Source organism: Acomys minous (assembly GCF_964271855.1).
Source record: "Acomys minous genome assembly, chromosome: 3".
In the NCBI taxonomy this organism is placed as follows: domain Eukaryota; kingdom Metazoa; phylum Chordata; class Mammalia; order Rodentia; family Muridae; genus Acomys; species Acomys minous.
Window position 1 is genome coordinate 133,115,274 of NC_140485.1, and position 65,998 is coordinate 133,181,271.

At 42.8% G+C, this 65,998-nt stretch overlaps 2 protein-coding genes across 3 annotated transcripts; both read right to left on the minus strand.

The window, feature by feature from the left end:
• Window positions 1-36,038: 36,038 nt before the first annotated feature.
• FBXO5 (F-box protein 5) lies at window positions 36,039-43,544 on the minus strand. The gene is made up of 5 exons (XM_084775161.1): window positions 43,413-43,544; window positions 39,661-40,327; window positions 38,834-38,924; window positions 37,449-37,628; window positions 36,039-36,857 (listed from the first exon to the last, which is right to left on the minus strand). The coding sequence occupies exons 1-5, from the start codon at window positions 43,489-43,491 to the stop codon at window positions 36,606-36,608; spliced, it is 1,269 nt and encodes a 422-aa protein (XP_084631287.1). The 5' UTR covers window positions 43,492-43,544; the 3' UTR covers window positions 36,039-36,605.
• A 5,508-nt stretch (window positions 43,545-49,052) lies between these two features.
• Window positions 49,053-59,563, minus strand: MTRF1L (mitochondrial translation release factor 1 like). 2 transcript variants are annotated; one of them, XM_084775162.1, is made up of 7 exons: window positions 59,197-59,563; window positions 55,829-55,908; window positions 54,394-54,577; window positions 53,060-53,223; window positions 51,572-51,689; window positions 50,333-50,469; window positions 49,053-49,694 (listed from the first exon to the last, which is right to left on the minus strand). In XM_084775162.1, exons 1-7 carry the CDS (start codon window positions 59,417-59,419, stop codon window positions 49,494-49,496), a joined length of 1,107 nt encoding a protein of 368 aa, XP_084631288.1. In that variant the 5' UTR covers window positions 59,420-59,563; the 3' UTR covers window positions 49,053-49,493. The 2 variants fall into 2 exon arrangements, with proteins under 2 accessions (XP_084631288.1, XP_084631289.1); XM_084775163.1 differs by lacking the exon at window positions 59,197-59,563 and adding an exon at window positions 58,722-58,853.
• Window positions 59,564-65,998: the final 6,435 nt, after the last annotated feature.

The window sequence follows — 65,998 nt, forward strand, 5'->3', positions numbered from 1 at the left end:
AGAACATTCTTCTAGGAAATTGTGATATAATTCAAGTTTGGGAAAGAAGGAAAACTAGAAACTCTGAGCTGCCAGCTAAAGAGTCTTCCATTTGAAAGGAAAGAGCAAGCTGAATAAAAACCCAGTAAATTTATGCTAATTGTGTCCAGTTCTGTGAGTTCCATCCCATTGAGTTTTTGCCAGGCCACCTGATTTCTTCTTCTTTCGGTAAAGAACATCTCAGATGAACCAGCTGTCATGGACACAGTTCAGAAAACTGACCCTGAAAAGAACCCCAGGCCATCTGTGCTTGGCGTTCTATTCATGGGATGCTCTCCAAATCATATACGTCTTTCAGGAACCTCACAGCAAGGCCTTCTCACATTGGATCTCTGGAAAACACTGCTCGCTAGCATCTCTTGCAGTCCCTGGGGGTGGCAGTGCAGTGGTTTCTAGCATAGAGAGCTCAAGGGTGAGGTGGACAACAAACAAGCCTGGGAACTTCCAGAGTCCAGAAGCATCCTTCTCCCATTGCTTTTACGTTGACAGGCTCCTGATTGACAAGTCATTAGGTGAGGATTGTGTTGGAGCATCTTGTGAGCAGTGAGCGCTCCAGGAACATTTGCACAGTTGCCTTTGTGATGAAGAATGCCATTTATATGATGAAATGAACACAAGGGAGTACTTAGTCTGATCCTTTAAGTAACTTGACCACATAGACACAAATGGTGAGCCCTTGATCTGAAGTTTAGTCACAGGCCTTTGCTTGCATGGCTGGTGAGGTATGGGTTGGTTTATACCTTCTCATACTTTAGGAAAAAGAGGTTTTATTTATCTTTTAGTTTTTCACTTATGTGTATAGATGCCATGTTGGGGAGGTGTCTGTGAAGGCCAGAAGAAGGCACTAGGTCACCTGAAAGTGGAGTTACAGGCAGCTGTGGCACACTTGACATGGGTACCAGGAATTGAGCTCGGGTCCTCTGCAAGAACAGGAAGCAGTCTTAAGTACTGAGCAGCTCTCCAGCACCATTTCTAGCATCTTTGTTGTTGTTGTTGCTCTATACTTTTGTTCGTGGGAGGCTGAGCTTAGACTGTGATTTATTTTTCTCTAGTTAATCTTTGACAAAAAATTTTTGTGTGGCTCCAGAGAAAGGTAAAATGATGAATTCAGTGAGGCTGAAATAGCAATGCGGTTTCTCAAAATTTACTTGTGGCAGATGGTTTTAGCTTAAGGCTCATAGAAATTATACCAGCGGATATAAAATACAACAGAGCACCAAGCCAGGCCCAAAACTACATGCTTGAAAAATGGGAGAAAATGTTAAATACACAAAGAGAAACAATGGAAAGACTAATTGGCAATTTTTAACATATATATTTGTTTTATCACGCATGAATAAAACAAACTACATACTGCAGGGAGAACCCTGAGATAATCATGAGTTATATAAATGTCGCATTCATAATGATTTGGCTGTTTGTATTTGTCAAACTTAAGGTAAACACTTTTCCTGTCTTGTTGGGTCTAAATTTCTGAATGAAATTCAAAATCTATCATATCTCATATCTATTAACTTAAATCCTTTATATTGATCTAAAAAGATCTTATGCCCTAACCAACTAAACTTGATTGTAAAACTAAACTAAATTATCTTGTCTTCAACCCCCCCCCTCCCCTCAGAGACTTAGAAGGAATAAAACTTAAATGCCTGAGTGAACCATTTGTGCAGATTAGCAGCTTCCAAAATGAAAAAAAAAAAATGACAGAAACAGTTTACTGCCTGACTAGTCACCCAACACTCTATAACGTTGGAGCCTCACCTTTGGCCTTGTAGTCCAATATCTCTGCCAGACTTATTTGCAAGGCAGGTCTTGCTTACCCTGTCTTGGCAGAGTTCAGCCTTCAACTCTGCCTGCATCTAAGCCTGCCCGTTTATAGGCAGACTTCTGTCTGTGGCCAAAACGAGGACATTTTGCCCAGTGGCTTGTTTGCCACATTTGAACCCAACTCCATAATGAGGTTCTTTGATGCTCATCATCTTCTTTGAGGTTGGCTGTGTCTTGCCAGTAGTTAACTTGTTGTCAAAGAATTTTTAGAATAATAAAAACATCTTTAAATGCCGTATTCTGTGGGTCTCTGAGCCTTTTGAAGACCTTATTTAACTACTTTACCTTATATATCTGTAGAATTATATCTATCTACTAGACTTAGGATATATATTCTTGTGCTAAAATCAGATTAACATTTTGTTAAGATACTTTCTTTCTTTGGGGCCTTGTAAATCCATGTAAGTGAATTCCAGAAGCATTGCAAATACATCTAAATACATTGATGTGAAATTATAGGCATAGCATCTGTGTATAAATGTACTTCTATTATGCATATTACCCATAGATTAGGGGTCTTGGGTTTTAGCAATTGTGAAAACTATAGAAGGTTATAATTAAGAAGCAGGGATCCGGACAAGGAAAAGAGATAAATAATAAGAGGAGAGTATAAGAGATGAGGATGAATCGTGGCTGGAGAGATAATTCAGAGAACCCAGGTTCAGTTGGCAGCACCCACATGGCACCTCACAACTACCTATAACTCCTTTCCTAGGGGATCCAAGGCCCTCTTCTGCCCTTCATGGACACTGTCATTACACATGGTACAATAGATACACATAGGCAAAACACTCATATACTGCTGGGGACGGGCTATATAGCCAATGTTCAGCCACCTTGTCAGAACCTAGGTCCCTATTTCTCCAGAAGTCTGCCATTTACCAGACACCAGCTGACCCTGTTGTGGTTCGGCAGTTAGACTAAAGAGAGGATTTAGACGGAGCCGCCCTGTTGTAGTTTAACAGTTAGATTAGATAAAGATAGCAAAATATTCGGTGTGGCAGGATGTTGTGACCTGCTTGGAATTCCTCACATCTTAGCCTGCGAGATAGCCTGCAGCTGGGTTGCCATAGAAATATGCTTCCCTGCCCTCTGCCTTATAAAAACTCTATGAAATTTCTCAATAAACGGGGTTTGATCAGAATCCAGACTTGCCCCCTTCTTCGTGTCTTGTGTTCTGTCCCTATACAGGAAAATTTTCCTCCCGAGCGTTAGTCAAACCCCGGCAGGCCAGGGCAATATACATAAAATAAATCTATTTTTAATTAAAATATAAATAAATCTTTTTAAAATGTGAAGTGAGTGTTTTAATAAATGATGGCTTATAACAGACTAGAGGAAGAGCGATCGATAGCTCAGTACTCTTTGCCATAATCATTAAATATCACCTTTAATTATCAGTATTGTATTCGATCTTACTTTTCCAACCACTGTGGTCATTTTGCTCCTTGAAGGAATCCTTCAAGGAAATGTATAACTTCATGTGTGAAGGGTTGGGTCCCTTTGGCAATGCATCATGATGACAGGACCTTGCCTCCAGTGATGTGAGCTGCGGCCTACCCACATTTGCACAAATACAACCTTTAGCGACCTTTGGAATTTGAAGACCATGAATCACCACTGTAGGAAAATTGAACTGAGGCAGCGAGGCAGTTGTTTTCCAGAGGATTAACTACACCCTGCCTCAAGAGTGATCGGCAAAGGCGTGTGTAGAACGGCATCTTTTGTCAGCCCAAGAAAATGTTCTTTGATTCATTTTATCTATGGTAAGCATTACTGTTATTATAAGCTCTACATATCAAAAAAAAAAAAAATCAAGAGCATGACTGATCTTATGTTGCCAGCATTTAAAAATAAACTTCATTAACCTATTGCGCCTTTGTAACTCTGAGTGAAGGTTCTTGTGATACACAAAGCTCACATCTGGAAGAACACTTCAAGATTAGCTTTCCAAAATTACTATAACTATTTGTATATGTCTTTTCTAAATATGCCAATGTATTTACAGGGATGACAGGGATTGTTTAAGCTTGTGTGAGAAATAGCCCTTAATTTGAATTATGCAAGAGTTTGTTGAAGTTTGGCTTTAGGGGAATGACTTATCTTTCTAAAGAAAATAACTGTATTACTGGGATACATTTTTACCTTTACATCAGGATAATATTTATTTATCGGTAACAAAATATTAATAAAAATTTCTCAAAAGATTGATAAAGCTACCAGTATAAGATACAGTGTCTAACAGCCAGCTCAGAAATTTTATATATTTCCCCCTGCATGTGAAGTAGATCCTTCCAAGTCCGTCTCCAATGTGTGCTGGTTTGAATGAGAAGGGACTCCATAAACTCATGTGTTTCCATGCTCGGTCTCCAGTGACTGGAACTGTTTGAATAGGAGTAGGAGTAGGTGTGGCTCTGCTGGAGGAAATGTGTCCCTGGGAATGGACTTTGAGGTTTCAAAAGCCCACACCAGGCCCAGTGCCTCTCTGCCTTCCTGGCATAGATCAGGATCTCAGCTCCATGTCTGCCTGCTGCCATACTCCCCACACCGATGCTAATGGATGGATCCTCTGAAGGTCTAAGCAGATATCCAAGTAAAGAAGTTCTTCTATAAGCTGCTTTGGCCAAGGCACCTCTTCAGAGCGACAGAGCAGCAGCCAGGATATTTGGTGAAGGCTTAGCTGATGTCACAGGATCTTCGTTGCTCTCACTGGGTCTCACTCCTGAGCCTCAGGTATGTGCCTGAATAGGTCTCTACTGTATTAAGCTAATAGGGTTGTGAAGTTAGGATGTATATTTTCAGTGTTTCCAAAAACACTGAAGACAGGCGGTCCTAAATCCTTATGAGTGATGAATTGTTTTCCGTCAGTTCACAGGTACATCACGGGACTCAGACACAGCGCATGCTTACTGTTTTAAAATAACTCAAAATATCTCATGACTAATTTTTAAGTGATTTCTATTACTAATGAAGTTAACATTGAAAAAACATTAGATTTAGAAAAGTTATTATACTGAATCATTTATCAAATACAATATGGAGACTTTTATAACAGTATGTTGTTTTGTTTTCAACATCTCGTTTGTTCATTTGGGGTGTGTGTGTGTGTGTGTGTGTGTGTGTGTGTGTGTGTGTGTGTGTGTGTGAACTTGTGTCCTGTGTGTCAACTTGTTCATGAGAAGTCAGAAGAAAGTTTTCAGGAGTTGGTTCTGTCCTCCTAGCACATGGGTTTGAAGTATTAAATTCAGTTCACCATACTCGGCAGCACATGCCTTTACCCAGAGAGGGCTCTTACTGTCCCTGTGCCTTTGTCTTTTAAGTCAGGGTCTTGTGCAGCCCAGGTTCCTGCTGGCCTCAAATTCACTATATAGCAATGATGGTCTTAAATTTCTAATATTTGTGTCTCCATATTCCTACTTGTAGAACTACAAGTATGGGCCACTACCCTTTGTTTATGAGGTGTTTAGGATCAAATACGGGCCTTTGTGCATATACAGAGCTATGTAACCAGCCCAACAGAGCATTTTTCAATCACTCCATTTTTTTTTTTTTGCAGCTTAGTGAACATCATATGTTCAAAGGAAAAGCCACGAAGTTGCTTCTCATAAGCTTTGTGTTCCAGGGCCCTGCCTTCCAGCACACTGCCCAGAATCCATAGAAAGGTAGCAGATACACTACCCTGTCATCAGAGCTCAGAATTTGTATTGCTGGGGCTGGAGAGATAGCTCAGTGGTTAAGAGCACTACCTGCTCTTCCAGAGGTCCTGAGTTCAATTCCCAGCAACCACATGATGGCTCACAAATATCTACAATGAGATCTGCTGCCCTCTTCTGTAAAGCACTCATATGCAATAAATAAAATAAATAAATCTTAAAAAGAATTTGTATTGCCAGTGATCAGACACAGGCATTCCAAATTGCCCTATTTTGGTTACACACAAAAAACAAACAAACAGAAATGATTCCATAGATCAATGTGTGTTGTGGAACAAAAGTCAATGAAATGTAAAATATGGTATTGTTCCTGAGTTTACTGTTCCTCAGCTGACCTTTGCATGAGACACATTTTATAGTCACGATGTTGGTGCGCATAAGACTGTCACCTGGTAACTCTCCTATGAGCCACTTGCCTAAGTACCAGCCAAAGCATCTCTCTAGCCTTTTGTTTAAAAGATGATGTCCAAGGCAAGCCAAGAAAAACATTGTGTTCCTGGTACTCTATGTTGCCCATAGGTGCATGAAATAAATTATATTATTAGCCCAAACATTTTTTAAATAAAAGTTTCATCTTGGATACTAAACAAAATTCAATATTTTCAACTTATTCTTTCATTTGGACCAGGCATAGGAAAGCAAGAAAAGCAATTTTCCTTCCTTACTTCAGATACTCCCACAAGACCCATTTCTGCCCCTAAATTTCCTAAATCACTCCCTTAAGCTTGTCACTAACAGTAATAAAGACAACATTAGTGAGCAAATAACTGCCAGAACTATGGTGTGACAAAATGTTGTCTGTTCTCACATATTTCTTTATTAAATGTGGTGTCCTGTTCGTGGAAGAACAGTAGGGGCATCTCTTTCTTATACCTCTCACTTTTATAGTACCTACAGCCCAGTTAATAACATCCCTTGAGGTCACTGCAGACTTTGTATTTAATCTTCTATCCTACTTGGTGCTTCATCTGACTAAATTTAATCTGCCCTTATGAAAAGAATGCGGGCAACCTTACTACGCCTTGGATTTCCCATGTACTCATCTTTTACGGCCTAAGTTAAATGTATAGATTTAATTTTAAGTATGTATTCTTCCATGTCCCTGACTCAAACTTAAAATAAAGTGTCAGTGAGTGTGTGTATGTGTGTGTGTGTGTGTGTGTGTGTGTGTGTGTGTGTGTTAGTAATCAATTGTAAAAACAGGCAACTGATTGCAAAAAACCTTAAACAACATGCAGAAACAGGTCAATAACATCTGTGTGCAGCTTGGATGTACTCTTCTGGGTTAATTAGGGACAGACGACAACACACACACACACACACACACACACACACACACACACACACACAACAGCAGATAGGCCAGCCAGTGACCACAAACTACAGACAGATGGAAGACATGGATAGAAGTGTAGAATTTAAATTTGGGTTTGCCCACCAACCAAAAGAATTCATAGGGTGGGCCTAGACTCCCTGCACATACGTAGCAGATGCACACAGCTTGATCTTTATGTGGATCCCCAGCAACTGGAGGGGGGCGTAGGGGAGGGGGGAAAGGGTAGGGCAGACTGCTGCCTCTGACACTGATGCCTGCCTTTAGATCCTGTTCCCCTAACTCCTCCTCTGACCTCAGTGTGAAAGGATATGCCTAGTCCTGCAGCGACTTAATGTACCAGGGAGGGTTGGTACCTGTGGGGCACTTCCCCCTTCTCTGAGAAGGAGAAGGGAGAATAGTGGGTTTAGGGAGGGATGGGGAGGAGAGGAGGCTGAAATCAGGGTGTAAAGTGAATGAATAAGTAAAGTTTTAAAAGTTTACAACTTTCTATTCTTGGTTCACTCTTGACGAAATGACTCCAAGAGGAAGTGTCTTTTGCATTCCTTAATGTGATATAGATACATTAATCTATGCAGAAAGAGGTTGAGGCAGGACTTCAGCGAGTGCACTAATTATGTATGAGGAGCATAGTATAAGTTACAATCAGGAACTCGGAAGCAATCAAAAATCATTTGTAGGTATTTCCAAGTTAGTAGTAAAAGCAAGAATAGCAGAAATAGGAAGTGAAAAGGTATATACCTCACTCTATTCCCCTTCTACCAAAACTATATGCTTACCTATATATTCATAATATATGTCTATAAAGTAATATTGGTAAACAAAAATGAAAGAAGAGCTAAAACCAGGAGGAACACCATTATCTTATTAGATTGTACTGTCATTGTGTTGGGTTAAAACTGTTAAATGTAGCTGGGCATGGTGGCACACACCTGTCATCCCAGCACTCAGGGAGGCAGAGGCAGGCAGATCTCTCTGAGTTCGAGGCCAGTCTGGTCTACAAAGCAAGTCCAGGACAGCCAAGGCTACACAGAGAAACCCTGTCTTGAGAAACAAGCAAGCAAGCAAGCAAGCAAACAAACAAACAAACAAAAAACTGTTAAATATATTACTTGTTAGGAAACTAGTACCTAGAATGGATGTACTACTTAATGTTTGAGTGTTCAACATATTATTTAACATATCTCAGGAAAGAAGATTATGAACTATAACTCAATTGCGTAGACAAAATCATATTCACAACTTACGCTGTGGAAGCCACAAGTGTCTACACCTCCATTAAAACTATCTTTGTTTCTTCGGCTGCCAAGTAGAAGACAAGACATGCCAACACACTTAGCCCCAGGAGGATCTCTCTCAAAGACATAGTGCTGGCGGAGTGGAGTCAGCCAAAGGGCACCTGCTAAGACGCAAGAAGGTCACGCAGGCAGGAGCAGAGGATGCTACAATGGCTATTTTGGTCTAGTGAGTGTTGACCGAGGAAGAAGAGGATTTACATCGCTGTAATTACACCTGTCTGACAAAGGCTAAAGATTTCTAGGTCACCACGTACTGAGCTTTCTCAAAGTGACTTTCAAATGTCACATAGCTATATAATGTATCTTTTGGTCGAAGTTAATTGAATAAAGTAGGAGGTCTTTGAGGACCACGCTGACCCTGACCTGCTCTATTCATTCCCCGTGGCTTCTTCAACGAGGAAACGATTTCAGTCTTCAGCAGTCTTAAAAATAACAGAAGGAACACTTCGACAGAACCTATACATTAGTTCGGGGAGAAATAGCCATTCTCAGATGCCTTTTCTTTGCTCCAATTGGTTACACTCATTATCTTCTGACGTTATAATTTCAAGGTGGCCAACGCTATAGAGACGTGAAAAGAAGGACTACACTGACTGCTTGTAAACACCACAGTCTGGGGGCGAGGGGGCGGGGCGGCACGGGGGAAGGGGCGGGCCGGGGGCGGGGCGGGCCAGGGGGGGGTAAGGGCTGGTGAAACCAACACAGTTAGAATCTGGCAGTAGGGATAGCCAACTCCAACCTGAGGGATCATAGGAAAGAGAGTCACTGGTGACAACATGGAGAGAGGATAGTCCCACCTGACTGCAGAAGATCACGGTTCCTCAAAAGCTATCCCTGTGTGATGTGAGAGGGATGACTACAAAAGCAAGTTTCCTTTTTTTGGGGGGGGGGGTTGTTTGTTTGTTTGTTTGTTTTACTACCATTTATGCATGATTTCTAACCCATTCTCAGCGTGCCGAGGGTAAGATAAGTTTCATTTAGAGGGTTAGGGGATAGCTCAGTTTGTTAAGTGCTTCTATACAAGCATGAGGGCCTGAGTCCAATACCCTAAAAAATGTCAAAGACGGCGGCACTTGCTCATAATCTTAGTCCAGCCTAGTTCTAATTGGTGAGTTCCAGGCCAGCAAAAGACTTCTCTCAAAAAACAAAACAAAATAAAAACAGTGGATGCAGTCTGAGAAATGATGACATCTGACCTACACACACACACACACACACACACACACACACACACACACACACACGCATACAAAAAGATGAGTTATATTTTTATTAAATTATGTGAACTATAAAATTCTCACTGTAAAATATGTTCATTCATTTATTTTATGGTTATTTTCTCAAAATGCCACTCAGGCATAATAAAAAAAAGAAGAGTCAGGAAGGCCATTGTCCCAGCATTTGGTGCTAGCCTGAGTTATTCTACATGTCAGGTTCAAGGAAACCAAGACTAAGACAGGGGAAGGAGGAAGAGCAGAGCAAGGAGAAGTCGGATTTTCTCGGGAACTGGAGATAAGAATACAGCACCCATTAAAGGTGGGAAGAACATTTTATTAGGGAAAATATTTTTTTATTAACATCTCAGCATTTAATGTTCTTTTTTTGTTTGTTTTGTGTTTTTTGTTTTTTCAAGACAGGGTTTCTCTGTGTAGCTCTGGATGCCCTAAAACTTGCTATGTAGATCAGGCTGGCCTCGAACTCACAGAGATCTGCCTGCTTCTGCCTCCTTCTTAGGGGCTGGGAGTAAAGGCATGAGCCACCACCACCTGGCTGTGCCTTTAGTTTTAACTGCATACACATTTGAAGATGGAAATGTAAATGTTTGCAAGTTATCCAATCACATGATGAGAACTTGTGACTGTGCTTCTCTCCCCCCCCCCCTGCTTGAGCCCTGTCGATTCATGAGGGAAGATTGTCAGGAAGCACATAGGACCTTTAGGACCTTTTTAATGGTGTCTATGCACATGAAGCTTGTAAATGGCATCTTGTAACTCATTCTTTTCTTTTGTCACTTGGTCCAGAGATGCCAGGAGATTCAGTCATTTATCACTGTATCTGTAAGTTTTACAGTAATGATCAAAAGCATCAAGGGTAAAGTTACTACATCTATTGCCTCTCCCAGGGGGTGGAACAGGGATCTCAGTTGCATTCATCTTGTACGTTTTTAAACAGTTCATACTATGGATTATCAGCACTCTATACTACAGGGTGCCTTGAACAACTTCAGGTGTCATCTAATTAGAGAGCCAGCTCCAGGAGGCACCAAGCACATTAAGGAAATTCATCCTTACATTTTGTTTTGTTTTGTTGAGACAGGGTTTCTCTGTGTAGCCTTGGCTGTCCTGGTCTCACTTTGTAGACCAGGCTGGCCTCGAACTTACAGCAATCCGCCTGCCTCTGCCTCCCAAGTGCTGGGATTAAAGGTGTGCGCCACCAACACCCGGCTACAATTCTTTCTGTAGCATCACTTCCAGTGCCAATACCTGCATTGGCTAGGGTTCCTTAAAGAGACAGATCAAGTATGTGTATCGAATATATTCACATATTATAAAAGAGGATTTATTGGATGGCTTCCATGATTAGGTTGGTAAAATCAAAAATTCATCATCTGTGTGCTGGAAAAAAAGAGTGCCCGGTAGCTGCTCAGGCCAAGAAATGATGCCTGAGCAACTGTAATCACACAGGTATGTAACGTGTAAACAAATCTAGAAATCCTCTGAATGTTTTCTGGTCTTGTGTCTACATTAAAGGTTAAAGAAGCTGGAGTCTGAAGTCACAGATGGTAGCAGCCCTGGCACATACATTCAGAAAGAAAGAGTCATAACTGGTTTTCTCCTTCAACCATTACAATCCCACATGGTCAATCCTATCTGACAATCCCCCAACAGACACACTCAGAGGTATCCTAGATATATGTAAGCTTGGTGGTGCACTCCTTTAATCCCAGCACTCAGGAGGCAGAGGCAGGTGGATCTCTGTGAGTGAAAAACCAGCTTGGTCTACAAAGTGCGATCCAGGGCAGCCAGGATTACACAGAAAAACACTGTCTTGAAAAACCAAAAGGTTAAAAGAAAGAAAAGAAAAGCCAACACCAATGAACAATTTCAATCTGTGATGGTGTTTCCAGGTTTGATTTGATGTAAGGGCTACGACCTCGGCAATAGGTTAAATCCCTTGATGGATTCATAATATGGTGACATCACCAGAAGGTGGCAGTAAGGAGCAGATAGAACCAAGATTGAAGAGGAAGGTAACCAGGCGCGGGTGCGTGCCTCTGAGGCTGAATCTTACTCTAGCCCCATTCTGCACACCCCCTCCCTCTTCTTCCTATTCCTGAAATGAAGAGCCACTCTACCACGTGATCCTCCTAGCATGATGTTCTGCCTGGACATATGTGACCAAGCAATCATGGGCTGAGCCCTCTGAAAGCGGTGAGCCCAAATAGCTGTTTCCTTTTCCTTAAAGTTGTTTCAGTCAAGAAGTACAGCAATGAGAAATCTAGCTAACACACATCATAAGGCACACTTTCTGGTTCCTGGGGTTATTTAAGTATGTTGCTATTTGAAGGTCTCATGTGCATTTGGTAATCATGGGAGGCTTGATGGCCAGGAAAAGTGAAGGGTGAGTAGCTTGAACAATCCTTTCCCACTGTCACTCATTGCTGCCTTTATCATACATTATAGATTCAGGTAAATCATATAGATCTATTCTGAAATTCCACCGATGTTTGAAATCCAATTGTATTGCATCTCTCTCTTCTTTTTGACAAGTTTACACTTTATGATGTGCCTTCTTTGCCATTTAAAGCTTCTGGAATGACACTCAGAACAATGGAACTTATCTCCAAGTAATATTATTTAATAACATTTGAGAAGGCTGTTTCATTCTAAAAGTTATATACAGAGAATTAGTACAGCATCATTCAATCTAATTACATATTATTAAATTTTATATGTCTATTAGAGTTGTTGCATTGCTTAAAATACTGTTTAAAACATGAAATTGTATTTTCTGTATATAAATTCCTTTTGGGGGGGTTTGTTTTGTTTTTTGGTTTTTTGGTTTTTTGGTTTTTTGAGACAGGGTTTCTCTGTGTAGTTAAGCTTGGCTGTCCTGGACTCATTTTGTACACCAGGCTGGCCTCGAACTCACAGAGATCCCCCTGCCTCTGCCTCCCAAGTGCTGTGATTAAAGGCGTGTACCATCATTCCCACTTATAAATTCTATTTTTATACTACGATCTCCTCAATTTTTAAATTACATTTTCTTTTATTTATTTATTTAATCACTTTATAGCCTGATACCAGACCCCTCCCGCCTCTCCTTCCAGTCCTACCCTCACACTCCCTTCTCCCCAGGCCCCCTCTCCCTCTCAGAGAGAAGGGTACCCAGGGGTACCAACGCCCCCTGGCAGCTCAAGTCACATTAATTAGACTTTCATCTTAGGCCAACAACTATTATTTTCTGGATTGCACTGCACAGTGTCTTCTGAATTCTGAAGCTCCTACTAATGTTTCATAGGAGACTCGTCACTCGGGCATCTTGCTCAAAGGACAGCTGCTGAAGCTGTAGCCACACTAGACTTGACTCAGGTTTACCAGAAAATGTCCTTCCATATTCCAGTCTTTGACTGCGTTGTCTTGCTAACAGGTGAGTGAAGTATGCAACATTTCCCCCACAATCCCCTACATATCAAATGAGTTATTTTCCCTGAAGAACATGAGAAAACACAGCTAGTATTTCAAGGGCTATGCGCTGCAAATCCTGTGATAGATTGCTGCTTCAGCCCAAAGCGGCGGCACAACCCTCTGAACCCTACATTCGGGGGTGGTGCCTGGTTTACAAAGGGAGTCCGCCACAGTCAAGGCTACACAGAGAAACCCTGTCTTGAAAATCCAAAAACATAACAAAAAACAAACACACACACACACACAAACCCTGCTTTAAAAAAAAAAGTTTAAGGGATGAAAATGTTGAGTCTCTGAAAACTGTTAATTAACAAGAAAATCTTCATGGGCTGAGGACACGCCTCAGTGGATAAAAGGCTTGTCCTTCGCGTTCCAGGCCTCTTAACCAAGACAAAAGGGCAGGCAGGTATGTCAGCTGCCTGGAATCCCAGCTCCCAGCACTCAGGAACAGAAGTAGAACATCCTTGGCAAGCTCGACTAGCTCGAATCTGCAAACTCTGTGTTAACTACTGACTTTACCTTAACTAATAAAGTGGTGAGTGGGCCTGGTGTGGTGGAGTTTACCTTTAATCCCAGCACTCAAAGGCAGAGGGAGGTGGATCTCTGTGAGTTCCAGGCCAGCCTGGTCTACAAAGCTAGTCCAGAACAGCCAAGGCTACACAGGGCAACTCTATCTTTAAAAAAAAAAAAAAAGTGGAGAGTGAGCCAGGAAGAAACCCAGTATCAATCTCAAGGGTTCAGGGGTGCAGGCTCGTGCAAACACACACACACACACACACACACACACACACACACACACACACACACACACACACATGAAACACATGAAAGAGAAAACTTACATATCTACTTACTGTGACTGTGCTCTGTATAAATGCATACCATAAAGCCTAAAGAATATAATGAATCTAAATAGTAGTGACCAATGAATATAAAATAACTAAAGATACAATAGTCTCCACCACCTTCCAGTTTAGAATACGTTTCTAGTTTTGTAGCAGCTGAAGTGTTGTGCATATAATAAATTGTAAGTTTTAAGAAAGGAATTTGAAAAATAAGTTTTACTGAGAAAGCAGTGCTGTGCCCATGTAGTATGGAAATAGCCAGTGTGTTTGAGCCAACAGTAGTTAAAGCCATTCAAATGCAATTAGTATTCAGACTTTCAGAATAAGAGATTTCCAACTCCATTACACTAACTCAGGAGTTAATTACTAGCTTAAAAGTAGTGCCAGGCACTTGCATTATGTTCAGGGGACAGCTGCAGGCCAGAGTGAAAAAAAAAAGTGAGAGAGCATCCATATACTTTCTCAAAGACCTACAAAGCTATAGGGGAAAGGCCGTGTGAAGCCTTGAGAGCCTATGTCTCAGCCACAGCATATTACTGTCAATACTTACAGCTGAGAGAGCCCGCCTAGAGTCTCAAGTGAGAAGGTTGACCTGGAGTTGTCAACATTTTTGGAACAGTTAAGATGAGACTCTTAAGCCAAGTGATGGTGATGCACACCTTTAATCCCTGTACTTGGGAGGCAGAGGCAGTCAGATCTCTGAATTCTAGGTCAGCCTGGTCTACAGAACAAGTTCCAGGATACGCAGGGCTACACAAAGAAACCCTGTCTTGAATCCTTTCCCCCAATAATACCGGATTCTTGATTATGTAAGATGGACATGTACCTTGGAAACCAGAGGCGGAGAGCTGAGGTTAGGGTGTCTTTGAAAGTCTCCAAAATGTTCATTTTTATCAGAGGCTTGGTCCCCAGACTGGACCCAATGGAGATAGTCGAGATTCCTAAGACAGCAGCCCTAGTGAGAGTTTCCTAGGTGGTTAGGGTGGGCCTTAGAAGGGATCATGAGACAGCATTCCCTGTTCTGAACCCTCCAGGCCATCTGTCAGATAAGAACTGCTGAGGCATCCAGGCTTGTGGGCTGTGTCCCTCCAAAGGGAAGACAGCCACTGTTGGAGTATCCAGCACAGTTAACGCAAGCCAATGTAATAAAGCCCGTTTGTAATGCGTATTCATCCTATGGGTGCCCAGTCAGAAGGAGCAGCTCAGTTCTGGAACATCCTACTGGCAGTTCTGCTGGCCCAAGAGATGATCTTCCCACCACAGATGCTCCACCTTCTGCCTTTCGACATGAGATCCTCTTCATGCTCTTGAACCTTTAAAGCTGAGTTTGGTAAGTTCTTGGTCTTTCTCGTAGCTGGTGGCAGGCATTTCATCATAGCCACGAGAAGTTGATTAACACTATATAGATGTGAGACTCCCAGATGCATACCAGCAAACTGGATTTAACAATACATTAAAAGGTCGCATATTGTAACCAACTTAGATGTAATGATTTGGCAAATGAAAATCAATTGAGGTGACATACTGCATTAATAAAACTAAAGATTTTTGTAAACCTCTATGATTATCTCAAAAGAAGCAAAGAAAGAAAGAAAGAAAGATAGATAGATAGATAGATAGATAGAAGGAAAGAAAAGAAAAAGAAAAAGAAAATTAAGCATTCAGAAAAATTCAATGGCCTTTTCATGAAGTGTTATTACAGGACCCTAGGCAGATATAAATGGGGGGAGGCAGCTGCTATACCAAGCCACCCACTTTGTAATAAGATACATCTTCACCCAGTGAGAGGGAGGTAATTCCCTTTGGTCCTTCTCTCTTTGTCATAAGTTTCAATTAAATTAGGATCAATTTGTAGACATTAGTCCTCTGACAGCTGAGGCACACAAATCAAGCCACTAATATTTGCCCTCCTGGAGCTACAGGTAGTATGCCAGACTTAAAAAAAAAAAAAAAGGATTCGGGCTCACTTTTTTATGGCTAAAGTTTTATCTGTTCCTCAAGTATCACAAGAGTATCACTGTACAAGAATAAGATCTCTGATATTAAAGAGATTGGAGAAGATGAAAGAATTTTCTGAGAATGGCTGATCATAGGTCCTCTGTTTCTTTCTCTTGTGAAATTTTTTTTCATCAAACACTGAAGAATTACAGGAATGAGATGCAGAAGACAGTTAGTCTTCTTACAAAGAGGATTTTTAAAAAAAAATGTTCTGGTAGACCAAAAATGAAAACCACTATAAGATCTTAATGTCTGGATATTATTTAATACATTTTGCTGATATTATCCCTTGATATTTTTTTCTCATTTTGTTCACAATGAAGGTTGAGGTGTACACAGGTGCTAAGTATGTTTAGGTAAAAAGAAAGAACTAAACTCAAACTCCATCTGCCCCCAAATGGTTCATTTTTCCATACCACCAACAATGCTGTTGACCTCACCCTATGTCTGTATGATACACAAAACATTTGCGTGGTTTATGGGCCCTCATATACGTTGGCTTTATTCTGATCAACTTAGCTTTCCATCAGACTCCTACAACACCTTGGATTGAAAATGCATCCTCTGAAAAGGCTCCTGTGTTGACAGAGTGGTCCGCAGGTGGTAACCCCTGTGCATGAACCCTTTGGCTAGCACAGACTGAGAAGTGGGGCCTGGTTAGAGAAAATGGGGTCTCTGCATTGGCTCCTACCTGTGTGTCTTTCTGTTTCCTATGCAACAGAAGCAAGTGAGCACTTCAGTAATGGCCACAGGCCAGGAGCACATAGGGACTGAGCCAAAAAAACCCTTTCCTCCACAGCTGCAGTGCACAGACAGCACCTCCTTACTGTGCCACACCCAAGACCTGTCACTTCCTCTCCCTCCCCTGCTGCCACTCCTACCCTCATCGTCTCTTAGAGATCCCTCCCTGTCCTTCTTCATCATTGTTTCCATTCCTCACCATCCAGACCACATTACTTCTCTTCCTGTGGTGTCCAGAGTGTCCATCCTCTTATCTATTCTCCTCTGTTCAGTCCTGCTTGGTTCACCCCCAAAATGAGCTTTTCCCTGTCTCAGACTCTCGGACTTACAAAAATCTCTCATGCCCAGCATCACTATATAAAGTTCATAGCCTATGACCATATAGTGGGGGAAGAAGTCCCCCTGAGTCATAGACCTAGGGGAGGAGAATAGGGTGAAAGCGGGATGGAGGAAGGAATGGGAGGATACAAGTGATGGGATAACAATTGAGTTGTAATCTGAACAAATTAATTAAATTTAAAAATGTTTTAAAAACAAAAACAAAAATAGAAATAAAGTTAGTCCTACATAAATGTAGCTGCTGATTAGTTGGTCACAGGTAAAATGATGAGATGAAGGGATAAATAATTATGTTGGAAGAAAAGAAAGTATCATTGTGCTCCAGGATATAGCAAAATATAAAAGTCCAACTTAACGTTTTAGAGAAGCTTAAAACTTCTGAAAATGCAAGTATATACATTCAGTTACTCATTAGAATATTCAATGATAGATGCAAATCATCTCTGAAATGTAAAGGAGTTTCTATGAAGAAACATGGGTGCTGTGGCAAGGGGGTCACATCTGAAGACCTAGGTCTATGTGATCCAGCTGGAAAGCAGACATGCCACACACCTTAAATCCCTCTGGCTGGAATACGGACACACCCTTAGTACACACCTTTACTCCTAAAGAATGAAGGTAAAGTTAGTTTGTAAAAGGAAGCACCAATGTTTGAAAATATGTCTATTTATTATTTTGTATACAGTGCTCTGCCTGCATGTACACTCGCAGGCCAGAAGAGGGCATTGGATTACCATATTATAGTTGGCTGTGAGCCACCATGTGGTTACTCAGGACCTCTGGAAGAGCAGCCAGTGCTCTTAACCTCTGAGCCATCTCTCTAGTCCCTGAAAGTGATGTCTAATAGAGGGGCAGACAAAATGACAAGTCAAAGAAAGATTTCACAGAATGAGTCAGAGCTAGGAGATGCCTAACTCACCAGAGGAGGCAGGAAGAAGACTTTAGGAGAGCAGCACAGATGGAGAGAAGGACGAGACAGTTTTATTAGGACAGTTGTATAGAGACAGGTTGCAGAGAGAGAACAAACTACACACAAATGAAGACAGAATGAGCCAGAGAACGAGAAGGAGCCAGAAGATTAGAGCAGATTGACAGGTAGTATAAGGCCAAGTAGAGCAATTCACTCAGAAGCTGAGAGAAATCTGTTTGAATCAGTCAGCTTGGAGAGGAGTTTCTGAGCCAGACAGCTGAGTTGAACAACCCAGCCAGAGTTCTGAAAGAGCTAGAAAGGGTGATCTTACTCAGCAGTAAGTCTCAGAGGATGTCACCAGTTCTCACCAGCAGGAACCAATTCCTCCACTCTATTGTGTGCAGTGCCTCGAACATACTGGTTATGCAACATGTGTGTTTGCTGATTGAATCAATTGACTAGCTTTATAAGACTTAAGTTGAAGGTGTCGATACTGAATCATGGCTGGCTTTATTTAAGTTTAATTTAACTTTCCATGTTAAGATGCATTTGCTTAGCATTTTAAAACCTTAGCAACTGTGAAATTACAGAACAAACAGTTTCACATTCTCAACCAAATAATTTAGGTGTGCAAATATATATATATATATATATATATATATATATATATATATATATATATATATATATATTCATTTCTGGGAGAGGTTGGGTACAAGAGAAGCATGTGGGGGGGGGAGTGTGTTTATAGACATAGGTTGTGGTGGCTAGAGGTTGAAGTCAAAGTTGAAGTCTTTCTCTGTCACTCTCATCTTAGCTTTGGAAACAGACTCATTGAGCCTAGCCTGGCTGGCCAGAATGATCCTGGGATCCACCTGTCTGATCCACACCAACACGCAACTGTTACATTACATAGGTGCTAGCAGTCTGAACATAGGTCTTCATGATTACAGAGCAAGGACTTTACTCGCTGAGCTGTTTCCAGCCCAGGGCTTAAATTTTTTTTTTGCTTAAGTATATGAAATTAAGAAAAAAGAATTGAAGCAAAAAACAGGTTAAGTTCTCCTGGGACCAGGGAGATGCCATCTTTGGTAAGGTATGTGCCATGTAAGTATAAGAAAAAGGGTTTTAAAGCTGTAGCATTCACCTAGATCCCAGGTGAACATAGTACCCTGCCTGTAGTCCCGAGCAGAGGCAGAGGCACAGACAAGGGAGCCTCAGAGGAAGCCAGATAATTAAACTAGCCAAATTGGTGAACTCTGGAGTCAAAAAGAAAAAAAGAGCCCCAACATATAAGGTGGAGAAAAATTGAGAAAACCCCCCAGTGTTAATATGGTGTTCCCACACAGAGGTACACATGTGTACACACACAATATATACACATGCACTGAAAGATTATCAGGCAGCCTGTATTAATAGTTTGGATTCATAATGCTATTACTCCAGACAGACCTGCTGGCCTATAAGCGTAGAAGGCAGATCCCAAATTAAAAGATGCTTGTGAGGAGGGGGAAAAAAGGCCAAACATCAAATAAATGATGCCAGTTAGGCCTGAGGACAGGTGCTAGTTTCTGACAGGTCATGGTTTGCCCTGCAGTCATTGGCAAAGCCAACACTCATCCCCTGTGGTATTGAAGTGGTACACAGCAAAGTGACAGAGAGCAAAAAAAATACTGTTAGTGTGGGGGTGGAGGTGGGGAGCAGCTGCGTCGGGTTCAGGTTTTTTTAGGTTTTATTTTTAAGATTTATTTATTTATTATTATGGATACAATGCTCTGTCTGCATGTACAGCTGCAGGCCAGAAGAGGGCATCAGATCACATTATAGATGGGAATTGAACTCAGGACCTCTGGAAGAGCAGCCGGTATAGTGCTCTTAACCGCTAAGCCATCTCTCCAGCCCCCCACCCCCACCCTGGGTTTAAGTTTGAACCATTGAAGCACAAATAAAAAAAAGGCACACAAGACTCACGGCAATGAAGCCAGAACAAGGGGAACTGGGATGGGAGCTGCTGACGAGGAGGCTCTTATGTCCTCTGGGCTCATGCCCAGGACAGGTGGGATCAGTGTCCCTGAAGGAAGGTCAATGAAGACAGAGAGATGGAGGATATGTGGTCCCAGTGGCTATGGATTTGGGAACTGAAAAGAAAAATAGGCCATTGCAAAGCACAAAGTTGACATAGCCTAGTACAAATGTCTTAAATGTATGCAAATCTTAGCTGAGCCTGAAACCTCAGCTGTTTAGTAAAGAGAGTCAGTTTTCTACTGCCCCACAAAACGCTGCAGATTGTCAGGTAGCATAGCTGATGTTCCGTACCCACTGACCTACAGTTACCACTGCCTGCCCATAGCGCTTGCCAACCAGGGCCTGGGTGTGTGTGTGTGTGTGTGTGTGTGTGTGTGTGTGTGTGTGTGTATAAATGGACTCACACAGAATATTATTAAGGCCAACAAGGAAAACTGCAGCAATGTCAATGATCCAATCTGCTTGTGCCTGGGTGTGGTGAAGAAAAAGGTTTCTATAAAATTGATTATACTTTATTATTTCTGCTTCATTCCATTCTGGACTCTGTGAGGGGGAAAGTGCCTGCATCTGCCATCTTCAAGGATGAATCCCCCATGCTTAACAAAGTTCAGCACCACATGTATAATAATCTCTTGAATGAATGAATGAATGAATGAATGAATGATCAACACTGCTGCCACTGATGCTGCCATCTCCCTTCAGAGCTCTCTGAACTCAGAAGGTGCGTGCCTCGAGAGGTTAGCCTGCATCCAGCCAATAACTGTCCTCACCGCACCTCTCCGGTGCTCTCAAATGCCTTTAAATAAAAGACTGCTCTTACCTCCTGAGCTTTAAAAACTACTTTAAACATTCTAAAAAATCTTTGGAGCTGGAGAGATGGATCAGCAGTTGAGAGCACTGGCTGCTCTTCCAGAGGATCAGGGTTCAGTTCTCAGCACCCACACAGGCTCACAACCAACTGTAACTCCAGCTCCAGAGGGTGCAGCTCCATCGGTGAGCACTGCACACACATGGTGCCCATAAAGCAAGAAAAACAACCATAAAATAAAACAACGGAAACACATAAGATGGGTGTGGCCATGCACGCCTTTAATCCCAGCACTTGGGAGGCAGAGGCAGGTGGATCACTGTGAGTTTGGGACCAGCCTAGTCTACAAAGTGAGTCCAGGACAGCCAAGGCTACACAGAGACACCCTGTCTCAAAAACAAAAAACAAAACAAAACAAACAACATATAGCATGTTCTACTAACTAAAGATGCTTTGAAAATGAATCAACCTTCAAAGTTCAGAAAGAGAGAAAAATAATATTTTGACAAATTATTAACTTTGGATAACATTTGGTCAGTCTAAGGCTCTTGCAAGCTTTCTGGTTTTATTATTTTATTAATTGTACAGACATTATGCACACACTAAGATACCAGAATGATTTAATTAATGTATGTTGGTATCATATTATAAACAAGGAAAACATCCAACTATGAAGACAGAATTTTTAAGAAATGTTTCTCCCGGCTGAAGTGTTCAGTTACAATCAAATTATTCAAAGTTATATTGTCTTACAATAAGTACAAAGATCTTAGTAAAGCCTGTCATGTTCATTCTGCCTGAATAAGCCTGTCACTTTGGATAATATGATCACTATTTCAACATCATCAGTCATTTCTTGTTAGTGGAGATTTACTTTATAAAAGATCCCAAGTCAATGATGTTACACAACAGAAGACCTTGTTCTAAATACATCCCAAGTGGATTTAAAGAATAATCATAAAGACTTCAGATAAACCTGGAACAAAATCAAAACTGCAGGGAATGATGACAAATACAAATTACTTCCCCTAACTGGACATATACTTCTGTGAAAACGCAGAAAATCCCCATCCTGAGAGCCAATTGCGTGCTGTTAAGTCACATTTAAAGTATCGTTTCATCTCTGATATATTCATCTCCTATAGTCCTGTTTAAAATGCTATCATCTGCAAGATTCTGAGAGTACATTAAAGAATGTGATATTTGTCATAACAGTTCTGCCCACGTGCTCTCTGTGATGAAAGGTAGATTATTCTAAATATAACGGCCATTTGGAAATAGATGCATTTTTCATCGTCTTCCTGTGACTCACTTCCACGTCATAGCATGCTTAGTGCTCTTCATTTTTTTTCCCTCTCATTTGAGAAGGTTGTCAATAGCTCCAGGGCTGAGAACAAAGGAGCCAATATTCTCTATAAAGGTCAGTCTTAGTCATAGATTAAGGAGATGGACACTGGGGTTTTAGAGATCTAATTTAAGATGTATCGAGATAAGCTTCAGTTCCCCCCAAATATCTTCTCGTCAATACAAAATTTCTCCCACAAGCCATATTATATTATTTCACTTAGTAATAGGGCCAGCAGGTAAATGTTTAGAAGACAAGATACTTGGGTTTACAGCCATACTTCAGATCATGGGATGGCAGGTAGAACATGCCTTGCAAAGCCAGAGATGAGCGTGAGCTAAGTGTGTAGGCGGAGCTCTTGGGAAGCTTTTACACACTCAAGCCTCCTGCAAGTCAGATAGATTTGACTAAGTAACTTAGTCTCTGTGGATCCTCAGATAAGCATTTATAAAAATAAGAGAACGTAACATAAAGTGGTTTGAACACTTGGTTAGGTGGAGGGGGTACAGAGACAAAGGGATTAAGTGGGTTCAGTGAGTCTGCCCCCTAGAAACTGCTTAACTAAGAGCTGGAAATGTAGAGGCCACTCCGCTATTAGTTGTCCAAAAATATCTCCACTTCTGGGAGTAAAGCATAAAATTCTCATGACGGAGACTTCATGTGCACACAGCCGTGTGTCTGTCAAATGGATAAAGGGGAGTTAATGAGGCTAAAGTACATTTAAGATTGCATCCTGCCTGAAGACTGCCTGGTCCTATGGAATTCAGCCACCTAATAATACTTGCTCTTCACAGCGCCATCCTGCAGCTATTCCTGGCAGGAAGGGTGTATCACTTTGCTTCTCTGGGTAAAGATATGAACATTTTACTTAACTCTCAGGGGTAATTCAATTCAATTAAGGTTACATGGCTGACACCCAGAATGGCAGCTTATCCGGCAAAGCATTTGGGCCTTGGATTCAGAAATGCGTTCATTAGCGAATGCATAGAAACCAATCTTTTAATTAAGTAAATAGTAAGATATGATTGAGATATGGAAGGATCAACTGCAAACAGTGTGTATATCGAGAGAAGGCAAACAATCTATTCTCACAGTGTCTGTGCATGTGTAATTGATGTGACAGAGAGCCTGTCACGAGGGGACTAGGGAGATAATAGCACGAGTCAAACCATGATGTACCGAGGGTCCAGTAGGTAAAGACAGAGGCTAAAGGAATTATGGGAAATGTCCAAGGAGTGAGAAATGGAAAGCCAGCCATTTCTGGGAAATGCACCCTCTTTCCCACAGGTGGGAAATGTAAAGAATGTGCTAGAAAACATGCTTAAAGTAATTACGCAAGCTCTTTACTATCCCGGCTTCTCTGCAAACCCTTCTTCCCTGGGAATAATGTGCCGAGTCAGGAAAAGAAATAGTTCAGTAGAAAGATCATTTAAATAAAATGAAAATATTAACACACAACTCAACAAAGTAGACGTAGAGGGAGGAGCTAATCGAAACAGTTGATGGCTGCATCCTCTAACTCAGTACATGCTTCTGTTAGTGCACAGAAATTACCTCGCTACTGGGCTCATAAGGCTTAAGTAGCTTACAGGCAAAGTACGAGAGTTTTTCCCTATGTTCTTCAGCTCAAATCCCAGACCCAAGGATTCCTCATCGCTGCTTGACAGAATCACCAGCCGAAAGATATCGAATGTGGAGAATTACAGTTGATGTAGAATCTTTTAGTTAACTTTAAGAGAAATTATGATGTCTATTTGATACACAACAGTTTGTGATCTCCCCGTCAGCTACAAATAAATTTGTGCCAAGCGGCGGTGTCACACGCCTTTAATCCCAACACTTGGAAGGCAGAGGCAGGTCGGATCTCTGTGAGTTCAAGGCCAGCCTGGTCTACAAAGTGAGTCCAGGACAGCCAAGGCTACACAGAGAAACCTTGTCTCGAAAAAACAAAGCAAAACCAAAACAAAACACAACAACAACAACAACAAACCAAATGAATTTGCTTACATTGCCCAGGAAGTTATGGTGAACCCTGAAATACTGGATTTCCCTGGCTGTGGGTTTACTGAGCATCCAATTCCAGATTCCCCCATTTCAGATTCTCCCTTTTCCTTACCAAAAATACTCCAAGTAATAGAGAACTTTGAATTCTATTTCAGCTTCCTTTATCCCAGTGACAACTTTACCCAAAATAATGGGGCAACATCCTTAAAAACAGGAAAATTGCTGTACAGTTCTTTTCTCCAAATTGAAACACTCCCTTCTGAAGTGAAGACAGGGGCTTCTTAGGACTGAAAGTAAACTTGGAAGGCTCAGGAAGTCAACAAAACTCACAAGTCTCAGGAAACTGCTAAGCAAGATTCCTAAGCCTCCTTCCAAGGCAACATAAGGAGTAACAGTTGCTAGGAAGAGACTTTCCAACCAGCCAAGCTGCCTGCCAGCCATGCAGGGAGCTCTAAGAATGTAGCTTTCGCAAGGCGTTGCCAAGGCTTACAGCTGTCTTGAGTCACCCACATTTCCATAATTTACTTGGTTCAAGCTAGAGCCATCTGAGAAGAGGGGATCTCAGTGGCGGGGTTGCCTCCATCCGCTTGGCCTGTATGGCATTTTCTTGATTAGTGACTGATGTGGAAAGGCCCAGCCCATTCCACACAGTGCCATACCTGAGCATGATGTCATGAGTTATACAATAAATGTTGCAAGCCAGGGGAAGCAAGCCTGTAAGCAGCACTCCTCCATGGTTTCTGCTACAGACCCTGCCTCCAAATCCCTCCCTGACTTCCTGACCTGGCTTCCCCTGAGGATAGAATGTTATCTGTAAGATGAAACAAACCCTTTCTTCCCCAAGTTGCTTTTGGTCATAGTGTTTATCATGGGAAAAAAAAAAAAAGAAAGACAAACTAGTACAACCCCCAGTAAAGTTACTAGTTCAGTGAACTCACTTAATAAATCTCAATACAAATTAATAAATATGTTCAAAGCAAATAAGAATTTAGAACATTTAAGTGATATATTTGAGTAGCATGGAAACAAGTTTACATCTAATAAGTAAGTAACAATGTCTATACTGAAACAAATATGAATCATTTATAAAAATCGAGCATATACTAACCTCCAAAGCAAATCTTAGAAGAGTAAATATATATTATCTTCTTGCATTTTATAGTATAAGATAGTTAAAAATCAAGAGTAAATAAGATGGATGTGAAATTCTATTCATTTAGGAATTTTAAGTATTTGTTTGAAGCTGGGCGTGTTAGTGCATGCCTGCATTCCCAGCACTCGGAGGCAGAGGTAGGTGGATCTCTGTGAGTTTGAGGGCAGCCCAGTACACATACAAAGCCTGGGTCAACTCCCAATACTGCAAAAATAACAAACAAGCATAGTTACAAAGATCTGTATGCATTCACAGATACACACACACACACAGAGTCACTCACATACTCCCACATACGTGCATATATACACACACTTATACACAAACACACTCATGCACACTCACATAGACATTCACTTGTATACATATACACTAGAAGGTTATATGTGAACACTACAAACTTTTGAAAAGACATAATAAAACACAAATATTATTTAAAACTACTATGTACACTTGAGTTGCATTAAAATGCCATTAAATGATGCCTGTATAGTATGTATTTAATAATGGATATTTGTGTAAAATTATGACACACACACACACACACACACACACACACACACACACACAACACAGTAGGCAGTAAAGCTTTCTCTGTGTATCTCCATGGAACTGAACCATATGTGCAAACATCACTTCAAGTTTCTTTGACTTTTCACAGGTGGAGGAGTTTTATAACCCAAGTCAAGCCATCCATCCTGCAGAACGACAGCTCCACGGATTCCTGCCTGGCTACTCGCCTCCAGCTTGGATTTAAGAAACACATCTTGATGATTCACGCACAGAGCGGAAGGTAGCCTTGACAGATGCCTATAAATAAAGTGAAGTCAGCCCTCTCTCACAGGCAAGCCACACAAAAACCCTCCCTGCAAAACTGTAAAAGCTTGGGCTACATTGGCGCAAGCAGAGGTCCCTAACAAGAAGAAATACATACATTTGCAGTTTTTGCTTTCTAATACAACCACGCAGAATGCAATTCTCCACTGCAGCCCCCTTTTTGAAATGTTACATTGTCCAGGATAAGTTTTCTCCCAATGCAGTGCTTTCTGAAACATGCTAAGATGGTCATTTCTTAGTTAAGGGGCATCCGCCCTTGTACAGCTATGTTATGCAGTTTGACTGTAATTACAAAGTGGGGCTGCTCACGCCTTCATCAAGTCACCCAGGGATACTGTTAAAATGTCCCTTTCCCATTCTTTAGGTCTGGAATGAGACTGAATTCCTAGCAAGTTCCCAGAGGCGACTGATCTTCCTGGCCAACAGACAAGACACTGTGTACCAAAGCACAGGAATTGTTTAGCCACAGTTACCAGTTTCCGTTCCCTAACTCAGGCATTCAACAAGGACAAATGGAAGATGGGCTGTGAGCCAGCTATTCTGTTCTCCCCAAATGTTAATTTTAAGTTTTTTCTCCCCTCCTCCTCCTCCTCTTCTTTCTCCTTCATGAGATGTCTCTCAAGATAGCCAAAGCTAGCTTTAAGTTTACTGTGTATCCCAGGCTGACCTCAAACTTGTAGCCTTGACTGCCTCAGTTTCATGGGTGCTGAAATTACATATATATCCACCTTTCAAGCAGTTTTAAAATGTGTTTATGTGTTTATTTTTCCTTATATTTCACTGATGCCATTTGGTTATGGAAGATAGTTGAGAAATGCTTTTATGAAAGTCTGTTAGGAATATTCATTAGACTTGAGTGTTCTAGTGCCTGAAGTTAATTTTTCCCCCTGTTCCATCTAGGCACTGGTAGACATAACCTCAACAAGTTATTACTGCAAGGAGTGCCTCACCTCCTTCTTCCTAAACTCAGGCAGGTGGCCAGCTATAAAAGTCAATTAGGTGCTCATTTTCATTAACTTCTGAATCTGTCTTCAGGGTAGCAAAGCCCCATGGGAAAAAATATGATGGGGTTTAAGTTTAAACAGATTTGGGCTAAGGTACAACAGACTCTACTTATCCTTGTGACCTGGGAGAGTGGTACCAACTTCCTGTGTTCTTACGTCAATATGCAGATATGTGTGCTAGGTTTCCATCACTATGAAAAACACCCAAGACAACACGTTTAAAAGAAGACGTGCTTATCTTGGTTGCCTGCTGCAGAGGTTTCATTCTATGGTCACTCAACCATGTTGCTTTGGGCACAGGAGAGAGTGTGCAGAGCAACTGCCTCCTCAGGCAGCTCAGAATCAAAAGGGAAGTCCCAATATCCCTTTTAAAGACATAATCCCAAGGACCTAACTTTCTCGCACCAAGCCCTTCCCACTAAACACCCCACCTTCTCCTGATGGTTTTACGGGTGGAGACAAAGCTCAGCTGTGTGACTATGGGAGGCATTGAGACCAAAACTGTAGCAAGGAGTTATTAATCTTCTGCTTATTGAGCAGTTATTTATTGAGAGCCTACAACCTGTTGGGCATTGTTCTAGCACTTGAGAGAAATCAATGAACAAAGGAAATAGAGTTTATCTTCTTCAGTGGGAGGCAAAGTGGATGGAAATTATACATAGAAGTAGAGCCTCACACACACACACAACTGAGCCCCCAAAACAGGTAGCTTTGTTTAGTACCTTTTCACTCTGCTGTTTTCCAGATAGGCCCGACGTAATACGAAACTCTTATTTCCATAAACGCCACAAGGATTCTCTCTTGCATAGCGCATACAACACGCCAAACTTGACTTCAAGAGCTCCACACATGTCTACACTTACTTAATCCTCGCAGCTGACCCCAAAGGCAGGCTGCTGCTTTCCTTTTTTTTTTTTTTTTTTTAATTCGAATGAAAACACTGTTGCTCAAAGAAAAAACAAAGAGATCCAAAGTCATTAAAAGGTGGCTTGCAGAGCTCTGCCTCAGAGCTTAGCTTTGGGCACCTCGACAGCGGTCCCTCAACCATTTGAAAGAAGCCCAAAAAAATTTCACCAGAAAAACTGAAGAGCGTCACAGCTGGGTGTTATTAGGTGGGCTGGTTCTGCCCTCTGGTGGAAAGTCGGAGAGGGGCAGGACATGAAAGAGGCCGATAGGTACAAGAAGAAAGGAAAACCACAGGTTGACCCACATCCTCAGCTCTTCCGAAGTTTAAATACTTAAGGACAGGAAACTGTAAAGAAAACACTTAAGAATATAAAGTCCGTTTCCAAGTACCTCACACCACACAGATCCCTCACGTTGTAGCTGCAGAGGCAAAGTCCCCAGAGTGTCAAAGGGAAAGGAAACAGGGTAATATGTTAAGTAAGAAATAGCAAAGGCTAACATTTCACTAGAAATAATTCTAGTGAAACAGCATTGTTGGTATTGAAAGGACATTATGAATCTACAGCACATTGTGTCTTAGGAATGGATCCTCAAAAAGAAATGTGCTGCTTTCGTCATTATCCCGCTGATGAGTTCCTGGGATGGTGTCCCTACGGGCCTTACTGGCATTTTCTGCATTCCTGTCAGCTCCCCAGTAAGAATCTCACACCTACAGGCGCCAAATATAAGATGGCTGCTGCAAACTGACAATAGCACAGGATTTGCATGAAGCCCCCTACATGGATACATTTTATTTTTGCTCCAATAGCTGAAGAAGTGGGTGTTCTAGAAGAAGAAGAAGAAGAAGAAGAAGAAGAAGAAGAAGAAGAAGAAGAAGAAGAAGAAGAAGAAGAAGAAGAAGAAGAAGAAGAGGAAGGTGTTCTTCCCTCTATTCCTCAATCACGGAGATGTCAAACACCCTCATTTCTCGTGGGCCAGTGGGCTCTCAGAAAGACTGTTTCTATTCCTTGGAGTGCTGATAAAACCATCACCTTCCACTACTCTCTTAGCCTAAACAGTTCCTCATCTCTTCCCAACTGGATCTTTCCGGAATGTAAAGCTGGCATAGCTATTGCTCCTGCATCTGTGTGCTGAGTGTCTGTGGCTTTATGTAACTGTTGGTTTATCTGGGGAAGGAAGGCATGCTCCCCTCCATCCTGGGTGTAGAACCCAAGATGCAGTAGCCTGGTCCCATAGTGCTCTCCTCTTGTGTCCTCCTACAACCGCCTCCACCGCCTTAAAGCACTTCCAACCCACCCTCTAGCACAAGTCCATCATCGACACAACTGAAACACTTGTGCTTAGACATTGCTAGCCAGCGAGGGCGTCCCCCTAAGCCATCTGTTGTTATCTGTAAGGAGGTTTTGTAGCTGAGTCCTCTGATGGAACTCGGACATAGTCTACGCATTTGACATTAGCCAGCAACTCACACTGTATACAGAAGGAACTCAATAGATGTTCTAACTATGGACAAATGAACATCTTTAAATGTCTAAGTTAACACTTTGAAGGTATTTAAAGTAGCTCCATACTGTAGCAAATTTCTTATCTGGCAGTAACTCTATTTTCTCTTGTTGTCCTACTACAAACAGCTTTTCATTTTTCAGTAGCACAGTAATACAGACTCTAGAAAATGTAATACAAGATTATTTTGGCTAAAAAGAAATCATAATAAGCTGGTATTATGTTTGCATTTAGTTACTTATTCACAACTGCTTTAGTGTTTCTCCTGTATTTTCTAGTTTAATCATTGTAGTATTAATATCAGGTAGGCACTATTGCTCTTTATGATATGGAAACAGAAGCTTATTCACAGTTTAAAAAATATTGTACAAAGTTAAACAATGACAGGGCAAGAAGTTGAAGCCACAAATAGCTGATGATGAGGTATCAGGTGTCACCGCTGTGTCACAGGAGCTTTGGGAAAATAAAAGCTCACTGTAGGGCTGGAGAGATGGCTTAGAGTGCCCGCTGCTCTTACATAGGATCAGAGTTCAGATCCAGCACCCATGTCATGTGGCTCAGAACTGCCTGTAACCCCAGGTCCAGGGGATCTTACACCCTCTCTGGTCACCACAGGCATCCCTTTTCCACATCCACATGCATGTACACATACATGTACACATATAAATAAAGATGAAATGTGTCTGTGCATGTAACATCTGACTACATTTCTTCTGTTATGGATAAAGTTACCTTTTACATAGTAGCAACTCAGAATCACATCAACAAAACAGTGACTGTTTAGCCTCAGTGTTGACAAGATCTTTTGAGGTCAGGCATGGTAGCCCAATCATTTAATCCCACCACTAGGCAGGCAGAGGCAGGCAGATCACTGTGAGTTCAAGGCCACCCTAGATTACAAAGTGAGTCCAGGACAACCAGGGCTACACAGGGAAAAACTCTGTCTCAAAAAAAAAATCTTTTTAGATACTTTTGTTCATTTCTCTAGTAAACGTACTCTCATCGACATATCTATTGAATAAAATTATTTCTTTTAATAATAAAACAAAAAACTTGAGCTCTGAGCGGAGTGTTAGTGTTCTGTATCTTGACACATCACTTATGGTGCCAGAAAAGACTTATCTGGAGCTCAGGTGAATTTCATAGTGTTTTAATTACCTAGTAAATATAATACATGATTGTTTCTATAAACAGTCAAGATGAAAATTCTCCATTTGATTTTGTTTTCCATTGTACAAAGTCTCCAAAATCTGTTGTTGTTCATCGGACATTCATAATGCATCTCACTCTGGACTTGGATGGGCTGTGTTTCAAACATCCTCTAGCTACATACTTTGCCATACGTGGTTAGCACAACTTTGCAAAGAAACAGTGCTTTCAAATATTGAACAGAAGTCAAGACTTAGCCTTCACGTCTGAGACCAGAAATTAAACTGTTCAAAATATAATTATCCTAATGGAACGATATATATGTACTTGATTTTCTAATCTGGCAACATGAATAGAAAAGCAATAATATTCTTCCATCTTTTTACATTAACTGCACAGGAGTGAACGGACACGCAAAAGGACAATGTTGAAATGGCGCCATCTCGTGGTGAGGTGCTCAAACTGTTGAAGACAGAATTTGAAGAAAAGGGCCCGTGCCATACAGTCAGGGCAGGCAGGACTCTAAGCTGCTTCAGCAGAGAAATGATCGGTCTATGTATAGAGAGAGTTTAGAGCAGGCCCTCAATATATGTGAAAAGACAAGACAAGCTTCCTAAGCCGAGACCTGGAAATACTAATCTCCTGCTACCCAAGTAGCACTCCCAGCAGGGGCATCGGTACGTGGTAAACTGGTGAAGATAGCGTTTGAGTCTATGAAGTCGGCAGCACTAAGCCTGAGAGTGCCCCGAAAGAGCAAAGCATATGGGCTTACTGGGGTTTTTAGCAGGAACACTAACCTATCATTTCCAACATCCGAGATCAGAGTTAACACGGGGCTGCCACATCTGAACTGTCTTCGTGACGAGAAAGGCCTCAGTGAAGCTGCACCTGCATTGAAAGGCTATCCCAGCTACCCAAAATACTCACTCATTCACCTCACAGGCTGGCAGGGTGACGCGGCCCAGGCAGTGGAGAACACAGGCTGCTCTCTGGCTTGATCAGAGGGGCCATGGAAATTCGTTGCAGCCAAGCTGAACTCCCAAGCCGGACTTCGCTTGGCCAAGGCCAGCCAGCCTTTTCCTGAGTAACATGTGCTCTTACTCCAACACGCACCGATTATGGCAGCTTGTAATCTAGATTCTGTGTAGGTTCAATCCAGACAGCAGGGCCATCTGAGTGTTACAAGAAGTTTCTGCAAGCTTTAAGCTAGCACAGGCAAATATATACACAGTGTGTACCTAGTCGCTGCAACCAGGAAAGTGATGTCATCTAAAAGTTATCTGTCTCCCTAGCACATCAAAGTGAGTTGAGATCAAGCTACCGGCAAGAATCTAGCTAGACTAACTGATAAAACAAGAAGAACAAAAGGGACAGTTCTGACCCCTCCATGGTCGTCAATTCAGTAAGTATTGTTCTTGAAAAGTCATTGGAGAACAAATAAACTCACTCAAAGAGAAATGAATAAAAATGGAAAACCCAAAGAGCCTTGTGTCTATCTAAAAACACACACATAAACACTTCCCCATGATGGGGCTGGAGAGATGGCTCATCCGTTAAGAGCACTGTTTGCTCTCCTAGAGGTCTTGAGTTCAATTCCTGGCAACCACATGATGGTTCATGACCATATACACTGCCGTGCTCAACCTGGAAAACAAGGCTGTTGAGACATCAGTACTTGGCATATTGATATGGTCCCTGAGATGCCAATCAAAACTAATGTGCACCGATTATAAGATTTGTGTAGAAATACATTAGGTGACATAACTTGGAAAATGTCCAAGAAATATTAAACAGCCGCCATTGTTATGTTATAAAACTCAAGGGTGGTTATGATGGAGTCCGAGAGGCATTTCAGTCGATAAAGACAACATGTCAACAAACGGTGCTGGGACAAGTGGGTACCTGTTTCAATACACTCCACCCACTATTGTAAGAACTGCAAGCTAATCATAGATTCTAAATATAACATTATAAAGAGCACAACTGGCCCGGCAAGGCTCATGACCTGAGTTCAATCCCTTGGACCCACAAGCTACAAGGAGAGAACCAATATCCACAGGCTGTCTTTTGACCTGCATATGTATGCCCTAACGCGTGCTTCCACCCACCCGGGTAGATCGGTGTGATCACTTCTGACCTGCATATGTATGCCCGAATGTGTGCTTCCACCCACCCAGGTAGATGGGTGTGATCATTTCTTAAATGTAAAACTCCTAAAAGTGAGTGTAGAAGAAGATTGTGTGTGTAAACCGGATACATTTCTTAGCTACAGCATGAAAGACAGCATGATCTAGGCAAGGCAAAGCATTTGGAACGGTAAAACAAATTAAAATGTTTCCTCTAAGCTCCTGGCGCACTGAAAGACAGGACACAGGTGAATGATTACACCTATCAAGAGTTTATACCCTTGAACGTCAGTACGAAAGCAATACTGACACAGACAAATCACTGAAGTTCACATTTCACCAAGGAAATGTATGAAGCCAAGATGCTCAGCACCCATCGCCAGGACATAAATGAAGGCTATAGGAAGATACTGCCACCACCTGGCCAGTGCCCTGGCCAACACATATTGTAAAAGTGGTGACAAGAATTCAGACTAAATGAAACTCTCATAAATTTTTAAGAAAAGGTGCCAGTCTGGGAAATACCTTGGCATGTTCTTTAAAAAATTGCTTTCCAATCTGTGATTAAAAACACCACAACCAGGCCAGGTGTGGTGGCACATGCTTTTAATTCTAGCACTGGGGGTGGAGGCAGGAGATCTCTATGAGTTTGAGGCCGGCCTGATCTACAAAGAGAGTTCCAGGACAGCCAGGGCTACTGCATAGAGAAACCCTGTCTCGGAAACAAAAACAAAAACAAACAAAACCACAAAATCACCACAACCAGAAGCAGTTTAGGGAGGAGAAGGTTTGTTTCACTTTACAGTTGCAGTGCACCACGAACGGAAGTCAGGGCGGGAGTTCAAGGCAGGAGCTGGCCGCAGGAACTGAAGCCGAGACCATGGAGGAAGAGGTCCTAGTGTGCTCTGTGGCTTGCTCAGCGTGCTTTTTCATACCCCCCAGGGCCATGAGGACAGGAGTGGCACCAAGGACGATGGGCTGCCCCTTCCCACAGCAACCCTTAATCTAGAAGATACTCCGCAGGTTTGTCTACTGATCAACCTTGTGGAAGCATTTCCTCAAGATTTCCCTCTTCCCAGGTGATCTCAACTTGTGTCAAGTTTAAAAAAAGAAAGAAAGAAAGAAAGAAAAAAGAGGGCTGGAGAGTTGGCTCAGAGGTTAAGAGCACTGGCTGCTCTTCCAAAGGTCCTGCGGTCAATTCCCAGCAACCACCTGGTGGCTCACAACCATGTAAAATGAGATCTGGTGCCCTCTTCTGGCCTGCAGGCATACATGCAGGCAGAATACTGTAAACATAACAAATAAATACATCTTTTAAAAGAAAGAAAACAAACAAAAACAAAACAAATTTAAAAAACCAACAACAAACCAACTGACCAGAACACCAACATACACATCCTGACATTTTCTTCAGAAACTAGATCTACTGCACTAGAACTTTCCTCCAAATGACTTAGTAAAAGTTTTGGTAACAAAGGGAGACAGGATCCCAAGGAAAGAAGAGTATTAGAAACCAATACAGGTGACAGGACGGCTAAGCTTACGGAAAAGGCATTTAAGGAGATTGGGAGGCCTACATACTGTGCAGGCTCTGTAGCCCTGGCTGTGCGTGTGTGTCCAGGGTGAAGAGGGACGCTGTCACCATCCCAGATTACAGCCACTTGGTTTCTCTTGAGGGTAGTACTGGAGAGTAACCCCTAAGAAGGCTGCTGTCGCGCACCCACCTCCCCTGTCCACTAGACAACGACATCTCCATCCCAATACATAAGGCAATCCAGAGACGCAATAGGAGACAGCCCGGCAGCATGGCCCCTTTGAAAGGTTAGGAAAAGCTATCGAAAAGGTTGAAATACAGAACCAAGAATTTCAGCTGGGTTTTAAAACTGATCAGGAAACTTAAAAGGGGATCAAAATAAAATGAGTGAAACAAAGAAGGCAAATCAAGACTTGTGTGAGAAAAAAAAAATCTGATATAAGAAACAAACAGCAAAAAACTATTCAGAACTCTAGAAGGAAAGCTCAACAAAGCAGATAAAAACGAGAGGATCAATGGAAGGTCCCTCTGTGCTGGCTAGTTTTGTCAACTGGACACAAGGTAGAATCATCTGAGAGGAGGGCACCCCGGCAGAGAATGTGCCCTTCTAAGACTGGGCTGTAGGCAAACATGTAGGGCATTTTCTTAGTGATTGGATGGGAACAGCGCAGCCTGTTGTGGTTGATTACATGCTTGGTGGTTATGTTCTGTAAGAAAGCAGGTGAGAACCTGGCGAGGGTGGGGTGGGGGTGGGGTGAGATGCCACATGCCTTTAATTTCAGCAAAGGCAGGCAGTTCAAGGCCAGCCTGGGATACCATGTTCCAGGACAGCCAAGGGTATAGAGAAACTGTCTCAAACCAAAACCAAGGTGGGGGAATGGATCACTCCAGGATGCATTTGGAAATCAAAATTGTCAAAATACAGAAACAAAGACCCTGCTCATTCCCAATTACATTTAAGATGCCAATTGTTCAGAACACGGAAAGCTTCAAGGCGTCCGTTTCCATAGGTAGGCCCTCCCATTAATTTGTTCACCAGGAATTCCCAAAGGCAGGAAAGCACTGAGATTTCAAATCTGAAAACGAGCCAGGCATGGTAGCACACGGTGGGAGTTCAAGGACGCCCCTCCCTACAGAGCTCCAGAACAGCCAAGGCTACATGGACAAACTGTCTTGAAAAATAGACAAAAAATCCGGAAGTAACCACTGAGACCACTGTATGAAGTTATTATTTAAAACGCAAGGACATGTCTGGTGTGGTGGCGCATGCCTTTAATCCCAGCACTCGGGAGGCGGAGGCAAGCGGATCTCTGGGAGTTCTGAGGCCAGCCTGGTCTACAGAGCACAGCCAAGACTACACAGAGAAACCCTGTCTCAGAAAAAGGGAAAAAAAAGAAAAACGAAAAACTGAAGAACACGTTTCTCAGGAGCGAATGCAAGACAAAACCACTAAACCAGCACTGCAGGCTAAAAACCCTTTATGGGTAAACATGAAAATTAGAAAATAAAATCAAACAAGTGCCCACTACTGGGCAAACATGGAGAAATGGAGTTAAATGCCCCTTAGGCTCCTTAACCTGATATATCTTGCTGGTTTTGGATTTTTCGAGACAGGGTTTCTATGTGGCGTTTTGTAAACCAGACTGGCCCTGAACTCAGAAAATGCAGCCTGCCTCTGCCTCCCAAGTGCTGGGATTAAAGGTGTGCGCCACCACACCCAGCCAACCTGTTGTGTTTTGCTAGGACAGAAAACACCTTCTTTGTTGGTGGATGAATTAACACATGGGCACTTCAAGTAGCCTACAAGTTTACATGTCAGGGCATCTAAGATATGATCCACTCAATTCCCTTCACAGCTCAATGCACATGTCTCCAGGCCTAATGTGTTCATACAGATAAGCCGCACACATCACTAAATTTATTAACAATTTTATTTGTAACAAAGTTATGTGTTTTATTTTCTTTGGCACGTAAAAACAAAAATATTTACAGGTATAAAAAACATTAAAACAGACTTCAGAAATAAAGTAAATAGGACTTTACAAAGGATACTTTCAACACTGAAAAAGACTCACATTGACAATGACAAACATTTAAATCGACAGACTCAAGTTGATATGAACACAATCCAAATTTGGTAAAGCATACCTTAGATGCTAACCCTGAGAACCACATCTATTTTCAAGACTCCATAAAAATCACTCACTTTCCTTCAACAGAAAAATCCAATCAATTTTATCTTAGCACCTAACTACAAAGATATCCAGTTTCTCTTTTTTTCTTAAAATACATCAATCTTGAAATTTGCATGGACAATTTTAATTTTTTTAAAATATTAAGCTATTTTAAGAAGCTGTATGTCCTCTATTCACAAAGAGGCAAAAAGGTATCATACAGTTATCTTTACTTTCTTAGGTTAAAATCTAACTTTTTCATTTTTTTAAGTAACCCTTAGGATCTACAGTTGATATACAAAAATGTCACAATCTTTGTAAATTCTTTTTACTCTTTTTACTTCCAGGCAAAGGGCCCATTTTACAGCTAGATTTTAGGAGCTTGCCATTCAAACAGTCTCTGTTGTTATGATAATCGCACAGGCACTTTGTGCAATATTCAAATTTACAGCTTTCCCGTTTGCAGATTGCTCGCTCTAAATAGTGGTCATATTTTGCTGGGAAGTTACATCGAATACAGGCTTTGAGGCTTTCGTTATTTTTCAATGTCTTTGCCACCTAGAAGAGAAAAATCCATACACGTATTTTAGTGGAATGAATTTCTTCTCCCACACCAGGAAGGGCAGCCATGCCTCCAATATAGAGTCCTGGTTCAGAGGACCAGGAAGCCTTGCACATCTGAAAGGTTCACCTTTTCTCTAGCTGTTCTCCCGACAGTATCAACTATAAAATGTAGTGGGGAGAACATGAGACATTTCAAGGTCACTACTGAGAGTGGACAAAAGGGGCAAAGATGTAACCTCCAATAACAGCCTTAATGTTTACCATGAACCCAAATACCATGTGACTTGAGCTAGTAGCTAACACTAGATACTATGTAGTGCCAAATGTATTCTGCAGCCCAATTTCTCACTTTTGACAGTAAGTGACCCTAGGTCTACATTTACTTTTTTATTTTATGTGCACTGGTATTTTACCTGCATGTGAGGGGGTCAGACCAAAAAGTTACAGACAGATGTGCGCTGCCATGTGGGTGCTGGGATTTGAACCTGGCTCCTCTGGAACAGTAGTCAGTGCTCTTAACCGCGCTAAGCCATCTCTCCAACCCCCACTCCCCAAGTTTTTAATAATTTATACAGACAGTTTTACCTCAATGAACTCGCTGTGCCGGCTGTAGGCAGAGCCCTTCAGACCACGCTGACTGGGAGGCTTGGCTTGAGCATCTTTTTTGGGAGGCGCCCAGGTCGATGACTTCTGAACAGAAGTTAGTGCGGTTCTGGCCACAACGAATCCTCTGGTTGAAGCATGCAGTGACAGCTTACTGTTTTCCTGATGGAAAGGTTAACAGGGGACTTTGTCAGTTATTTTTTGCATTCATTACTGTGCTGTTGGTAAAAGGATCTCACAGTGATACCCAGCCCTCCATCGAGCTGCAGAAGTTTAAATATGACTGGACAGAGCTATGCACAGAAACACTCCACACAAACTCACTGCAAGTGTAAACTAGAAATTAAGCATTCTATGAGGAATCCAAGGTGCCTTTAGAGTAGCCAAGGCCAAGACCAAAGTCCTGCCCACAGAACAAAGGCCATTCTTGCCATTACCAGTAGATGGCAGCAGTCAGTTAACAAACAGGCATTTATTTTAGATTTTTGAGAGGAGGTTTCAATATATAGCTCAAATGTCTCAGGCCTTCCAGGATCACAGACACTTGCCACCCCCCTACCTTAGGGGCGTATTTTAAGGTAACCTTTGACTACATTTCCACTAAATCCTATCATACATCCATATATTGACCACTTGTCAGAAATACAATTAGCAAGTACTTGAGAAATTTAAACATTTCCTCTATGCCAGTTCTCAACCTGTGGGTCAAAACCCCTTTGGGGGAAGAGGGGCCAAATAACCCTTTCCCAGGTTTCATTAGATATCCCTCAGAGCAGATACTTACATTACAATTCATACCAGTGGCAAAATTGTTTTTTGTTCTGTGTCATGCGCCCCCACCCACTGCCAGGCAGGGTCTCAGTGTTAGCTTTGGCTGTTCTGGACTCACTTTGTAGACCAGGCTAGCCTCGACCTTATAGGGATCCGCCTGCTTCTGCCTCCCAAGGACTGGAATTAAAGGCGTGTGCCATCACACCTGGCTTGCAAAATTGGTTATCAGGTAGCAATAAAAGTATTCAAAAGGTGGCAGCATTAGGAAAGCTGAAAACCACTGCTCTACACAGTAAGTCTTCCGTTTGCTGATACTTTACCATTCTCCTTGTAACTGACAGTTAATGCATGCTACCGATTTTACAGCCCTTATTTTTAAGTCAGTCTACACTGCAGACAAAGTATAACCTGTTAAACTTGGGTTTATTAGTGAGGCCTACAGGAGGCCCACACACTGCTGGCCTCCCACACTCTTTCTTTCTCTCCAGCCCCGGGAGCCTGAAGTGAATGAATTCAGGAGATTTACAAACACTCATCTCTACTTCTCAACGAAAAAGCAGGCGCGGTATAAGAGAACACCACTCAGAAAGACTTACAAGGACTCTTTGCATGGCTTTGCTGTATAGCTGGAACGCTCCTTTATCGTTTTCTAGTATCTTCTTCCAAATTCTGCTCACTTTAGACAGACTAGAAAGCAAAGGAGACAAAAATACTCAGTCCAGCTGAGAACAGAAGCAGAGTGGGCCACATTAACCTGACTACCCCTGAACAGTTAAACAAAACAAAACAAAAAAACAAACAAAAAAGGATTTAAGAATGACAAAACCTAGTTATTATGTTTAACCAGACATTTTAAGTTGCCCCCCCACCCCAGACAAGGTTTCTCTGTGTCAGTCCTGGCTGACCTAGCCTCACTTTGTAGACCAGGTTGGCCTAGAATTCATACTTGCATCTGCCTCCTGGAGTGCTGGGGTTACAGGCATGCGCCACCATGTCCTTTTAAGTTTTTAAAAGCTCCCAGCAAGCTTCTGCTATAACCATTTCTTTCCCCTTTTGAGTATTCTACCTGGATAACCAATCTCATACCAGTAGGAGTATACACCTCCACCTTAGTTATTTGACAGATTTTGAAAAATTGTACATTAACTGAAATGGCTGGCACACCTCATAATGCTGATTACAGAAACCAGCCAATAGAAGGCACCCATTTCACTGCAGCTAGCCAGATGACTATAGAACAGATCCTTCTAGTAGGACTATGAAATTCAAAGTGACCAGAATAGATCCAAGTCTCCCAAAATTTTCTCCTATTTCAAATGCCACCAATGAAATACAAGTCTGCACTGTAAGGCCACTTTACACCTGCCTGCACAAACGGGCCCTGTTATCCAACAGGTGCAGTGTGTCACATTCTCACACTCACTTTATTAAGTCCATGTCGCTGAGCTTGGTCAAAATATTAGCCAACAAGTGTTTGAATCCCCTCCGGGAAAGCTCAGTAAGGATATCTAGGTGCTCCAGGCCCATTTTCCTGCCGATTATGTTTTGTAGTCTGAAGTTTCCGCTGGCGATAACTTCCTTCAGCATCTCTCGATCCAATTTAGGGTTTCGTTTGCCATTCTTTTTTAACGTTGAGCAAACCACTCTTTCAAAATGCAGGACGGGCAGCAGGTTTTTGTTGGGATACTGGTCTGGGCTCTGTGCTGGCAGCAGGCGCGGCTGGGCACTGTTTCTTAAATTCTCCAGGATACAGAGGTCATCCTCCTGTTCACTTTGATGCGTGAACGATGAGTAGCCGCTGTCTTCGTACAGTGTGCTGGCCTCTAGCTCCTCTATTTCACTTGGACTACTGAGTATTTTCTGCACGTGCTGATTTTCCTTGTTGTCATGGCCCACAATTGGTGACTCAGTGCAAGATAGCCTTTCATTGTCTCTAACGCAGTCCTTACAGGAGCGCTCCAAACACACCGGGCTGTAGGAACCTTGTCGCCCACTGTCCTCAGATTTAACCACTTCCAGTTCAGAAACATCAGGATTGCCATTGAAACACTTCATCTTATCAGAAGGAACAGGGCTTTCTTCTTTACAACCTACAAAAAAGAAAACAGGAAACATACTAAAAATCAGTTTTGTGTTACCATGTTTCCTTACCCCTTGCTGGGAACTGAGCACAAGGTCTTTACAGTGACTCCCATCGTCCTTACATACTCAGCACCAGAAATGGGCACCTTTCACTACTATGGTGTGTATGTCCCAATAAACAGAATATCAACCCAATACTATTAACTAAAGCCCGTAGAAGATATGGGTCTTTGGGGTTTGTCCTACCTGGTCCAGGTTGCCACACCCACCTAGCTATCATCTCCACAGCCTTCCCTGAACTAAGTCCCTTCTCCCCAACTTTATTACTCTGTGTGGCCATGCACATGTCACAATGCACAGGTGGTCAGAGGACAACAACTATGAAATGGTTACCTTCTATCTTTCTATGGGTGGCAAGCCGGGGGGCAAACATGGCTCTGTCAATTTCTCCACCCCTCACTTAGCCAGTACCTCTGAACTGAGTGAGACTCGTTGGAGACAGAGGACTTATGGGAGCAAGAACACCTTACCTAGTAAACACCACCTAGTCCAGGGACAATGCCCTCTGCCCACCTTTGCTCAAACTGCTACAAGTGTTGCTCTCATGAGCTTTTCCAGTTGGCTTGGACTACATTTCACATGCTGGCATCTTTGTTTTTCAAGCGCCCCCCCCCCACTTTTCCAGACTAAAGGATCATCTTGCTTTTGTCTTCTAAATTAGAAAGATAAAAATATGGACTCTAGATATATAATCCATCTAAGATCAAGAACTTTGCAAAGATCAAGCTAAGTACTCCTAAGCGATAATACTTTGCATTCTGTTCTTGTAATTCACCACACATAAAGGCAGATTTCCAAAATTCCATACCCCCCAATCAAACAAATGTGGGGCACATATCTACTTCTACCATTTATTCATCTGATACACACGTAATGAGGGAACTGGGTGTCTGACTGCAGTAGGAGCCCAGGCAAGCGATCCTGATTAACTAACACACAAGATATGCCTTGCTAAGTAGAATAGAAGTATTCTGTGGTTTAAGGCTCCAGCAGTTAAGAAGATACAGAGAACCATTTACTAAGTAGGGAGAAAATGACAAAAAGAACTCAAGTCTCAGTTTTCCCATCCACAAAACAGGAAAGAAAATAAAACTGTATTAAATGAATGACCTAATCAATACCATCTGTTTCTTGTATTATTCACAATAAGGTACCTTTCTTACATGGCAAATCAAAATAAATTCCACACAAGTACAAATTTCATTTAGTTATTTGGTTTTTGTTGTTGTTTTTAAAGGCAAAGTTCCTCGAACTCACAGAGATCCATCTGCTTCTGCTCTCCCTTAGTGCTGGAAGCCAACACACCCGGCTACAAGCACAAACTTAAAAAGCAAGAGTTCAGCCAGGCATGGTGGAGCAGGCCTTTAATGCCAGCACTCCGGAGGCAGAGGCAGGCGAATCCCTGCGAGTTCGAGGCCAAGCCAAGGCTACACAGAAAAACTCTATCTTGGAAAAAAAAAAAAAAAAGCAAAAATTCAAATGAAAAATCTTTACTGAACTTTCTGATCTATTCTACTTTGATTGGGGTGGGGGTGGGGGAGTCCTTAAAGCAAACCTACAGTAAAATTCAAATAGTTCAATATTTAGCACTCAATTACCACCCTCAGCCCAATCATCTGGGTGAGGGATGGTCCAATAGTTCTGAAGTGCACCAAGTCTGACCTTTCATTTAACTTATACATATAGACTTAACATTCCATAATTAAATTCGTTATTAAAGTTGGTTAAAGTCTATTTAGCATTTCCATATGTTAACAAGTTTCACTCAGTCCCCAGCCATGTGGCCAAGGTCAAACTCCATCACTTCTCTGCTTAAGGGTGACTGAAAGTAGAATTTGAGAGGAAACCCTTAAGCTCACTTTCGAAAACATTTAAACGTACTAATTAAAAAAATTTTTTTTCTTCAAAGCTCTAAACCAAGAGAGGACTCGGAGGCAGCAAGTATTTCCTGAGGAGGAAAGTTGAGCAAAAGAATCCCATCATAAAACCATTAAAATTCCGATTTTTAAGGGAGCCCTAGGATTCAGGCTGTTTTACAAACACAATCTGCTCCGCTACTAGTTTCTTCCCCTGAAGACTTAATTCCTCTGAGGAAGATGATCAGTTATATATAGAATTAATTTTTTCCTTCAGTTCCACATTTTCTAGTGTAAAACCGATGCATCTGTCTTTAACTGAGGCCAAGAAAAAGATAAAAAAAATAAAAAACAAAACAACGCTCTCATCCAAGCTTTGGAACAAGTGATCAATACAAAGGAAAAAATAAACAAATTTTTTATTCTCATCAGCTAAAGATTACAGGCACTTTTTTTTTTTGGTAGAGGAAGGCGATTTCTTTAAAGCCCTCCACTGAAAACTCCAGGCTTTAACACTGAGAAACAGCAAAAATTAAATCTTTTTTCATTGAGTTTGGTTCCGAGGGCAGGGGCGGAGGTCTCTATATTTGGCGGGAGCTGGAAAGGAGCCCCTAGGAACCTTGACGGGGTCGGTGCTGGGAAGTGCCCCGAGGGCGCGATGCACGAGAAGGGCGGGAGATAAGAGCGAGCGCAATCTCCCGCGCTCTCTAGCTGGGACACTGAGGGAGAAAAGTTTGAGAAACTGAGTTTTAATGTGAGGTAACCAAAAAGCTGTGAAAGGGGGGCGCAGGGGCTAGAGATGATGAGGCCATCTGGCGAGCCAAGAATCCCGCAGCCCTGTCACAGGCCCCGCAGGAATGGGGGGAGGGGAGGGGACATTTGGCGCCCATGCAGGAGATGGGGTGGAATCCGGCGCGCAGATGCCACCACCTGCACGTCCCCGGTGCGGGGTCCCTGGGTGAGATGTGATGGTCGGACCCCGTGCAAGCCAGATCACATCCATCCCAACCAGCCAACTCTGTCCCTGCGACCCCAGCATTTTTCCTTCCTGTCCCGTGCCCGGGAGGACGCCTGAAGCCCGGAACTCCGCGATCTGCACGCACCCTGTCTCTGAGGCTGGGGTCACAGAGTGGGGATTCCTCTCCCCCGCCCCCCGGGATGCCCGCCTCACACTCACCGTCCGCGGTGTTCCGCGCGCCAAGTCCGCAGGGGCAGGAGGATGGCCGGGGCAGACCACTGTAGGCACGCCGGCTCATGCCGGAGACCGCGGGCTCCAACTCAGGTGAGGTAGCCAGCCGGGGCGCCGAGCTGTAGCTCTTAAAAGGCGCCAGCTGGTACTTTTAAAATCTTTGAATTTGGTGCCCAAATCAGAACAGACCAATGGGGCGCGGCGTCCGCACGAGCGCGCCAATAGGCAGGCGGCGTGGGACGCCCTTGCTCGCCCAATAGCAGGCTGCGGGGGCGGAGCCAGCTGAGGAGCCGAGGCCCCTCCCACCCAAGCAAGACCCAGGCCTTCCCAAAGACGCTGAGCGTGTAGGCACGCCCCTGTGGGCGGGGCCTGCGCAGGAGGCGGGGCGCCTGCTCATACCCGCCATGCTGCCCTTCCCCTGCTGTCCCGCGAACCGGCCTCCTGGGAGTCCTCGTGTCCTGGGGACAGCTCCGACTTCGGCCAGCAGGTCTGTGATGGGCACAGACGGGTCTGCGGTCTCCCTCCATCATGTTAAGTGCGCGTTTGGTGAGCGACAAGTTCGCCACCCGAAATCCACACCTTCCGGCAAGCGGGCCCGTCCCCTGGCTCCCGACCCGCCTCTCTAGGATTTAGGCGCGCTCTACTCTTCCCTCCTAAGTTGGCTCCGCCCCTTGCCTGGGGTTCCTGCGCTTGCGCCCTGCGCAGCGGCGGCGGCGGAGGCTGCGGAGTTGGCGGGTCGGCGCATGCGTGCTAAGTGCCTGGCGGTTCCCTCCGGGCGGGGCGGACGGGCGGGGCGGGGCGGGACAGGGCGTGACAGGACAGGTGGCGGCCGGAGATCCGCGTTTGCCCTCGGGATGGCGCGCTGCCCGACTCCAGTCTTGCTTTCCTCTGCGCCTCCCTGAGGCTGAGGGCGCGGCCTAGTATCTAGTCCCTGCCCCAGCATTCTACTGGGTTTTCAACCACCACGAATTCTTAAGGATGTTAATTTCTCTTTTCGCTTTTCTGTGTTCTTAACCTTCGTATGCTTAAGCGCAAGGACAGCTAACCCTTTCCCCCTAAAATAAATAAATCAAACGCCCGTTTCTTTGGGCTGGAGGGACTTGGCTAGGTAGATGTTTTTGTAGCAAGGGCAGAAGTGAAAGTATTTCTAAGTTTGATGACAAGTTGTAATGCACCACGCCGGGCATAATGCCGGGCTTTGCAGATAGTTTAATTTGTCTCTTAAGTACACTGCTCTGTAAAGCTATAGGACGCTCGCCCTGAGACACGCCAACCTACTCCACTTTCCATTCCCTCTTGCTTTTCTGCAGGAGTACTTATCAGTGTTCCAGGCACCTAATGAGGGCTCCCGTGTAAGTCTGGGCCAAGATTGGACCGAGTCATACAAGTGCTGGGTGAATCCAGTCTTTATTTAAATTGTTTTAGTTTATCCCAGGTTATTGGCATTTTCACGTTTGAAATGTTGCATGAAATGGTAATGGATGGTGTTACCAAAGTCTTGGCAGCTTTTTCGGTTTTGTACTCGAGAACTGAGCCTCTAAGTATACAGGGGTGAAAAGACCCAAGTCCTGTCTTTCTGTGAGTTTATGTGCTAATGCTAATGAGAATGAATTTGGCAATCTAAATTTTCACTCAGTAAATGAAAAAAGATACTAAACGTCGTGTTAAAAGAACTGTTAGTAGAGACGTGTATTGAGAAATCTTGGTCATTTAAGTTTGAGACTTTGAACCATCAGCCAAACATTGTATTGGCCTTGCAAAAAACTGCATGAAACATGTCCAAAACGCATCAAGCAAAGGGGTCAGAAGTGTGATCTTGTAGTAGCTGTAGATTTCTATGTGAAATTGTACATTTCTTCTGATCACACTACAATAGGGATTTTAGCTGGAGTAATTTGCTAAAAGAATATTAACATGTTGTCTGGTCGGTCATGGTGGCACTCACCTTTAATCCCAGCACTCAGGAGGCAGAAAAGCTAGTTCTAGGAAAGCGAGAGCTACACAGACAAACCCTGTCTCGAAAAACGAAAAAATTATTTTTTAAAACGGTGTACCAGAGAGAGCATTGTATAAAATATACTTCCTAGTGGAGAAGTGTGGACAAACACTAGCTGCAGACCATTGGTGTATTGTGTGTACAGTAATAGATTTGGGGGCTAGAAGCAGTAGAAACCTACTACAGTGCTGAGGAATGGCATTCTTAAATAACCTTAGCATTATTTTCACTTTATAATGATAGTGCTGAGAAGTCGAAGTCAGATTTCACAGCTACGCAAGAGAGTAAATAAATTTTTGAATTGAGGGGCGGTAGAGAGGTATCCTGAGGAGGGTAAAAAGAGCCCAGTTCCTCTCAGCAAGACTTCAGGACTCCATGAGTTCAAAAGCCCAGGCACTTCCTTCTGTGCTGCTGAGGAGTAATATTTGTTAAGAGTCCTGGTTGTTGATAGTGCACATTCATATTTTTTCTCTGCTTGACCTTGGGGCCTCCTTATCACCTTTTATTTGCATCTAGGGAGAATTGGAATTTGAGCCAGGAAGGCATGCTTAGTAAATTCTTTCAGCCTCTGGAATGTAACCTTTGGTTCTTCTCTAGTTTGAAAGTATTTTTCAGCATTTTTTTTCCCCTTCCTGAAGAAAACGGCTGATAAGTTGTTGGAAAAACTCAAATTTCTATAAGGAGACAAGCATGTTTTGTTACATGCTGTAGTAACTTGTCAAAGTCATTTTCAGTTTGCCAGGTTAATTACTGATTTAGTCAGCGCCGCACGCCTTTAGTCCTAGCATGTGAGAGGCAGAGGCAGGCGTATCTATGAGTTCAAGCCAGCCTGGTCTACAGAGTGAATTCCAGGACAGCCAGGGCTAAACAGAGAAAGCCTGTCTCGAGGGAAAAAACAAAACAAAAACAAAATTAGTCACTGACTGTAAATGATATTTGAGTTTAATTGTGAAGAAACATTGTCACTCCCAACAGGTTGGTGGACACTTTTAGATTTCACCCTCAATGAGATAGAGGGCCATTTTGCACTTCACTAGATGCCAATCTTTGCATCCCAATTCCTGTCAGGTTTTAGGTGAACTATGAAGCGCAGAGAGAATTGCTTTCATCCCTTCGGATTCTTTCTGCAGACGTAGTACATGCAAACACTGACCTAAGTGGACACAGTCAGGGTTGGCAGCCTGCCCGGACTCGCTGTCTATGGTCTTGATCATAAATACCAGATTCTGTGAATCGTTTATGAATAAAACAACCATGAAGTGCAGGAGTGCTGAGACTCACCACCTCCCAGAATCGGAGCGGAGAGTCTTACAATAAGGTTGAAAAAATTATGCAAGTTAGGCCATTGGTAGTTTGCGACTTTATATATTTTCACCCTACTCTATAACTGAACTTTTTCATTTCTTTTTGTCATTGTTTTTTGAGACAGGGATTCTCTATGTCACCCTGGCTGTCCTGGACTGGCTTTGTAGACCAGGCTGGCCTGGAATTCATAGGGATCCACCTGCCTCTGCCTCCCAAGTGCAGGATTAAAGGCGTGCGCCACCACCGCCCCGCACCTTTTCTTTATTAAACATACAAACTTGGGACGGAAATCAACCAGTAAGTGTACTGCTGCAGTGCCTAGTGCTTCTTAGGTGTTATCTTGGGTTGCTTTGTACTGCTTATAGCAGTATCATAGTAACTTCTAGAATGGAAACTTAACTTAGGAAGGTGAAGGAAAAGGCAGCAGTGTGGGTGAGAGCTGCTTGATGCCTTTCAGGTGGCTTCTAGGTGTAGAGGGAACTAAAGAGTATAGGGCAGCAAGGCCCAATCCTGGAATCTTTTGTTCAGCCATGTATAAAAATTCTGAACACCTTCCAGGTGTAGATCGACATACCTACACACCATTGTATTGGGATTAAGTTCTCAGTTCTTGAATTTGGGAGGACACGTTCACACCACAGCATATAGGGAAGTGATGTGGGGTAACATAAAAGAGTAAGGCATCCTTTGGGTGGGGGCCTTGACATCTGTCTGTAGAGGTAAGCAGTTTCTAGGATTAGGCAGGTAGGAGCAACTGATGGCTGGTGAGACACTTGTGTACACCATCCCAAGGATCTTAACATAGTGTGGTTCTACTAGGCTTCTGTTGCTGTTACTATAACTTTTTATTAACTTCCAGATCGCATTTGAACCAGTGAGTCCACAGATGGAAATCTGCCAGTTACTCTGTATGGGCTGATAATGGACTCAATGGTATCTTACTTTTAAATGTATTGTTTTTGCAGTCCTGAGTATGCAGACCTTTGAAGACCTTGAATCTGCTCACAGGTAGTGTAAAATTTATCTAAAACCCTTTCTGACCCATAATTTACAAGTCTCCCACCTTTCTCTTCACAGGAATGACAGATTTCCCTTACTGTAATTGTAATATTAAGGCTGATGCAGAAATTAATAAAATGTGGGAGATGCTGGATAGTTGAATGATCAATCCTGAGTTGCATGGGTTACTGAAAGATATCACCAACTCTTCTTAAAAACATAAAGGCTGGGTGAAGTGGTGTACTCCTTTAATCCCAAACTCAAAGGCAGAGGCCAGCCTGGTCTACAAAGCGAGTTCCAAGGCTGTTACAGAGATACAACGTAGGGGTGGGGGTAAGGTACCCATAAAAAACAAATTTTAAAAACCTAAACCGTAAAATAAGGGGCTTGGAGAGATGGCTCAGAAGGTAAGAACAATGGCTGCTTTGTCAGAGACTCTGGGTTCCAGTCCCAGCACTCTGGGGAGCTCAACTGTCTGTAAGCACAATCCTAGGGCTCAGATATCCTAATCTGGCCTCTGTGGGTACTACAGGCACACAGTGCAGACATACATGCATGAAAAACACCTATACGTATAAAGAGCAGATGAATAAACTTTTTAAAGTTAAAGTACCTTTCATAAGATTAGAAGGAATGCTGTTCCTATTACCTGGTTTATGTGCTAAGCAATGTAGGCATCTTAGAAACCCTTGCCTATCATTAATGGTGTTGTGCTACTTCCTTTAAGAGACAGGCACTAAATCCTCAGTACTTATACTGCAAAATAAAAGCTCGCTTTTGAAGTTTGGTTATATTAAATTATATATATATATATATATAAAGCACATTATGAATGTTCCTAAAAGTGTAGACTATTGTTGATTCCAGCAACTTGGGGAAGTACCTCATGATTCCTTTATTTAGGCTAGAGCCCCTGAGTGCTAGTAACAGCAGCATCAACAGTCAGGCCCTCCCTACTTCAATACAGACTTTTGTAACAAAAACACTAAGTCACAAGAAAAGATATAGAAAGTTTAAACTGGTCAAGTCTTAGGCATTAATGACCAGTAATACCTGAACAATTCACATAGTACCAAAATATCTAATTTGATCTTCATAGATGAAAATCCAGTGCAGCGACTTGACAAACAGGATGGGATTAGGGGTCTGATAAGGGTAAACCCACTGGAGATAAACACAGTTGATCTTAAAGCCAGCTCTAACCCATCTAGGGAAGGAGAGCAATCGGAACTGTTAGGTGTGACAAGTATTTGGGACTTTGCATGAATTGTGTCATGTGATGATATATATTTAAGGAGAACTGTATGGAAGTGTCAGCGGACATGTGAGAAAGTGAAACGTCATGCTTGCCATTTATTTCAGACACTAAAATGTATGAAAACATTATTGAAACCGGGCAGTGACTCTGGGTGTTTGACAGTTTGCAGACATTACCACCGTTCATAAGGACCTCTTAAAACTTTAGTTGTGAAGCTGACACACTTAATATTATCACATTGGGTTTTGGAGGGGGCACATTCCACACCTGAAGCCTGTACATTCCTTTGATGCTAGTACGTGAACCCTGTGAGTAGTAGGTGATGGATACCCGCTGTAAGTCTGAGAGGACACTTCAGTTCCTCCTCCATGGCAGCCTCTGGGTGCACTTGGACACCACCATGGTTATTTTGTAGACTTGGCTTTTACCCATTGCAATGGCTCTTCCTGGTTGTTAACTTGACTGTATAAGGAATGAACTAGTCTCTATAAAAATATCTTTACAAAGAAGCTCAGTCTTCTGCGGCAATCATTTCCACTAGAGATTCATAGTCCGCATAGTCCTTCAGTGACTGTATCAGGTCATCCAGAAGACTGTCTCCCTGCATGAAGCACTCAAGGTCATGGACTGATGCGTTTATTCTGTGATCTGTGACCCTGTTCTGTGGAAAGTTGTATGTTCTTATTTTCTCTGATCTTCCTTTAGTTCCAACCTAAAAAGAAAAGAGGATATGGGGGTGGGGGTGGGGGGGTGTATGTGAGATACATTTAGATCCAGGACAGCTTAAACTTCAGCAGTGCAAGAACCAAGTATAAAGAAAGCCCAGACTCTCCAGGTAACATGGGGGTTTGGTGCAGAGAGGGAAGCATCTGAGTGACACCTCTGCCCTCAGTGCTCTATGACTTAAGGCTAAACCTTGATTTCCCATCAGCAGAATATTGATTACTTAATGATGGAGCTGGGAAATGGCTGGTATTTCAACAGAAGCAGCAACATATTCATGTGTACAGTTTACGTATATGTAATCTCTGGGAATTAATGTCATCCTGGAGTGGAGGTATGGTATACATCCTAAAAAAGCCATGGAAGGATGCATATGGCATAAAATCAAATACAAGTTTAAGTACAAGGTTAGTACTCTTGTTTCCATAAATTCAAAGCACTGAAAACTGAGTAGAGATTTGGTACACTTGGAGCAATCTGAGAAGAAGACCTTTGATATGGGAAGCAGGATAAAGCTGTACATAGGTACTGCCCTTGTACTAATACAAGAATAGTACTAACTGTGTAGCAAAAGTGTCACCACCTACAGGTATTATTTTTATAAATGTTTCTTGAATTCACTTTTACCTGGATCTTTCGAGCATTGTGTCTTTTGGTAGTTTCTTCCTCTAGGTGCATGCTATATAACTTTGCACGTAACTTTTTCATAGCCAGTTCCCTGTTCTTCAGTTGAGATCTCTCTTGCTGACATTCAGAAATAATACCTGAATAATGTTATGAGAATTAAAGAGTTTTAAGACAAAAATCTTCTTTATTATCAAGGACTGTTTCTTTTTCTTTCTATTTTTTATGAAATAATAAAAACAATCTAACAGAAGACTTTAATTTTTTCCCCAAGACAAGGTTTCTCTGTGTAACACCCCTGGCTATCCTCGAACTTCCTTTGTAGTCTAGGCTGGCCTCAAACTCAGAGAGATCCACCTGCATCAGTCTCCCTAGTGCTGGATTAAAGGTGTGTGCCACCATTCCTGGCTGGCTTTAAATATTTTTACAACAGACTGCTTTCACAGCCTCAGCTATTATGATTTTTTAAAAGACTTATACAAATGAACATATATAGGAGCTAGAAATCCTATTATTAGAGTAAACAATATAGTTGGGGATGTCCTTTTTAACCTATTTTTATTTAGAGACCCACTTATCACAGCAATATTTAACGGTTCGGTTCTCTGTATTATAAAAGACAATGTCCTCCTGCCCACCTGACCTCTTAACTACTCTTGGTTAATAGGAACACTATGGCAGTTTGAGACCCGTGTATATAGATGAGGAAGCCTGAGCCGTATGACCCAGATGTTCCTTGTCACTCACAAATCACTCCAGGACTCTAGTAACACTTAAAAACCCAGTTCTACTTACCAGTGTACAGTCATTTTGCCTAATCATCTAGATTCAATGCCCTTGTACTTTACAATCTCAATGGAAAGATGCTACTGAAATTGTATCTAAAACTGTCCATGCATCATGCGTCTGTGCAGGAAGTCCAGTGCTTTTACTGCCTGCAGGGTCCGTGTTACTACCAATAACTACTAACTTAGACCATTTTCTGACAAATAATTCAGTTAACTATCTCTCTGAGGATTTTTGGGACTAGCAAGATCTATTGAGTATATATCCCATAACTCAGCTGCAGGCTCTGCTCTCTTTGGAGTGACTAGGGTGGCAACTGCTCTGCTTCCTTCCTGGTTTTTAAGTATAGAACCTGCAGATCCAAGTGACTAGTTAAGAGCCCTTAATGGTGTATTTTGGTAACTGAAGGAAACTGATCTTGATTCAAAGTCTTGTGCTGGAAAACTAAGTACAGACCTGTAGGAAGATGAACTACCCGCACAGCACTGTCTGTGGTATTGACGTGCTGACCTCCAGCTCCACTTGCTCTCTTAGTATCAATTCTCAAATCTTTGGGATGAATCACCAATTTAATCTATACATACAAAGAAAAGTGGGAAGTGTAAGAAACAGTTCCATGTACCAACTGTCTTCAGGCGAGACCTACATATTGTAAATACACACCATACATAAAGTTCCCTAAAAAGTACAAGGTGTAAGGAACATTATTCAAATGGTTTCTTTTTTGCTCTTAAATAAATAGGGAACAAAAGCAGCACACCCTAATCCTCCGAAGTTGAGCTTTCTGCCCCACAAACAATAGAACTGGGGACTGTTGACAACAGGAAGTTTTGGGCTAGAGAGATGTCTCAGTGCATCTGAGTTCAGTGAGCACATCAGGTGACCCCAGCCTCCGTTAGCCTCAGCCTCAGGCGATCCTCACTGTCTTCTGGCCTCCATTGGCCACATGTGCAGATTCACACACATAAACATGATTAAAAAAAAAATTGAAAATGAATTTTGCTGAACTCAAAGACTTTAGCATAGGAGTTAAAAATTATAGCAATTTGAGTGCATGATATTATTTTGGAGAGAGAGGAGATGTTAAAAATATTATATACATATTTGGAGGCAAAAACCATGAAGCCAGGTTATGCATTTCATAAGCACCAGAATCCAACAGGGTTATGAGATGTCCCAGGAGATACCATCAGAAGCACATGTCTAAAAAACGTCTGTTCCGTGAACAACTAGAGACTGCTCTATGGCATACCAAGCATCCTGCAGTAAGATAGCCCCTGGAGTTGCTAGAGAAGCTACAGATAGACCCTAGACCACAAGTGAGCAAGGCTGCTGACCTCGACTCTCCTGCTCTTCCTCGCTTAGCGCTTCTGTTCTTCACTCAGGCTTCTCAGAGATTAAACCCAGGGGAAAAGCCACCAACGCTCCCACATACCTAAACAGTACCTTTTCTTAAAATTAGTGAGTAGAAGCCCTCAAGTCATTCGTGTCTCATTTTTTAGTGAATTAACTTGTCACTTTTAGCAGAAGAGAAATGTTCTCTGAAAATGAGGACTTGCTTTTTGAAATAAGGCCGTATACTCAGGCCTTTTTAATACAACTGGGTTATGAGGCAGCAACTGTCCTGACCAATCCGCCCTTTACTGATGGCAACTGGAGACCCATCCCTGCAATGCAGAGTGAGGCTGGAGACCGTCCACAGCCAGCACGATATGACCTGCCTCACGGGGGAGGCTGACAATGCCCATTTTACTGATGGAGGAGAAAAATCCAGTGTGTATCTAGGCAGTCTACACACATTTTCATTCTTACCATCTGTTGTAAAATTACAGTTCCTGAGTTAAACTTTCAAGGGTAGCTGAAAATATGAAAGGGAGGCCAAATCCTAAGGTTACACAGTTGCTGGGAGAGGGGCCCTGGACTCCTGGCATTACTGTGCTTTACCTCAGTAGGTTGGGGCAAAACTGCCACTGTCATGGTGCTAGTGTGGATGCGGCCTTGCTTCTCTGTCTTCGGCACTCTTTGTACCCTGTGCACACCTCCTTCAAATTTCATGTGTTTATATGCTTCGGGACCTCCGATGCTGGCTGATGCATGTCTAAGGCCACCTTGAAAGCAGAGAGAGAATCGAATTATTTTATCATTCCTGCCATGGTAAACAACTGACCATCACATGTATTCTCATGAAATAAAGTTAAAAGAGCCACAAAATAACTAAGTAGAAAGTGCAAGCATATCACAAAACAAGTTTATACCTGCTGTTTTCATGCATAATCCTTAAGTTTTTAAAAATGTATGTATTTAATTTTCTGTGTATTTTAACTGTGTACATGTATGTGTGTATGTTTAACACATGTGTGCCAAGTGCATAGTCAGAAGGCAGCATCAGATCCTTGGAAATGGATTTATGCGTGGCTGTGAGCCATGTGGTTGCTGGGAACTGAACTCAAGTCCTCTGCAAGAGCAGCAAGTGCTTTAACTACTGAGCCAGCTCTCCAGTGACTTAATATAGAGCTGTTTATGTTCACTTATTAAATTACGATGGTGATGAATTCACATCAGCAACAGCTAAGGCCACCTTTTTGGTTTCTTTCTGAGAAGGCTCTCCTGTAGCCCAGGATAGTCCTGAACTGGGTACATTCTCCTGCTTCAGCCTCTTGGGTGCTAGGATGATAGAGTGAGCCAGAGTATCCTCAACTACTTTTCAAATCTATAAGTCCTTATCACGGACTGGCTTTTCACACACTTTACAGGAAATCTGAAGATTGTGTTTTTATTTAAAATCATTAGGTAAATAATGAGCATGTCACTACTGAGTCCTTACAGATAAGTTCCGACCGTCATCTTGCCAAGCCTTTCCCCAGGATCTGCTGTAATAAACCAACCTTTACAAACACTAACCAGTCCACTTCCTGACTGTGCTAAGGAGCAACTTCACTGGGAAGGGCTCCACAACACTGACCTGCCTGTGTCGTTTTCTTGGCTGATGTCTGTTGTGGGAGAGCCAGCTGACTGGTGGGCCGGGTGGTGCTACCCATGAGCAAATGGTCTTGGGGTGCTAAGAAAGCAGGCGAAACAAGCCAGAGGGAGGAGGCCAGTAAGCCACTTGGCTCCATGACCTGTGTTTCAGCTCCTTTCTCCAGGTTCCAGCCTAGAGTTCCTGCTCTGACTTCTCTTCAGGTGCTGCACACTGAAAGATACAGTAAGTGCTTTCTTCCCCAGGTTGCTTTTGGTCATGATGTTTTGTCACAGCAATAAAACCTAACTAAGACACTGACCTAGTTCACTTGGGAAATATTCCAGGGTTTCAAAATGCCATCTTTTAAATGCAGCATACTGCTGGTACATGTCAAACATCTCAGAGGTGAAAAGCATGGCTTCCTGACCACCCACACCCGCAGTCACCTCCAGGATCAAGTCACTCTCATCTGTTTCTTCTGAAGGAACCAAAAGTGAGATGATCTGTAAATAAAAGATAGCACCTTCCTGTAATTAAGAACTACTCAAAACAAATGCCCAAAGCTAAGAAATGAGGGAATGTAGCTATGTAACCTAAGTTTCTTAAACAAATGATACTGCTCTTCAATAGTTTGACCATCTGGCTAACTAAAAATGTATATGAGTAACTTCCAGTAAGGTATAAACATTACAGTTACACTTTAAGCCTTGCTACTTTCGATAGGGTTGTTTTTATTTCTTCTGGGAATGCCTTGTTTTGTGTTTTTGATGCTCCTGCCTCCACCTCCTCAGTGCTGGAAATACAGTGTGCAGCACCACACCAGCTTTTCTGTGGTGCCAGGGACAGAACCCAGGGCCTCATGGTGCTGGATGAACACTCTATACCTAAGCTACACCCCAGCCCCACGTGGGAACTCTTCCACACTTTCTACCAACTCCTTGTTCGGTTAGAAATCAATGTCTGTGAGCAGGACATTACATGGCGTGTAGGATGCAGAAAAAAGTTCTCCTGTCTTGAAACACAAGGCCCAATATGGAAGGGAAATGGATTTGCCAGTTAAGCTTCCTTAACATGGAAGAGAAAACGTTTGATTTTGGAAGTTTAGGACTGGCACTCAATCAGCGCTAAGACAACGCCATGCTCTCACCCCTGGAAAGTCCAGTCCTCCGTCACACTGTCACCTTTCCTGTCCACAGTGCGGGAAATGCAAAAGCAGATCTGTCTGTGTCCTCTCACGTTTCCAGTTAGAGCTGGGACAAGAGTTTATCAGTGAGAGTTACACAACATGCAACTCTTGTAGCATCAAAAACTTGGATGCTAGGAAGCATGTCTTTTCCTGCTTTAAAATCCCCTTGGACACTGGTAATTCCTTCATGGAGTGAGCATATAAAAAATCATCACATCGTAGGCTTGTGACAGATAGAAGTTTGTCACCTATGGAGAGAGCTGAGGGGTTAAGAACAAGGACTAGGTTTCCAGAGGCCTCGGTTGGTTTTACAGCCCCCACATCAGGCAACTTACTCCTCTGTAACTCCATTCCCAGGGGATGCGACACCCTCTTCTGACCTCCAAGAACACAAGGCATGTTTGTGGTTCACAGACACACTTACAGACAAATACATACAAATATAAATCAGCAGCTACAAGAAGTCTGTCTAAACAGCAACAGGCTTCTTGTCTGGACCCATTTATAAGCCTGTAATGGACTGTGAATGGAATATTGCATAATGCTTTATTCTTCACCTGTAACATACCTGATGCTTCAGCTGAATTATTTCTCTTTGACACAAAGCTATTTCACTCTCTGCAAGTTTCTTTAAATCTTCATTCTCATCTAGGAAAAAGAGCAGCAGTTAAATTTTTCTTAATTAGTGTTAAATTGCCAATAGATTGCAAGTTTGTGTGTTTATATAGTTACCACAGCTGAAGGAAAAAAGGAAAATATTTTTCTTGTTCTTTTCATAGTTGCCACTAATTAAAATTATTGATACAATAGTTTTTACATGTATGTCACTATTAAAAAGCTTTCAGTTTTTAAAAAAATTAAATGAAAAAAAAAAGCTCCAATGTAAACATTAAGATGTTGTCTGTATTTTCACCTCCACAAAAGCTATAATAATAGACTTTAAAGGAAAAAAAATAAAAGGGCTGGAGAAATGGCTCAGCAATTAAGAGCACTTGCTACTCTTGCAGAGAACCCAGGTTACATTCCCAGCACACATGTTGGCTCACAACCATATAATTCTAGTCCCAGGGGATCTGACACCTTATCTTTTTGGATATCAGTCATGTATGTGGGACATGTGCACACATGTACTCATACACGTACAATTAAAATTTCAAAAATGTTTACTTGTCTTATTTAATATGTATACGCCTGCATGTATGTACGTGTAGTACATGAATGTTGTGCCCACATGGGGAGATGGGGTGGTAGGTCACTATGACTGAACTACAGACAGCTGTGAGTCTCTACGTAGATGCTGGGAACGAATTCTGGATCATCTGCAAGAGTGCGCTTCACAGTTGTGTTGTCTCTCCAGCCCCAATAAACAGATTTAGTTCACCATGTTAAGTTGTCCATTACCAAATGGCTGCATTGAAGTAGTTAGAATGCCCAGGAGGGGCAGAGGATTTGAACAGCTAAGCCAAACTGAAACCTACAATGGCAAGTTAGTCTTAGTGAATGTGTCTTTAGGATAAAGTATCCTGCCCAAAACATTTATTGGAGTCTGCCCAATGTTTATATAAAATGTTCTTTTCATCTCTGGTTTTACAATTATCTTCGAGTTTTCACTTTGGACTTAGATATACTTTCTTATTTGTTTCTCTGTTCTATGGACATGTGCAGCCTGGGAGAGGAGGAGATTACAAACTGTTTCCTCTATAAAGCATCAAATGCACACACAGCTTAAGTGTGTGTGTGTTCTTATCTATCAAGAATCTGCATTGATACGAGGTGGGATGGCACATGTCCTGCTACTTCCTTAGAGCAACAGTACAGTGCTAAGTTCTTTGGTTCTCCACTCTAGAGGGAGGGCTTTGTTTTCTCCAGTTCTTTAAGTAACTGCTATGGTCGACCAGTTTCCCCACCTGGTGGGAAATAAAACACCAACTAACTCTTGATAACTAGAGTTTATGTTTGGATTTCTTGATTATAATAATCAGACTTTTACTTAAAATTCTCATTGGCAAAATTGCCAAATTTAAAGATGTTTCTCAGTATTAAGTGAAAAAGGTGAGCATAACCTTTCTGCGTGGGCTGTCAGCTCAATCCTGGTACTGGTTTCTACAGATTCATTGACGTGTAGTTCATGGTGGAACCAGTGGTTTCCCTCTTGCCCCAGATGTATGGTACTGCGCACCTCTGCCTTGTTACTGTCTCTACATATTTCCATCTTTTAGTATCTACTTTGACCTCTCTAACTATTCAGGATCAACAGCTTTCTCCTATGCTGTAGGTCTAGACCAATATAGAAATCTCTACCTGTATTCTTATAGGTTTACTTTTTTCATCTAAATATACATTCAGCAAAGCTCTTTTCCCTCCTCAATGAAACTCAGTTTTTGTATCCATATCTTGAATTAAAGATAGAACTCATTCTGATGATGGGAGCGGCCCCCACCCCCGGTAATTCCACTCTACTGTTTTTATGATATAACACAACAAATCTTTTTCATTAGTGTCTTGCTACTGGTGTCTCGCCTTTGGACAGTAAGCAGCTTCCTCCTGACTCATCCTCCACACAAATGTCAGTGGACTTTCCCTAGGTAATGCCACATCTTTGACTACATGTGAGGCATTGCCCATGGTCTAGAGAAACCATGCTAACCTATTCTCGTTCTGATTTCATGTTTGTGGTGGTTGGAACTGGAAAGGCCCCCAGACCCATATGTTTGAATGCTTGGCCATAGGGAGTGGCATTAGGAAGTATGGAGGAAGTGCGTCACTATGGGGCGGGCTTTGAGGTCCCATAGGCTCAAGCTATGCAGGGTGTGCAACAAAGTCTCCTGCTGCCGCCTGTGGATTAAGATGTAGAACTTTCGCTGGGCATGGTGGTGCCTGCCTTTAATCCCAGCACTCGGAGGCAGAGGCAGGCGGATCGCTGTGAGTTTGAGACTAGCCTGGTCTACAAAGTGAGTCCAGGGCAGCCTGGACTGTCTCGGGGGGGAGGAAAAATGTAGAGCTCTCTTGGCTCCTTCTCTAGTACCATGTCTGCTGCGTGGGGCCGTGCTTCTCGCCTTTAGGATAGCAGACTGAACTTGTGGGTGTAAGCCAGCCCCAATTACATGTTTTCCTTTGTAAGACTTGCCGCGGTCATGGTGTCTCTTCACCACAATAGAAACCCTCACCAACACGGTACCCCTTCCACCGCCATCTCCCAGGCCTATTCTATGCGTCCACCATCACTGTACGTCTAAGTGGTACCTTTATCCATGTTGGTCCCCTTTGCCTTCCATTCCCTTCTCTTACACCACCTAACCACCACTTTCTTGTCTTTAGAGACCTCTTTTAATGCTACTTTCTGCTTTTCAACACTGCTTTTTATATTGAAATTAAAAGTCTTTTTAATTGTTCCCATTTTCGTGTGTGTGTGTGTGTGTGTGTGTGTGTGTGTGTGTGTGTTTGCATACGTATAGGCACACCTGAACGTGAAGCCTGGAGATTCAGCAATCAACCTCAATCCGTCTTCCCACTTTCTTCAATCAAGTAGGTAGTGTCTCTGAATCAAGCCGAGAGTTCCCAAGTGTGGTGTACAGAGCGAACGTCTACACTTCAGCCTCTGACTTAGCCTCGAGGCTGCCGCGGAATCTCGAAGGAAAAGTGCAAAGGACACAGACTCCCAGGTCTCGGATTGTAACTGTAGAGTGCATCGCTCCTCACACGGCAGCGGGTCAATACCATAAATTACGTCACCGGGCTGCAGCGCCTAACGCAGGGACTACCTAGACCTTCCTGAGCATCTGAGCTGCCGAGAGGGGAGGAGAGGCGGGACTGACAGGCCGACCTCAAGCCAAGGGCGCTCTAGAGAGCCCTCGGGAGGGTCCTCAGGCATCAGAACGCTAGGGACGAGGGCGGGAACGCAGACGGCTTCCACAACCCCCGGGGAGGGCGCCTTACCGTGCAGCAAGGATTCGGTGTCCCGCAGCTCCCGCTCCTTCTCGCTCAGCAGTCGGGCCGCCGCCGCCAGCTGGGGGCCCCCGGCGTCCACGCCAGCGCGGCGCTCCAGGAAGGCCCGGAGGGGCCCGCCGCGGGCGAAGAGCTCCTCGGGAGGCGGCGGCGTGCGGCTGAGGGCGCGGCGGGCCCACAGGCGCCGGGCACCGCTCAGGAACCCGCTCCGCATCCCGGCCGGTCGCCCACCGGAGCCGAAGTAACCAAAGCACGGCCTACCCTAAGGCCTCGGATTCAGGTCGCCAAGGCCGGATCTTAGTAGCGCTACCGGAAATTTTGCGAGAACTTCCGGCGAAGGGCAGGAAAGCCGCTAGGTTGTCAAAAGCCAAAAGGTAAGGGGGCGGGGCGGTCACGACCGTTTGCCCCGCCTCCAACCCAAGCTCCGGCGCCTGCGTCCGCCTCAGGGGAGGGGCCCCAGCTCCTCATCCCCACCTCCTGGGTGGGCCGTTCTAATGCCTCGGCTCCGCCTCCGGGGGGAGAGCTGCGCCACGTTAGCGGGGCCTCCATAGGGAGAGCCCCAGCACCGGGACCCCGCCCCCAGAGGGCGATCTCCGCGGCTGCCTAGGCCGCTGGAGAGGTCCTCCAATGCCTCGGGCCCGCCGGTGAGCCGAACTCCGCCTCCTCGGCCCCGCCTCCAGGGAGGACCCCACCGCCTTAGCTCCGCCTCCTGCCCACCGCCTTAGCCCCGCCTCCAGGGGAAAAGCGTTCCACAGTCTCAGCCCGGCCTACAGGCTGAACTCAGAAGCCTTGGCCCCGCCCTCACAGGAAGCTACAAAGCTCCAACTCTGCCTCCTAGGCCCGCCTCTGGCGAGGAGCTCCAATACCTCAGCCCTACCTCCAGGGGAGGAGCTCCATTGTCTCGGCCCCGCCTCTAGGGTGGAGCTTCACCGCCTCAGCTCCGCCTCCGGGAGGGGGGCGCTCCAGCGCCATAGTTCCGCCTCCAGGGTCGGAATTCTGCTGCCTCGGCCCCTCCTGTAGGCTGAACTCAGAAACCTCAGCTCCGCCTCCAGGCCGAGCCTGGAAGCGCGCCTGGGCCGGTTCCAGGAAGGACCAGGCTGGAAAAGAACAGCCATTCTCTGCATTCTGGAAGTGAAAGTTTGCTTCCCAAGTCTGCGTTGGGACTTGAAAAGCCTAGAGGATAATCAAATGCCAGGCAGGTGCAGAGGTCCAAACCACCGAAGTCATCTATCCCCAGTCTCTAAGGGTTATTTAGGATGGTCATCAGTGTTTCCTCCTCTTCCTTTTCCTGACATGAGTTAGGTTCCTCTCAAGGACAGGAGTATCCTACTACAATCTCTGAGTGATGCTACCAAACGTAAGTTTTCCTATCGTCTTTTACCACATCAATCCGTAGCTTTCTCATGGTTTCCTGACTCACATTCTGTTCCATTCCGTCCAATTCTCCATTGTTCTCTCACATTGTTTCTTTTCCCTCCGCGTTCCCAGTTCTGCGAATCCAAGTTAAAACTAGCAAACTACCACATAGCAAAGCCTTCAAAACAAAAAACCTTCCTTCGTTCAGCTCTGGAGTTGTAACTCACAGGGAGTACTCTCTTAGCTTGCTCAAGGCTCAGTCTGCAGCCTTGCAATGAAAAAAACCAAACAAAAAATCAAGACCAACCAACCAACCAACCAAAGGCCTGCCTCTGATACCCATCCCATCCTCCTCAATGGCTAACTGATGCGTTTGCAGCTTCAGAAGACTTAACCATCACCCAGCAGAGAAGTGGCTAACAGGAGGGGAATAAATACAGCCAAGCCAGTTTGGGAAAAGCAGGAGTTGAAGCTCAGTCTAAGAACTCTACTGCACTGCGCTGTCTTTTGACCATTGTGGCTCACCTCTAATCGAACTATTCTCTTCTTAGAATCAAATGGGTAAGAATGGGTGCTCTTAAGAGAAAAGCTAATCAAAACTGTTAATTACAAGATCCTAAAAAACAAAACAAAAATCCCCGAATTTTGCATCGTATCTCGTCACTCCTTAGCATCACATACAAGGGCACTGAAGTAAAGAAATGAAGTGCCTCCCAATAGCCCTTCTCTTTGTGCATTCAAATGACGCCATGTAAATGTTTACTTGTAAAGTGGAGGTTAAGACCTGGTTTGTTTTCATTCTGACAAGAGTATAGAAAAGCATTGTGTATTTTCTATCTCCACCAGGAAAAGTTATTTCCAGTTCCACACTCCATTTTGAAGGTATTTTTTCGTGCCATATTAGTGAGAGTGCTCTGAACTTAGTGTGAGGAAACCCTCCACTGCACTCTTTAAGACACCAGCTATCTCAAGAATATATTTTATTGCTTATAAAAGTTACTCTAATGGCACGTAAGAGTGGAAAGAATCCACCCAGACGTCCTCATACTCGGATACTGTTACACCACTGAGCCAACAATGACTTGTCTAAGGATACATGGGAGAATTCTTTATTAATTCAAAACACTTTAAGAAAATGAGTGTAATGCATACACATTTTACAATAATACCCATAAATCTCCACAGTATAGTTAAATGAAAACACCTGTTGTTTGATTTACTTTGAAAACTCAGATAGACTTAGAGACTTCTGAGTTCTCTTACATTGTTGTCATGCTCAAATCTATTACATGGTAAAAATTGTAGCACTTTCAGGAAGTCTATTATTGTACATAGGTAAATGATGAAATTGACTCAGTGTAGTAAAAACCCAGAAAAACTTAAGCTGCAGGAAAAAGAATCCGGATTATCTATTCAATTATGAGTACCCACAGGTATTCTGGTATTACAAAATAGCCAAGCTTGGTTACTCTCGGACTCATGTACTCAGAAACGTTTTGTGGTCCACTAATAAATATACAAAATGTGGAAGTAAATTACTAAATTGAATGAACAGGGAAGTAAGAAATTGTACATGTTCAAAATGATCAAGTTCACAGAGGCAAAGTCATTAAAATACTTTTTAGTGTTTTGCAAACACTTTAAAATCATACACAAGAAACACTATGACAAACAGGTAAAGCTTGAGGACGACACCAGCTATTCTACACTTCAGCACTGTACGCGTGGCTCAGTGGATAGATACAGGAAAGCATTAAGCAGGAGTAATAAATAACCTCTTGCTACAATTAATCAGACTAAACTCTTTAAATCCAGCATCTGTGCAGGATCTAGGTAAGTACACAGGGTGTTTTGGTGAGGAGGGAGTCAGTTGTACTTTTATTAAGTGCACATTCAAGCTAACACCAGTTTGGAATTTGACCCATTTCACTTCCTATTGTATTGTCTTTATAGTATTGGTTAGTAATCCTTTAAAGGAGCCTCGTATTCATGCTAAGAAGTCTTCTGGAATTGTTGGGTTTTTTTGTTTGTTTGTTTGGTTGGTTGGTTGGTTTTGTTTTTCTTGCCCAGTTAACCAGAGTCTGTTTAACTCTAAGACATGCATGCGTATCACCTGACAGCAAGAGGCTGTACTTAACAGGCAACGCTTAAAATGGTGATGGGGTGAACAGCTACAGCAGAGAGGGGTCCAAAGCAAGAGGAAGTGCCTTGGTGGCCTTTGATGTCGTGTAATTAGATCAGCACTAGTCAGAGCTGGGCAGGTGGCTCTGCAGTTAAGAGTGCATGCTGCCTCTACAGAGGACCCTGATTCAGTTCCGACCACACCCAAGGGAGGCTCAAGACCATCTGCAGCTCCAATTTCAAGGGACTTTTCTGGCCTCTGAGGTGCTGCCCAGATGTGCTCACGTACATTTATGCACACAAAACACTCCACACACATAAAATCAAGATGAATCTTTACAATAACAAGAACAAAATCACTCCATTCCTTCTGGAAACTAAAAACTCTTGTCTAAACATGAGAAAACTAGACAAATCCCACCCAGCAGAGTGATGCCAACCCCACTCAAAACTGCCAAGGTCTTGGAAAAAAAAGAAAACAACAACAAAACAAAAACCAAGACTCTCTAGAAAGTCACATCTGAAAGGAGCCTAAGGTGAGATAACAAGAGGTCACGTGGTCACAGGGTGGAAGGGCCGGGAGAAGACATCAGGTGTAGCAGTAGGGTGTCAGAGTGGACCACAGACTCCTGGAGTCAACAGTACTTAGTAATTGGGACCGGTTGATTCCCGGAGCTGTAGCGCCTACAAGAGCATTCTGTACTGTCTCTAATTTTTCCATAAAGTTGAAAATATTCTAAAATTTGATATAACTGCTAATAAACACATGGCCACATTTATTAACCCTTCTATTCCCAGTTTGATGGTAGACTTGACAAAATCATGCTAATATTGAAAGAATTTTTTCTAATCATGCTTTATGAAATCATTTTTAGCTCTATCACCCACTGGCATACTTGGTATATTGGTAATTAATGGTTTTATATTATTCCTACCCTTGGGGATTATTGATCTTATTTCCTATGTCTGTGTGTGTGTGTGTGTGTGTGTGTGTGTGTGTGTGTGTACGCACGTGTGTGTGTGTGTGTGTGTGTGTGTGTGTGTGCGCGCGCGCGCGCGCGCCCAGGTATTTAGATTTTTCAAGTATGTTTCAAAAAAATTAGCAAAGAAAGTCAAGCATGACGGTGCACGCCTTTAATCCCAGCACTCAGGAGGCAGAGGCAGGCGGATCTCTGTGAGTTCAAGGCCAGCCTGGTCTACGAGGCAAGTTCCAAGACAGCCAGGGCTACACAGAGAAACCCTGTTTTGAAGCAAACCAACAGGAAGGAAAGGAAGCAAAGGGCACAGGGAAAGGCAGGCAGCAGGGGATAAATGAAAACAAGGTAGAACAAGACCTCGGACGGAAATGTCCTAGTGCAACACTAGGGAGAAAGTACACTAACCTGACTTTGACTACAGACCTCCCTAAAAAAAATGTGACTTCTGCTGGGCTGGAGAAGTCTGATAAATTATTTTATGCAACATCATTGTCCCCACGGCTGCCCCATAATCAACACTCCCCATTTTCAGACAAAGAAACAGATTCAGAAAGGATAAGTGATTTTTCCACCATGTCTGGATATAGGTACAACTTGAACTTGTCTCTGTCATTTCAAAAGCAAATGTGCCCAAACATTAGACAAGTTCTTTAGTTATTGGTTTAAAAACACAAATTTCTAACTGTTTAAAAAGCTGAAATGCTGTACTAAAGGTGTAAATCAACAGAAAAAAATGCAACGGGAAACATTTACAATAAGACACCAGGGAGAAATGAATTCCAGATTGTATACATGACATTATGATGGTACGTTTTGTTATCTCCATCAGTGTTTCAGATAACCACTGTTTGCAACACCGAGCTTTTGACACAAGAATCAAATGTGTCCCAAGCCCCATTTGCCCAACCAAGGCAACGCTCCATTTCCCAGTGTTTTCCCTAGGACAATGGGCTGCCATATTCTCTAAAACTGATGGGGAAACATGTCACAATGTTGTTGTTTTTTTTTTAGGACTGTATCTGTAGAGTAATATTTTTAACATACACAAAAACCAGAGCCAGTGATCCTCCATGCACTGTGTGTGCTGCAAGGATATTATAGTCCATTACAGTCCTGCAGATAAGCTCTGAAGTAAGGGTTGGTATGTTTTAGTGGTAAATATTTGCAATTGTGGCAAGTGTGAAATTACTAAAATCATTACATGTGGTATACTCCTTTCTAAGGATAGCATTATATATTGACCAGAAATTTAAAAGCAGGAAAGAGTACTCAAATAGATTTTTAAAAATATGCTTTGGAGATTTGTCATTAATTGTCAGTCTAAACAGATAGGAAACCCAATCTTTTGACAGTCTTTCCTATTTCAAAATAATATGCCAATATATAAAGCTTAAGGGATTCAAAATTCTGGTTATGATGGGGTCTAGGTATATCTTGTACCTGTTTAAAAACAAATTGGTGGTTTTCTTCAAAAATTTTTTTTCTATGCTTTATTATTTTAAATCCCTTCCACTTAAAAACTCTCACCAAAGCACCTCATATTTTTTATTTGTCATAAGTATAGTTCCCACAATTACTATGGGACTTTTTCTGAAGATTAAAGACTTCTAGGAAAAAGACGTACATTTAAATTAAGATTCAAGTATTATTTTTAAAAAGCACAATGGGAGAGATGTGTATTTGTCTTCAACAAATAAGCCTTTATCTATTTCTACACTGCTTTGACACTGAACTATCAAATAACTAGAGCACATACTTTATACCAGAGGGCATTGAAGGGCACTGATAACGGGTCCAGCAGGCACAGTGACTCACTAGTAGAACTGGTCACATAATAAATATCGTAAGAATGTTTTTTAAAGGCCATATTATGATTTCAACTTTTATATTTCATAATTTCAGCATCAACATCCTGTTTTGCTTACATTCATTCATACATGCCTTGTCTTGCTGCTAGGGCCTCTGTGCTAACTTTGGATGACATCATAGTAAGCCAGAAAGAGAAGACTCATTCACCCAGCGTTAGCACATCTATGTGTAAGATCCACCCATGAAGACATCTGTCTTCAAGTCACCTCTGTATACATCATCCACTTTTCTCTACATAATAGATATGCCTATAGATAAGTACCATAGAAAGTGCATTAGCCTCTTCTGTGTGCATCAACAGATTCTACCAACATACAAAGTGACCTTGGCAATCTTAAGCACAAGGTGCTTCGTTTAAAGTGCTTGGGTTTCCCCCAGGGAGTGATTTACTCACTAGGAATTAAATCAAACGTGAATAAAGCAAATGTTGTGCTCTTGAAATGGTGACAGAGACACCAGTTGAGGGCTTT

Coding starts and splice junctions, on each gene's coding strand:
- FBXO5 (XM_084775161.1), bottom strand. CDS start 43,491: ATGAGCCGGCGTGCCTACAGTGGTCTGCCCCGGCCATCCTCCTGCCCC. Junction 37,629..38,833: donor AAGCCATGCAAAGAGTCCTT/GTAAGTCTTTCT, acceptor CCTTTCCATCAG/GAAAACAGTAAGCTGTCACT. Junction 36,858..37,448: donor GGCACAGCGAGTTCATTGAG/GTAAAACTGTCT, acceptor TTTCTCTTCTAG/GTGGCAAAGACATTGAAAAA.
- MTRF1L (XM_084775162.1), bottom strand. CDS start 59,419: ATGCGGAGCGGGTTCCTGAGCGGTGCCCGGCGCCTGTGGGCCCGCCGC. Junction 54,578..55,828: donor TAATTCAGCTGAAGCATCAG/GTATGTTACAGG, acceptor TTTTATTTACAG/ATCATCTCACTTTTGGTTCC. Junction 49,695..50,332: donor ACAATGCTCGAAAGATCCAG/GTAAAAGTGAAT, acceptor TTTTCTTTTTAG/GTTGGAACTAAAGGAAGATC.